Source organism: Zea mays, chromosome 3 (genome assembly GCF_902167145.1).
Source record: "Zea mays cultivar B73 chromosome 3, Zm-B73-REFERENCE-NAM-5.0, whole genome shotgun sequence".
In the NCBI taxonomy this organism is placed as follows: Eukaryota; Viridiplantae; Streptophyta; class Magnoliopsida; order Poales; family Poaceae; genus Zea; species Zea mays.
The window spans coordinates 32,020,124-32,092,212 of NC_050098.1; the positions used below are offsets into that span (position 1 = coordinate 32,020,124).

Sequence of the window (72,089 nt, forward strand, 5' to 3'; positions counted from 1 at the left end):
AGGGTACTCACTGTCTTCAAAGCCGGGAGGTTGCTCAACATAGACCTCTTCCTTGATTGGTCCGTTGAGGAAGGCACTTTTCACGTCCATTTGATAGAGCTTAAAGCCATGGTAAGTAGCATAGGCCAATAATATGCGAATTGACTCAAGCCTAGCTACGGGTGCATAGGTTTCACCAAAATCCAAACCTTCGACTTGTGAATACCCTTTGGCCACGAGTCGAGCTTTGTTCCTTGTCACCACACCATGCTCATCTTGCTTGTTGCGGAAGACCCATTTGGTTCCTACAACATTTTGGTTAGGACGTGGAACTAAATGCCAGACCTCATTCCTCGTGAAATTGTTGAGCTCCTCTTGCATCGCCACCACCCAATCCGAATCTTGGAGAGCTTCCTCTACCCTGTGTGGCTCAATAGAGGAAACAAAAGAGTAATGTTCACAAAAATGAGCAACCCGAGATCGAGTAGTTACCCCCTTATGAATGTCGCCGAGGATGGTGTCGACGGGGTGATCTCGTTGGATTGCTTGGTGGACTCTTGGGTGTGGCGGTTTTGGTTCTTCCTCATCCTCCTTTTCTTGATCATTTGTATCTCCCCCTTGATCATTGCTATCATCTTGAGGTGGCTCGTCTTCTTGATTTTGCTCTTCATCATTTTGAGCCTCATCCTCATTTTGAGTTGGTGGAGATGCTTGCATGGAGGAGGATGGTTGATCTTGTGTACTTGGAGGCTCTTCGGATTCCTTAGGACACACATCCCCGATGGACATGTTCCTTAGCGCGATGCATGGAGCCTGTTCTTCACCTATCTCATCAAGATCAACTTGCTCTACTTGAGAGCCGTTAGTTTCATCAAACACAACGTCACAAGAGACTTCAACTAGTCCAGTGGACTTGTTAAAGACCCTATATGCCCTTGTGTTTGAGTCATAACCAAGTAAAAAGCCTTCTACAGTTTTAGGAGCAAATTTAGATTTTCTACCTCTTTTAATAAGAATGAAGCATTTGCTACCAAAAACTCTAAAATATGAAATGTTGGGCTTTTTACCGGTTAGGAGTTCATATGATGTCTTCTTGAGGATTCGGTGAAGATATAACCGGTTGATGGCGTAGCAGGCGGTGTTGACCGCTTCGGCCCAAAACCGGTCCGGTGTCTTGTACTCATCAAGCATGGTTCTTGCCATGTCCAATAGAGTTCGATTCTTCCTCTCCACTACACCATTTTGTTGTGGCGTGTAGGGAGAGGAGAACTCATGCTTGATGCCCTCCTCCTCAAGGAAGCCTTCAATTTGAGAGTTCTTGAACTCCGTCCCGTTGTCGCTTCTTATTTTCTTGATCCTTAAGCCGAACTCATTTTGAGCTCGTCTCAAGAATCCCTTTAAGGTCTCTTGGGTTTGAGATTTTTCCTGTAAAAAGAATACCCAAGTGAAGCGAGAATAATCATCCACAATAACAAGACAATACTTACTCCCGCCGATGCTTATGTAAGCAATCGGGCCGAATAGATCCATGTGGAGTAGCTCAAGCGGCCTGTCGGTCGTCATGATGTTCTTGTGTGGGTGATGGACTCCAACTTGCTTCCCTGCCTGGCATGCGCTACAAATCCTGTCTTTCTCAAAATGAACATTTGTTAATCCTAAAATGTGCTCTCCCTTTAGAAGCTTATGAAGATTCTTCATCCCAACATGGGCTAGTCGACGATGCCAGAGCCAACCCATGTTAGTCTTAGCAATTAAGCAAGTGTCGAGTTCAGCTCTATCAAAATCTACCAAGTATAGCTGACTCTCTAACACTCCCTTAAATGCTATTGAATCATTACTTCTTCTAAAAACAGTGACACCAACATCAGTGAATAGACAGTTGTAGCCCATTTGACATAATTGAGAAACGGAAAGCAAGTTGTAATCTAAGGAATCTACAAGAAAAACATTGGAAATGGAATGGTCAGGAGATATAGCAATTTTACCAAGACCTTTGACCAAACCTTGATTTCCATCCCCGAATGTGATAGCTCGTTGGGGATCTTGGTTTTTCTCATATGAGGAGAACATCCTTTTCTCCCCTGTCATGTGGTTTGTGCACCCGCTATCGAGTATCCAACTTGAGCCCCCGGATGCATAAACCTACAAAACAATTTTAGTTCTTGACTTTAGGTACCCAAACGGTTTTGGGTCCTTTGGCATTAGAAACAAGAACTTTGGGTACCCAAACACAAGTCTTGGAGCCCTTGTGTTTGCCCCCAACAAATTTGGCAACTACCTTGCCGGATTTGCTAGTAAGCACATAAGATGCATCAAAAGTTTTAAATGAAATGGCATGATCATTTGATGCATTAGGAATTTTCTTCTTAGGCAACTTAGCATGGGTTGGTTGCCTAGAACTAGATGTCTCACCCTTATACATAAAAGCATGATTAGGGCCAGAGTGAGACTTCCTAGAATGAATCTTCCTAATTTTGCTCTCAGGATAGCCGGCAGGGTATAAAATGTAACCCTCGTTATCCTGAGGCATGGGAGCTTTGCCCTTAACAAAGTTAGACAAGTTCTTAGGAGGGGCATTAAGTTTGACATTGTCTCCCCTTTGGAAGCCAATGCCATCCTTGATGCCAGGGTGTCTCCCATTATAAAGCATGCTACGAGCAAATTTAAATTTCTCATTTTCTAAGTTGTGCTCGGCAATTTTAGCATCTAGTTTAGCTATATGATCATTTTGTTGCTTAATTAAAATCATGTGATCATGAATAGCATCAATATCAACATTTCTACATCTAGTACAAATAGATACATGCTCAACAATAGATGTAGAGGGTTTGCAAGATTTTAATTCTACAACCTTAGCATGCAGCATATCATTTTTAGTTCTAAGGTCAGAAATTGTAACATTGCAAACATCTAGTTCTTTAGCCTTAGTAATCAACTTTTCATTTTCTACTCTAAGGCTAGCAAGAGAAATGTTCAATTCTTCAATCCTAGCAAACAAATCATCATTATTATCTCTAGGAGTGGAAATTGAAACATCACAAACATGAGAATCAACCTTAGCACTTAAAATAGCATTTTCATTCCTAAGGTTGTCAATTATTTCACGGCAAGTGCTTAGCTCACTAGATAATTTTTCACATTTTTCTACTTCTAGAGCATAAGCCTTTTTAACCTTAACATGTTTTTTGTTTTCTTTAATTAGACAATCCTCTTGGGAATCCAAAAGGTCGTCCTTTTCATGAATAGCACTAACCAATTCATTCAATTTTTCCTTTTGAGCTATGTTAAGGTTGGCAAAAAGGGAACGCAAATTATCTTCCTCATCACTAGCATTGTCATCACTAGAGGATTCATATTTAGTGGAGGATTTAGATTTAACCTTCTTTTTGCCGTCCTTTGCCATGAGGCACTTGTGGCCGACGTTGGGGAAGAGGAGTCCCTTGGTGACGGCGATGTTGGCGGCGTCCTCGTCGTCGGAGGAGTCGCTTGAGCTCTCGTCGGAGTCCCACTCGCGACAAACATGGGCATCGCCGCCCTTCTTCTTGTAATACCTCTTCTTTTCCTTTCGTCTCCCCTTCTTGTCGTCACCTCGGTCACTGTCACTAGATATAGGACATTTAGCAATAAAATGACCGGGCTTACCACACTTGTAGCAAACTTTCTTGGAGCGGGACTTGTAGTCTTTCCCCCTCCTTTGTTTGAGGATTTGGCGGAAGCTCTTGATGACGAGCGCCATTTCCTCATTGTCGAGCTTGGAGGCGTCGATTGGTTGTCGACTTGGTGTAGCCTCCTCCTTCTTCTCCTCCGTTGCCTTGAATGCAACGGGTTGAGCTTCGGATGTGTCGCCAAGCTCGTTGATTTTCCTCGAGCCTTCTATCATGCACTCAAAACTTACAAAATGCCCGATGACTTCCTCGGGGGTCATTTTAGTATATCTAGGATTGCCACGAATCAATTGAACTTGAGTGGGATTAAGAAAAATAAGAGATCTTAAAATAACATTTACCACTTCGTGGTCGTCCCACTTCTTGCTCCCGAGGTTGCGCACTTGATTTACCAAAGTCTTGAGCCGGTTGTACATGTGTTGTGGCTCCTCCCCTTTGTGAAGCCGGAACCGACCGAGCTCCCCCTCGATTGTTTCCCGCTTGGTGATCTTGGTGAGCTCATCTCCCTCGTGCGCAGTTTTGAGCACATCCCAAATCTCCTTTGCATTTTTCAACCCTTGCACTTTGTTGTATTCTTCCTTGCTTAGAGAGGCAAGGAGTATGGTTGTGGCTTGAGAGTTGAAGTGCTCGATTTGGGCCACCTCATCCTCATCATAGTTTTCATCCCCTACGGATGGTACCTGCGCACCAAACTCAACAACATCCCATATGCTTTTGTGGAGCGAGATTAGATGAAATCGCATTAAATCGCTCCACCTAGCGTAATCTTCACCATCAAAAGTTGGTGGTTTGCCTAATGGGACGGAAAGTAAAGGTGTATGTTTGGAAATGCGAGGGTAGCGTAGGGGGATCTTACTATACTTCTTGCGCTCTTGGCGCTTAGAAGTGACAGAGGGCGCATCGGAGTCGGAGGTCGATGTTGATGAAGTGTCGGTCTCGTAGTAGACCACCTTCCTCATCCTCTTGTGCTTGTCGCCTTTCCGATGCGGCTTGTGGGAAGAAGATTTTTCCTTCTTCTCTTTGTGATGAGAAGAAGATTTCTTCTCCTTCCCTTTGTTGGAGGAGCTCTTCTTCTTCTCCCTCCTTTTGGTGCGGGACTCTTCCGATGAAGTGCTCCCGTGGCTTGTAGTGGGCTTTTCGCCGGTCTCCATCTCCTTCTTGGCGTGATCTCCCGACATCACTTCGAGCGGTTAGGCTCTAATGAAGCACCGGGCTTTGATACCAATTGATAGTCGCCTAGAGGGGGGGGTGAATAGGGCGAAACTGAATTTTACAAATATAAACACAACTACAAGCCGGGTTAGCGTTAGAAATATAAATGAGTCCGAGAGAGAGGGCGCAAAACAAATCCCAAGCGAATAAGCAAGAGAGACACGGAGATTTGTTTTACCGAGGTTCGGTTCTTGCAAACCTACTCCCCGTTGAGGAGGCCACAAAGGCCGGGTCTCTTTCAACCCTTCCCTCTCTCAAATGGTCCCTCGGACCGAGTGAGCTTCTCTTCTCTAATCAAAGCCGGGAACAAAACTTCCCCGCAAGGGCCACCACACAATTGGTGCCTCTTGCCTTGATTACAATGGAGTTATAGTCTTAAGAACAAGTGAGAAAGAAAAGAAGCAATCCAAGCGCAAGAGCTCAAATGAACACGGCAAATCACTCTCTCTAGTCACTAGGGTTTTGTGTGGAAGAGGATTTGATCTCTTTGAATGTGTCTAGAATTGAATGCCTAGAGCTCTTGTAGTAGTTGAGAAGTGGAAAACTTGGATGCAATGAATGGTGGGGTGGTTGGGGTATTTATAGCCCCAACCACCAAACTTGACCGTTGGCTGGAGGCGTCTGCTCGATGGCGCACCGGACAGTCCGGTGCACACCGGACAGTCCGGTGCCCCTGCCACGTCATCACTGCCGTTGGATTCTGACCGTTGGAGCTTCTGACTTGTGGGCCCTCCTGGGTGTCCGGTGCACACCGGACATGTACTGTTTGATGTCCGGTGCACCGGCATGGGCGTGCCTGACGTCTGCGCGCGCTGCGCGCGCAATAAATGCACCGCAGGGAGCCGTTGGCGCCGCAGGGAGACGTTGCTCCGCTGGCACACCGGACAGTCCGGTGCACACCGGACAGTCCGGTGAATTTTAGCGGAGCGGCTGCCGCGCGAACCCGAGGCTGGCGAGTTCCTGAGGCCGACTTCCCTTGGCGCACCGGACACTGTCCGGTGTACACCGGACAGTCCGGTGAATTATAGCCGAGTCGCCTTGGAATTTCCCGAAGGTGGCGAGTTGGAGTCTGAGTCCCCTGGTGCACCGGACAGGTACTGTTCACTGTCCGGTGGCACACCGGACAGTCCGGTGCGCCAGACCAGGGGTGCCTTCGGTTGCCCCTTTGCTCCTTTGTTGAATCCAAAACTTGGTCTTTTTATTGGCTAAGTGTGAACCTTTTACACCTGTATATACTATACACTTGGGCAAACAAGTTAGTCCAAAGATTTGTGTTGGGCAATTCAACCACCAAAATTATATAGGAACTAGGTGTAAGCCTAATTCCCTTTCATTTGGCAACCATTTAATAACTCCCTAAACAAAAATGTTGACTGCATTATATAGTTTTTGTGACTTATTTTTTATTTGGATACATACAAAACAAAATTAGAACCTATATTTAGAGAACTATTGGAGAACTCACATTTTTTTACTTCAAAAGTCATTTAGCAACTTATTAAATTTATGATTTAGAGAGCTAAAATTTACATAACTATTGGAGTTGCTCTAAGTAAATTTAACAAGTCTATTTAGAGAACCATTGGAGAAATATTTTTTTGTTCACTTTTTAAATTTAAGATTTAGAGAGTTGTTTAGAGAACTATTGAAGTTGCTCTAAGGGAACGTTTGCAAGCAAAGTATTTTTAGAGTTTTGGGGTAAAACCATAGCATTGAAGAATATTATAATATTGTTTACCAAAAGTTGTTTGGATGCATTGTAAAAAGCTATGTTTTGAATACCATGGTTTTTATAGATACTATAATAATTTTGTAGTATTTAAAACTCCACTCAAATCCAAAAAAATTTGTCTATAACTAGCATTGCACATGTATACTAAATACCAATGCGTTGATATACTTTGTTTCCAAACATATATAACTAAGAGTGATGTAAAAGATACTATAGTTATGTCATGAAATTTTAAAACCATAGTATTCCAAAGGTACGGTTTTGAAATCACTTTGCTTTCAAACACGCCCTAAGTGAGAAACCACAATTTCAATTTATTGTCGTATTTCGTGAGGTGGCTCGGACGGCTCCAAACCCTAGTTGATGTCTCCCCTTCCTCCTCCCCTTGTCGCCACCAGAGTACCTATCGGAAAGTCTCGAGCAACTTGCAAGGATGGTGGTGACAGGGTCCTCGAACGACCAACAAGACCTTTTATGAAACAAAGACTATATGAAGCTTCATCAAGACAGGTCACATCCTCATAAAGTCAAGCAAGGCTATTAGATAGTCTTCGCCAAAAGTGAAGCCTCGTAATCACCGAAGAGGATTCAAAAGCTGATAGAGATTATAATTGACCAAATTATTGCCCAAGCAAATAATTGAAACCTTACAGTTTATAGGCAGTTAGAACTGTACACCTACAAATACAATTACTAAAATGGGAACCTCTATAATTTTTACACCTACATTTAGTAAAACTGGGACATCTATAAATATCCTTATCATGTACTCTTCACTTTACACCTACATTTGCTAAAACGGGAACCTCTATAAATATCACATTTTATGGATATAAAAATATTAGGTTGGTTAGTTCTTCAAGGCCTACCATGTGATATAAAAATCCCAATTCTTACTGATATAAAAATATTAGGTTGGTAATGTCGTATGCAAAAACGCGTCACGCCCCACCTATCAAGCCCTTTATTATTAGGCATGTCTTGCTCTTGTCCGCAACCTCTCCACCTACAGCAGAACAACAATGACAATTATAAATGTTACCATTTAAAAAACAACCAGTCGAATAAGCCCATTATTTTTTCTTTTCCTATTTTGAAATGATGTTACTTTGATCATATACGCTTAAGGGCCGTTTGTTTCCCTTCATTTTGAGGAATTGAAATTTATTAACTAATGTAATAAGCTATTTTTTAGAATGTGACATTCCACAACTTTTCAAAGGGTATATATAAGACTATCTCAAATTCATGGGGGCGAGAGATGAAAATTAATTTTATAAATTTACATATTACTTTTCTAATGTATATTTTATATCAAACTCTTCTACTTGTTTCTCTATAACATATATGTAGTGTATAACTATTTATCTCATATGATTTAGGATAACATACAAATACATTACATAAATAAATATATTAACTCAATTATTTTTGTCTAAATTATAATTATTAAAATAGAATTCAATTCTAACGAAACAAACGAGTCCTAACTGAATTTTTTCGCTGATTTGATATTTTGATCCGATCTGATTCCCTATCTGCCTGTCTACAGAGGGCAATCTTTACTCGCAGGTACGTATAGTCAGATACCATAGGTTCCGTATCGGATGAGTATCAGCTTGTTCGCTGCGGCTTGCTGCGGCTGCAATCCGGCTGCGGCTGCGGCTTCTACAGTATTTTTCTCTCTATGGATTGCAGCTGCAGCAGTCCAAACAGCTGCAACAGTGTCGGCTTGTAGCCAGCCGAACACGCCCTATGAATACCACATAAAAACTCACTCGTAGAGATACGAGGGTTTGATACCCACAAAATTACAAATAGAACGTAGAATTCAAATTTTATCCGCAGATTTGTGAGTATACATATTTTGACAGTATATATAAATATATACTATCTATATCCTCATCTAATACCTTCTTTCTCTGTTCCAGATTATACGTCGCTGTGACTTTTTTTATATCCATTTTACTATACATCTACATACAATGTATATTAATACATAGCGAATACTATGTAAAAAAAAAAGAGTTAAAAACAAATTATAATTTGAAAACAAGAAGAGTAATTTGGAGCATACGCAGAACGTGTCCTAAAGATGGTATATTTAGGGATGGTTGAATAAAGAAATTGTGTAAGCTATTAACTGGTTACATTAGGGCATGTACAGTGGGTGTTTTAAGTTGTGTCTTACAGTGTGTCTAGGGGGGTGAATGTAAAAAAACTCAAGACACGTATCTTGACGAAGACACAGTGTCTTAGCTCTATGTTCAAGACAGGAGACTAGCTGATTGGTCACTTTAATTTATTGAATGCTCTGATTGGTACAATGAATATCGTAAGACACATGTTTTAGACATTACCACTGTATTATGTTGTGTTTTAGTTGTATCTTGTACTTGGAGTACCGTGCAGCAGTATCTGGGTTGTACATGCCCTTAGTTTTTACATTGTTTTGTGTTATTTGCCTTAGCATTAATGGTAGTTGTGTTGTTGACCCATATGATAACATGGCGAGTCGTCCGTGGTGGATTTACTATCTTGAGAGCTGGTTTAGTGACAAAGTAATTGAAGAGGATCGAGAGAAATAAAAAATTTTAAAATTTAATTTTGAATAGCAAGAGATTTTTCTCTCTCTTCAATTCTCTCGTTATGAGTAGTTTAAAAACTTAAATCCTCTCTAGAATTGATTAGATTAAGAGAAAATTTAATTCATTTTCTCTCAAATCTCTAAAGTTAAGGAGATGGATGGTTACTTTATAATTGTTGTCGTTTTAAACTTATCTAGTTGCTTGGAGAGGTCGAGCTATTTTTAGAATCAGCCTGGTCCAGTGATGTCTCATGTCTACGTTATTTCCGACGTTTCGTAACTTATTTTATTTTTAATAAAAGACTATATAACTCACTGGAGATCATTTACGTAACCACAGGATGCCGCGGCGCGTGGAGCACGAGGATTGGATTCGATGCGGCCGGCCGGCGAGGGAGGAGTGTGACGTGGCAACGACGACGGACGAGGCCGGTCGGACGGGCGCTTCCGTGTCCCGCGTCGCTACTCGCGAGGACGTATATGTAGTGCCTTGTGTTCGATCAGCGACGTGCATGTAGTGACTTGTGGTCGAGTTTTCTGGATTCATGGTACGCTCAACATTGGGCTACAAAAATACTATCCCGATAGTAGTATTTACAAATATAGCATTATAGCAGTTACATGTTTGGACTTTTGTTATCATGGTCCAGTTTAACTATTCAACCCTCCGCCGCCATCAAGCGATAAGCTCCCTAAGCTAACACTCCCCACTTAGCTAAGAATGTAAACCCCATTTCAATAGACAATAGGAGTCAACAAATCTTAAATTTAATTGAATTCATAGAGCATATTATCTATATCTATATCTATAATTAAGTTTATTGTAATTTATAATGTATCTAATGGTACATAATAAACATTATAAATATCAATATCTTTTTTACATATATATTTAATCAAAACTAAAACTATGCGATTCCGCCGATAGCGAGACTTATTTTTTTTAATAGAGGGCTAGTTAGATGTGCGGATGTTGCTATATTTTTTTTATTTTGGTTAGGTAGTTGTGATTTGTGAATATTAGGTTTAGAGTCAATAAGTATTGTTGAAATCTCTATTTATGTATTTGTTTTATTTTTATATAGCAAAGTAGTATGTGTTACGCTCACGGAAAATTAATAGGCAAAGGAAGAAAAAATTATCCCGCGCTCACTCATCGTCCACGAACCGGAATTCTCGAGTCTACCATGGTCGGCAGTGACCGCCAAGAGACGTTTGCCTCTCATTGCACCGACCACTTCGGATGCGACACCACGCTATGACCCACATATCAACCTTCATTATTCACCTCCCTTTCTTTTATTTTGCAAGCACGTTCCAATGAGCAGAGGAGATACGTGGGCTCCACCCTTTTCGCTGATTTGTTCCGATCTGTTTCCCTGTCTGTGCACAGCAAACCCCCACCACACACGCGCGCGCACACGATGAATAGGGGTGGAAACAGATCAAATACGCACGGAAACAAATTCGAATGTCACAGTTTACCATATTTTAGTTCAAATTCAGATACGAATTCGGATATATTCAGATACGAATACAAAACGGATATATATATATATATATATATATATGGATTTTAATTTAAGTACAAGTTTATAGATAGTCAAAACAAACTTAAATTAAAATAGATTTCTCGTGATCCTCCATATCCAAGTCAACAAAACTATATAAATAATTTTTTTAAACTATCGAATCATGTAACAAAAGGTAAACAACAACACGTGATATTTAATAAGTGACATTTGTTCAAATACAAGTAAACTAAAATTATATAAAATAATAAATGTACCAAGAAAAACAAATTTTCCGTTCTAAAATGAATGAATGTCCTATATAAATGTGTGTACCAAAACTTAAATGAAAACATGAAGAAATTTATCTATATATTTGTTGGGGGTCTGCTTCGTCGCCGAAAGTCCCATAAGAAGAAACACCTTCAGAAGATTGACACAAAGCCGAAGCTACCAATCAGAAAGCTTCGTAGCGTACTTCTAGATGCACCGACTTAAAAATGAAATGACCAATCGGCCCATGATAACTTGTATTATGATTGTAATCATTTGTAAAGGGCATGAATGTAATTTCTCACAGGCTGCGTCCTATGCCTATAAATAGTGAACAGTACCCCTGTACTGTTCACGCTATCTGGTATTCGCTCGAACGTCACGTTTGGATTTTTCGCCTTCTGTCAAGCCGAAGGTACAAATGTAATTAAATATTATTTTTACCTATTCGAGATTATATAATGAAGGCATGTGAATTATGTTATATGGTTATTCGTGTTATCTTTCATGTTTCATATGCTCTACCTTTCATTAATATATATCGTGATGATGAAGGTACGTCCTTCATGACCTTCGTCCGAAGATCGTTATATCCTAAGAGAAATAATGCTTTGAAGGACGAAGGACATTAACATTTAATATTCTGTGTTGCCTTGTTCTTAACTCATAGCATTTGAGAACAAGTCCCCAACATTGGCGCCCACCTCCGGTGAACTCACTTCCACTGTTGAGCTGATGACTTTGTTCAACAATCAAGCTGAAGTTGCTTCGGCTATGAAGCTGGTGCTCCCGATAACAGGCGGTTCATGCTCAGAACCGGCCAACAAGAAGCAGAAGAAGGAGGCTCAGAGAAGGGTACAACATGTTGGGGTGCAGAGACCCTTCATCAAGTCAAAATGGTCTCACATCCCAATCACCTTCTCCCAGGAGGACCTTCAGCTCAAGGATTACCCTCATAATAATGCTATGGTCATATCTTGTGTCATCAAGGGATTTCTGGTCCACAATGTTCTGGTTGATATAGGCAGTGCAGCGGATATCATATTTGCTAAGGCCTTCAGACAGATGCAAGAGCCAGAAGACAAGATTTATGATGCTACACACCCTCTTTGTGGCTTCGGAGGAAGGCAAATTGCAGCACTCGGCAAAATCACGATGTCAGTGACCTTCGGCTTCGTCCACAACACAAGGATTGAATATGTTGTGTTTGACATCGTTGATATGGAATATCCCTACAATGCAATCATTGGTCGTGGGACATTCAATGCTTTCGAAGCAATACTTCATCCAGCATATCTATGCATGAAGATACCTTCGGAACAAGGGCCCATTGCTGTTCATGGGAGTCAGGAAGCTGCTAGAAAAGCCGAAGGAAACTGGACAGACTCAAAAGCAATCCACAATATAGATGGAGCCGAAGCTTGTGAACATTACAAGTACAGAAGAGAGAAGGCTGCTTCGGCTGATCAGCCAAAACCTATGCTACTATGTGAAGATATAGCAGAGCAGAAGGTACTGCTGGGATCTCAGCTATCTGAAGAGCAGGAGAAAACTTTGATAAGGTTTTTATTGAACAACAAAGATGTTTTTGCTTGGTCGACCAATGATCTCTGTGGTGTCAACAGAGACGTCATTGAACATTCACTCAATGTCGACCCATCCTTTAGGCCAAGAAAGCAAAGGCTTCAGAAAATGTCTGATGATAAAGCCGAAGGTGCTCGGAATGAAGTAAAAAGACTTCTCAGTGCTGGTGTTATCAAAGAGGTAAAATATCCAGAGTGGCTAGCCAACACTGTTATGGTGAAGAAGGCCAATGGCAAATGGAGAATGTGTATTGATTTCACGGATCTTAACAAGGCGTGTCCGAAGGACGAATTTCCATTACCAAGGATAGACTCTCTTGTAGATGCAGCAGCTTCTTCAGAACTTATGAGTCTGCTGGATTGCTACTCAGAATATCATCAAATATGGATGAAGAAGGAGGATGAGCCAAAGACTAGATTCATAACTCCCAGTGGCACCTATTGTTATCTTCGGATGCCTAAGGGGCTCAAGAATACTGAAGGAAGCTTTAGCAGAATGACAACCAAGGTCATTCATTATCAGATAGGCAGAAATGTGCTAACTTACATTGATGATATCATAGTAAAAAGCACGAAGCAAGAAAATCATATCACTGATCTGCAAGAAACATTCGCTAATTTCAGGCAAGCTGGCCTAAAATTAAATCCTGAAAAATGTGTCTTTGGAGTTAAGAAGGGTAAGTTCCTTGGTTGTCTAGTTTCAACGAAGGGGATTGAAGCTAACCCAAGCAAGATCGAAGCTATCCTTCGAATGGAGCCGCCAAACACAAAGAAGGGGGCCCAATGGTTGGCACGAAGACTGGCTTCATTGAATAGATTTATATCTAGATCAGCAGAAAGAAACTTCCCATTCTTTGAAATACTAAAGTCAGCCGAAGTTTTTCAATGGGGCCCAGCTCAACAGAAAGCCTTTGAAGAGCTGAAGCAATATCTGATTGATCTAACAACATTAACTCCACCTGCGCCAGGGGCTCCATTACTATTGTATGTGGCAGCTTCGCATTCTGCAGTAAGTGTGGCGCTTGTACAGGAGAATCTTGAAGGACAAATTAAAAAGCAAGCCCCAGTATACTTTGTCTCCGAAGTTCTAAGTTTATCAAAGAAAAACTATACAAAATTGGAGAAGGTGTTGTATGCTGTCTTAATGGCCTCCAGAAAGCTTCGGTATTATTTTCAAGCATACCACATAATTGTTCCTTCATCACAGCCTCTGAAGGATATTATGAGGAACAGAGAAGCTACAGGAAGAATTGGAATGTGGGCTGCGGAGCTTAATGAATTCAGTATTGACTACGTGCATAGATCCTCAATTCAATCCCAGGCGTTAGCAGACTTCATCGCTGACTGGACGCCAGGGGCTCAGGAAGAAGAAGCAAATAAAGATGCCGAAGCTTGGACAGTGTTCTGCGACGGTTCCTGGGGAACCTTCGGTGCAGGTGCGGCTGCTGTCCTAGTTGCACCTTCCAAAGTCAGAAGATGCTATGCGGCAAGGCTTGACTTTAGTTGTACAAATAATATTGCTGAATACGAAGCTCTACTTTTGGGGCTTCGAAAGTTAAAGGCAATGGGAATAAGAAGGGCAGTACTTAAAACAGACTCTCAAGTTATTTCTGGTCATATTGACAAGAGTTGCAAGGCAAGAGATCCGAAGCTTGAGAAATATCTGGACACAGTTCGAAGGCTTGAAGCTTCTTTCGAAGGATTTTCTGTTAATAATATTTCAAGAGGGGAAAATGAGCATGCTGATCTGCTAGCCAAGTCAGCGGCACAGGGGCTTCCTCTACCTTCGGAAGTATTTTTGAGACAATTAGAGCACCTTCGGTTGAACTCCTCGAAAGAGCAGTACTTACAATATCCCCTGTCCATAGTGAAGATTGGAGGACTGAGATTATATCTTTCCTCCAAGGTAATTGTCTTTCAGATGACAAAGCTTATAATAAGAGAACGGAGGCAAGAACAAGACCATATGTCATAATAGAAGGAGAATTGTACAAACATGGAGTTTGCTCTCCACTTCTCAAGTGTTTATCCAGAACCGAAGGTATAGAGCTGATGAAGGAAATACATGCGGGTTTATGTGGATCTCACATTGGGTCTAGACCTTTGCTGGGGAAGGTCTTTAGACAAGGATTTTATTGGCCGAAGGCAGCTTTGGATGCAACAGACCTGGTTCAAAAGTGCGAAAATTGTCAAAAATATGCAAGAGACCAGAAACAACCTTCATCGTTAACCCAATTAATACAGCCAACCTGGACATTGCAAAGATGGGGCTTGGATTTGTTAGGTCCACTTCCACCGGCACAAGGCAATTTGAAATATGTTGTAGTGGCTGTAGAATATTTTTCCAAGTGGATTGAAGCGAAGCCTTTGGCCACAATAACTTCGGTCACAGTCCAGAAATTCTTCTAGCAAAACATTGTTTGTCGCTTCGGCGTACCGAAGGCTATAACTGTGGACAACAGAACACAGTTTGATGCCGAAGCTTTCAAGGAATTCTGTGATCAAATCAGAATGAAGATTCATTTTTCCTCAGTTAGACATCTAGAGTCAAATGGACTTGTTGAAAGAGCAAATGGTATTATAATGACAGGAATAATGAAGTTAATCTTTAATCAGCCCAGAGAAAAATGGCCAGAAGAGTTGATTAAAGTGGTGTGGAGCCACAATACAACCGTATCAAGATCAACAGATTTTACGACATTCAAGTTATTATTTGGTGACGAAGCTATAACCCCAGAAGAAGCTAAAACGGGGTCAATAAGAACAATAGCTTCGGCAGAAGACGAAGCTAATTATCACGTGGCAAAAGACACTATAGAAGGGATCAGACTTCAGGCTGTGGAAAATATCAATAAATATCAAGCCGAAACAATAAAATGGCACAACAGAAAAGTCCGACTGAAAAATATCAAGCCAGGGCATTTGGTGCTTCGGAGAGTGGCTAATCCGGACATAGTGGGCAAACTACAGCTGAAGTGGGAAGGACCTTTTCTGGTGGTATCTTCGTCAAGGCCCGGTTCTTACAGATTAAAGGATATGGATGGCAATGACATTCTCAGATCTTGGAATGCAGATGAGCTTCAATGGTATTATGTATAAATTGATGTAATCTTTTTAATTTTTCTATGGCACCCTTTTCCTTTCCAAAGGGAGAGAAAGGTTTTTAATGGGCCATAGTTTGTAATTTTTCCTTTCTTATTCAGCTCTACAAGAGCAAAATCCCCCGAAATATGTAAATGTAAAATTTGAGCATGCACCATCGAGTGCAGGGAAAAGGAAAAAATAGGAAGAAGCTCGAAAGTCATCCCTAAGGGGATGCAGAGCACGACGAAGCTACAAAAAGTCATTCCTAAGGGAGCGCAGCGTAAGTTTTCTGCTCAAAAGTCGTTTCTAAGGGAATGCAGAGCCAAATACCGCCGAAATATAAGGCGAAGAGCGAAAAGTCAACGCGAATACCGCCGAAATAGAAGGCAAAGAAGTTCAAAAGACGTTCCTAAGGGGATGCAGAACTTACACCGAAAAATAAGCGGTGCAGCCGAAAAATAAACGGCAAAGAGACTTCAGTCATTCCTAAGGGAATGAAGGTTATGGATGAAGCTTCGTATGTGTGTGTTTGGGCATTCATTGGCACGATACATTACATCATACATTGCATTCATAAACATTCATTCAGACATACATAGGATCATCATCATCATATCATACAGACATAAACAGTTGCTTCGGCTATAAGAATACAGCTTCGGAAGCAGATTTATGCTTCGTTGTGTATGAAAAGAAGGGAAGGTGTTTTTCGCCTTCGGATCAAAAACTACGAGTTTTGTCCACATCAAAGCAGTTCATACATTGACAGAAATGTAAAAATATATTGCAAGGTATGGACAAATTTACAGAATAGTATCTGATTTACAAATTACAATATTCTTTACAAAGGATAATACAAGAGTTTTTCTAGAGGTTTTTTTCACAGCTAGGTTTTCGGCTTTATCATCGTCTACTAAGCTTCGGTAGCTGTAGCGCTCTCGACAGCTGGTGTCTCTGATGGTGAGGCCGGCGGTGGTGTTTCTTCAATAGCTTCAGTCACAGTAATAATCCTCCATTTTTTCGGCCCAGCAGACTTCTTCGCTGCCGAGGGCTCCTTCTTCTTCTGTAAAAGCTTCGTCAGATGTGGCCCTAGTGGACTTAGCTTGATAGGCAAGGATTTAGTCATTACCTTTATGATTTCTTCCACGTCGGCAGCAGAAGATGTTGAAGGAACTTCTTCTTCTAAATCAGCTTTCGGCTTCGGAACTGGAGCCTTTCTTTTCTTCGGCACAGCCACCTTCGGCTCAGGACTGGATTTTTTCTTTTTTGCCAAATTTTCATCTTCTTTTATCATCCTGGCAGCTTGTCTTTGTATAATACTGACAACCCTTTTCCGTTTCGGCCCTTCGGCACCTTTGTCTAACCTTTCGTAGTCTGGATATTCAAATTTCAAAGCATCCATTACTCGGTTTAACCTTCGTTTCGGCCGGGTGCCGAAGGCTGCTGTCATCAGTTGATCTTCTTTTTTTCGTGTAATTGCCCAAGATTTCATTACACATAACCTCAATTGTATCCAACCATTCTTGGCAGGGTTCTTTGAAGTGTTTCTTGAACTTAAAAGATAGGGCAGCCGAACGAGTTCATTCTTCTTCTTCTCTCCTTTAAGCTTCGGCATACCCCAATCCCTTAACGTTGGGAATACCTTGTTGGCTAAGTATTCCTGAACTAAATCCCTAGTACCAATATGTTCAGACACAACTCTAAATTTGCCCACAGCATCTGGGCATGATGCCCCCGGCGTCATGTTGCACTGAGGCCTAGTCAACCCGAAGGTTAGCTCCAGCGGGCTCTGAACTAGCTTTTCCTCTTTCTCATCAATCTTAACATAAAACCATTCAGTTTTCCAAACGGTTGGCCACTTGGTGCGGTAGCCGACCACCGGTGTCTTCATGTCTTTGCGGTAAGCAAAGTTATAGCAGCCGAAGTTCTTGTGCAGTCCATCTTCTCTAGCCTTCGTCTGATAGTGAAGTTCGTGTACCCGGCAGAAGGCTTCGGCAAGCGGCTCCACCCCTTGGCTTCGGAGAGCCCAGATAAATACGCTGAGTCTAACGATAGTGTTAGGAGTCAACTGATGAAGATAAATTTCAAAATTTTCCAAAACATCTGCAATCATTCCGTGCAGAGGAAACCTCAACCATGCTTTGAAGAAGTTCTTAAAAACTACCACTTCATCATTTTCTGGTTTCGGGATGGTCTCTTCCCCGCCAAAGCGAATCAACTTCTTCTCGGCTTCCCCGAAGTATCCTAGCTTCGTCATCATGAGCATATCAGCTTCGGACACAGTCGACTTCCTAAAATCCAAATGGCTGGGCTTGGATGGCATAGCGGTGTTATAATCAATCTCTTCTTCACCAGTATCGCCCTCTTCAATATCTGCCTGCTCGGCTTCAGTAGTAGGTGCACCTTCATCATAAGCGCCTTTCGTCACAACCAGTTCCGACCGCCTCATAACTTTAGAGATTGGGGCAGTCTCAGTAGCTTCGGTCTCCTCTCTGTCACGGGTTATCCTAGCTGTCGAGCGCAACCTGGCCATTTGATGCTGAATTTCTTGTGTTTTGGCGAAGTTGAATACTTTTTGTCTTTGCCGAAGCTCCCTTTTGTGACGAAGCTAAAACAAAATGATGCTTCGATTGAGAGTACGGTGAATAAGCTTCGGCTGTGGTCAAATTTTTCGGTAGCACAACAGTGCAATAGCAGTAAATGTTGTGGTAACTTCACACCTACCCGTCTGTTTATATAGTGCTGCAGGTGGGAAGGTGAATCGTCAAGCCGCGCGCACCCGCTGAACAGTCACTCGCACCCACTGAGCGGTGGACCATAGTGCCCAAGAAGGTGAATCACCAGATCGCGCGTACACGTTGTATGGTGGGACCACCTTTCACTCGGAATATTTAAATCGTTTCTCGACAACGAGCTCAGGGAAGGTGTTTTTCGGACATTTGGCATTTCGAAGCCTTAGAGAATTTTTCATGGGTCGAGCTCGTTACGAAAAACAATCTATCACCGTGAAGCGGCTACTGTTGGGGGTCTGCTTCGTCGCCGAAGGTCCCATAAGAAGAAACACCTTCCAATCAGAAAGCCTCGTAGCGTACTTCTAAATGCACCGACTTAAAGATGAAATGACCAATCGGCCCATGATAACTTGTATTATGATTGTAATCATTTGTAAAGGGCATGAATGTAATTTCTCACAGGCTGCGTCCTGTGCCTATAAATAGATGAACAGTACCCCTGTACTGTTCACGCTATCTGGTATTCGCTCGAACGTCACGTTTGGATTTTTTGCCTTCTGTCAAGCCGAAGGTACAAATGTAATTAAATATTATCTTTACCTATTCGAGATTATATAATGAAGGCATGTGAATTATGTTATATGATTATCCGTGTTATCTTTCATGTTTCATATGCTCTACCATTCATTAATATATATCGTGATGATGAAGGTACGTCCTTCATGACCTTCGTCCGAAGATCGTTATATCCTAAGGTAAATAATGCTTCGAAGGATGAAGGACATTAACATTTAATATTCTGTGTTGCCTTGTTCTTAACTCATAGCATTTGAGAACAAGTCCCCAACAATATTGTAAAGTGGAGATTATAGTTGAATGTTTATGGAACTTCGTTGAGATGTGTTCACTATATAGATAAAGTGGAGAGTTATAATTGAATGTTTATGAAACCTATTGAATTTTATCATTGAAAATTGCTAGAAATATAAGGTTGATATATTTATTTATTTATCATATAAATATTTTTTTAATATTTTAAATGATATATATCATTTTTCTAGCATATTGTTAAACTTAAAAATCATTTGTAATTAGTAATTAGTGATAAAATTAAGTTTTAAATGGTTTCATGGAACATATTTTTTTCACGGATACGGATAGTATCAGATGTTTCATAGAATACGAATATGGAATCATATAGAGAAAAGTACTATAAATCGAATTTAGATACATCCATTTGACATCCATATTGGAATCGAATACGGATACGAATATCCATATTAGAAGTTTTAGCGAATACAAATACGGATAATTCGTATTTCCAGCCCTAACCACGGATTACAAAACCGTTTTAGCCGGGAAAATCGGTACCCACCTGTAACGGTTTACCACCGGTAAACCGGTGAAAACTGGTAAAAACCGACCGGTTTGCACAATTCAAATCAATTTGAATTTGTATCGGTTTACCGGCAAAAAACCGCATTAAACTGCCGGTTTTTTCGCGAAACCAACTGGTTTTCGCAGTTTTTTACAAAAAAAGGAAAATTTTGACAGGATTTATTTGTAATGTGCTCAATTCACATTGCACAGTAAATATTAATTGATCGACACGACATATGTTCACCAAAATAACATACAACATACATATGCAACCACAAACTCTAGTTCTCATGAAACAAACAACCAGCGGTGTCGGCGTTTCGAGACAGGGGGGTCCCTAAGCCGACGAGTGAGTGTGCTGCGTGCCCCAGCCCAGATGGGTCGAGCGCGTGGGCGAGCGCGGAGGGGGGAGAGGCGAGGCGGCCGGAGCCGAGCGTGAGAGAGGTGGAAGTCCCGCGGCCTTCGTGTTCGTCCCGCGCCCAGGTCGGGTGCGCTTGCAGTAGGGGGGTTACAAGCATCCACGCGGGTGAGGGAAGCGAGCGGCCCCAAGAGAGCGCCTGTCCCGTCCTCGGTCCCGCGCGGCCAACCTCCTCTGAGAAGGCCCTGGTCCTTCCTTTTATAGTCGTAAGGAGAGGATCCAGGTGTACAATGGGGATGTAGCAGAGTGCTACGTGTCTAGCGGAGGGAGAGCTAGCGCCCTAGGTACATGCCAATGTGGCAGCCGAAGAGATCTGGGCACCCTGCTGGCGTGATGTCGTGGCTATCGGAGGTGCGGCGGAGCCTGATGGAGGGACAGTTGTTGGAGCGGTCGAGTCCCTGCTGACGTTGTCCTGCTGCCGTAAGAGAGCTGGGGGCCGCCGTCGTCATAGAGCTCGTGGAGCGCCATCATTGCCCCTCTGGCGGAGCTGGCCGGACGAGACGCCGGTCTTGTTCTCCGTGACCCGAGTCGATTCGGGGTAGGGTGATGATGACGTCTCCTGTTGACGTGGCGGTCTGTGCTCTAGGCAGGGCGACGTGGGGTTTCCTCCGAAGCCGAGGTTGAGTCTTGCCTTCAGTTGCCGTGGCCGAGCCCGAGCCAAGGGGTCGGGCGAGGTGGAGGTCGTTCGGCCGAGGCCAGGGCGGAGTCCGAGCCCTGGGGTCGGGCGGAGCGGAGTTCGTCGTCTTCCGGGTCTTAGCCCGAGTCCGAGCCCTGGGGTCGGGCGGAGCGGAGTTCGCCGTCTTCCGGGTCTTAGCCCGAGTCCGAGCCCTGGGGTCGGGCGGAGCGGAGTTCGCCGTCTTCCGGGTCTTAGCCCGAGTCCGAGCCCTGGGGTCGGGCGGAGCGGAGTTCGCCGTCTTCCGGGTCTTAGCCCGAGTCCGAGCCCTGGGGTCGGGCGGAGCGGAGTTCGCCGTCTTCCGGGTCTTAGCCCGAGTCCGAGCCCTGGGGTCGGGCGGAGCGGAGTTCGCCGTCTTCCGGGTCTTAGCCCGAGTCCGAGCCCTGGGGTCGGGTGGAGAGGAGTTCGTCGTGGCGCCCTTGGCAAGGCCTGATTGCCTGTCAGACTCACTCTGTCGAGTGGCACTGCAGTCGGAGTGGCGCAGGCGGCGCTGTCCTTCTGTCAGACTGGCTAGTGGGGCGGTGGAGTGACGGCGGTCACCTCGGCTCTGCCGGGGGCGCGTGTCAGGATAGAGGTGTCAGGCCACCTTTGCGTTAAATGCCCCTGCAGTTTGGTCAGTCTGTGTGGTGATTTAGTCAAGGTTGCTTCTGAGCGAAGCCAAGACCTTGGGCAAGCCGGTGACGTGTCCGCCATAAAAAGGGGGCCTCGGGCGAGACGGAAGTCTCTCGAGGTCGGCTGCCTTCGGCCGAGGCTAGGCTCGGGTGAAGCGTGATCGAGTCACTCGTGTGGACTGATCCCTGACTTAATCGTGCCCATCAGGCCTTTGCAGCTTTATGCTGATGGGGGTTACCAGCTGAGAATTAGGCGTCTTGAGGGTACCCCTAATTATGGTCCCCGACAGTAGCCCCCGAGCCTCGAAGGGAGTGTTAGCACTCGCTTGGAGGCTTTTGTCGCACTTTTTTGCAAGGGGACCAGCCTTTCTCGGTTGCATTTCGTTCCAGTGGGTGCGCGCGAGCGCACCCGCCGGGTGTAGCCCCCGAGGCCTCGGAGGAGTGGTTACACTCCTTCGAGGTCTTAATGCTTCGCTTTACGCTTCGGCTGGTCTGGTCGTTCCCTCATGCGAACTGGCCGTAGCCCGGGTGCACGGTCGGGGCCCAAGCTCTCGGGCTGGTATGTTGACGCTGTCAACGATTTGGCCGGAGCCGGTTTTTGCGAGAGCAGCCCCCGAGCCTCTGCACAGGGCGAGAGGACGATCAGGGACAGACTCGGCTTTTTTACATACGCCCCTACGTCGCCTTTCCGCAAGGAGGAGGGGGGGAGCGCGCCATGTTACCCTCGATGGGCACCGAACATGGTGTCTCCGGTGAGCTGCAAGCGGGTAATCCGAGTGGACGTCCGTGCCCCGTTCGTTGGGGGTCGGCTAGGGGCCCAGAGGCACGCCCAAAAGTACCTGCGGGTGATTTGCCGGACCCGGTCCCCTGGCGACGGGGTCCGAGGGCTCGATGCCTCCCTCCGATGGGATTCCGTTACAAGATCGTTCCCGCTGGTCTCGGAAATGTCCTAGGGTACCTCGGGAGCGCAGCCCGAGCCTTGGTTATGTATCGAACGTACCCCTGGTCATCCCTCGCTCGGTGTCTGAGGCGACTGTGAACCCTTCGGGGGCCAGCCTTCGAACCCCTGATCAGTAATGGGCGCGGAGCCCGAGTAGCCTGAGGCGGCCATGGAGCCCTTCAGGGGGCTGGCCTTCGAACCCCTGACCAGTAGTGGGTGTCGGGCCCACGCGATCTGAGGCGGCTGTTGAACCCTTGGGGGGCCAGCCTTCGAACCCCTGATCAGTAACGGGGGGCTTGGAGCCCGGTTCCTTCGCGGAGAAGGATCCCTTTCGGGGTATCCTCCTTCCCCGGTCCCTGTTGCAAGAGATAGAGAAAGAGGAAAACGGAAAAGGATACGAAATCGGACGACGTGGCGTACCTTTTCTGAAGCGGTTATTACGGCGAAGGTGAAGCGTCGCGCGCTCCTCCTACCAGAGGCGCCGTGTGTCCCGCCGCGGAGTTAATGCGACGGGGCGAGTGGTTGGCGGGGCGGCCGTTGCGCGCGGGTGATCCGTTCGAGGAACGGGTCACGGGTGCATCGTCTCCACGCCGTGAGAGGAGGCTCTCTTGCTGTCTCAGGATGGGACGTGAGCCTGGCTGACGACGTGACCGCTGCGCCCGCCCGCCTGCCACCGCCATTACTGCCGGCCCACTTTCGGTCGCTTTGACCGACGCGCCAGTCTGGCGCTGTTGGGTCGCCTCGAGTCGTGGCATAGGCTTCGCAACCGAAGAGGCGCGATGGTGGCGCAAGTGGCGGTGCGGTTGCTTGCATGCAGCAACTGGCGTGCCGGTTGCTCGACACGTGGGCCTGGGTTCCAAGCTGGCGTGTCAGAAGTTGGAGAAGCGCGTCCATCTGGCGCGGTTGCATGCCGCCTGCATGGCTGCCCGCCCCTTCTGCCCGTTGGTCTGGGCGAAAATGGGGGGTCGCATGTAACCGCTGGACGGTCGTACGCACCATGCGCGGCGGTTTGGCTTCTTCTGCCCTGAGCCGGCTTGCATGACATGCGGGACCCAGCCCCCGAGTCGCAGGGGAGGGCCTTGGAGCGTGTTGGAGAAGACTCGGCCCGCGGCGCCTGGGGGCGCACGTAGGGGGAGTTGCCTTTAAAAGGAGGGAGGCTCCTTTCGTAAGGCAACCATGTCTTCTTCCTCCCTTAAGCGCCGGGTCTTCCCGTCTTCCAAGCCCCCGGATGGGGGATATCCGCCGCCTTTCCGCCTCCTCGTTGGAGGAACGCAACTCCATGGGAGTTGGTACCTCTCAGCCATCGTTCGGCTTCAAGGATTTTCATCAGCCGGCCCGGCCGTACCCCCATGCCGACGATCACCCAGGATGGTGACCGCCGGTTTCTAGGTGGGGAAGAGCAAGCCAGGCTGCGATCTTGGTCCCACCCTCAGCTTCAAGGATGTTCATCATCCCCGCTGGGGCGGGAGCCATGCTGAGCCGGCGCTCTACCTTCCGCGCGGGTCCGCGGGTCGCCCCTTCCCACGGCGTTTGGGGGTGGAGGCGCTCGCTGGCCCTGCGGACGGCGCGGACTTCGATAACGAGGGGCTGAACGACGGCGGGCGTCGTCACCTCCAGCGTGTCGGAGTCGTCGGCCGGGCTTCCGGCGGCCCCTCCTGCCGGAGGGTGGCTGCCGCATCGTGTGCATAGGAGGACCACCCAGGATTCCGCGCGCCGTTAGGGCGGCGTTCGTGTTCTGGGGTGGTCCTGCTTTTGCACTGGGACGGCGCCCTTGCACAGTGGCCGGCGCCCCCACTCGTCCGGGAGGATTTGAGTGGGGATCTGCCGGGGGGCTGGCGTCCCCTGCCATCGGCGCCGGTGCGGAGGCGGCTCGAGAAGTCCTCGTCACCGACGGGATCACTGCCACCGCCCGTGCCCCGGGCCACCGCGCCGGCGTGCTTGTCCTCGCCCCTCGAGCGTCGGCGGGGGCGGGGACAAGATCGCAGCAGCGCCGACCCACTGTTGCCGTAGTCAGGACGGGCGGCGGCGAGCCGGCCATCGGTCTTCTGTGGCTCCGCAGGCCTTCCCCATGGAGTGGGGTCGTTCGTACCTGCGGAGGGGGGAACCGGAGTTCCGTTGGTAGTGGCATCTCGTATGCCAGTGTGTTCGTTCATTGTGGCTGTCGAGGCCTGAACGTGTATGTAATTTCGGCACGGAGCCGTGTTTTTTCCTCATTTCCGAGCACTAAGTCTCGCCTGTTTGATTATTTGAACCGCTTTACCAAGCATGAGTTGCCCCTGTGTCAAGGTGACGGGTGAGGTATCCGTATCCCGGAGGCGTAGGAATCCCTCGGCCCGTTTGGCCTTGTTATGTGAGGCTCCTCTAGCTTAGTTGAAGAGACCCCTCGGCCGCCCTTTGGTGGATCGAGGCCGGGGGTAGCGATATCAGTATGAACAGAGGCGGAGTTGACTCGAGAATGGGAACCTGGTTGGCCGGAGCCTAGCCGTGTTGCCCGTCAGCGGAGCCGACGCCCAAGTCGGTCAGTCGAGGCCTCGGATCGGGCTAGCGCCCTTGGAAGCCGGTTGCCCGAGGCCTCAGGGGTAACCGGTTGAGCCGCCTGCTCGGGCCGGATTCCTGGAGGAGCCCCTGGACCTCGGCGCCGCCCGAGGCTGGGTCGGGCTTTGCTGAAGACGTCGTCGATGCCGAGGGTGCTATGGCTCCCTTCGGCGTGAAGACCCGAGCCTGCAGGATCAGATCATCTTGTAGCGTGCGCTTTCTGCGGCCGCCGAGGCCAGAAGAACACGCCCTCGCCCCGCTTGCGAAGCTGCGTCTTTTTTCCTCCTGTTTCGAGCATCTGGACTTCGTCGGTAACAGGGATGTTTGTGTGAGCGAGAGTTGCTTTTCGCGGAAGGGACGAGTGAGGTATCCGTATCCCAGAGGCGTGGGAATCCCTCGGCTCGGTCGGCCTTGCTGCTTACGCGTACTTTCACCCGTCCATGAGGCCCTGTCCCCGACTTAGTCGAGAAAGCTTGAAGGACTGCTTCGGCAGGAGAGCTTCCGAACGTGATGACTCGTTTGGTCCACGGAGTCGCTTTATCCGAGCGCAAGTTACTTATCGCAGAAGGGGACGAGTGAGGTATCCGTATCCCGGAGGCGTAGGAGTCCCTCGGCTCGGTCAGCCTTGGCTGCTTACGTGTACCTCGTCGTTTCCAGGATCCGCTTTCCGAAGTAGTCAAGAAGCACGAAAGAAATCCTGCTAAAAAGAGATCCTTTTTCGAGGAAAAATTCGACGCAGAGGGGGTCTCCCCCCTTTTAGCCCCCGAGGGAGGGTCGGGCTTTGCCGAGGCTAGGCCGACCCTTCCTTGACGACTAAACTTTGCGTAGGTGCGAGGTATATGAACAACTTGGAAACATCTTAAGGGTAGAAGCGACGTAGCTGTTTGATGTTCCAAGCGTTGCCGTAGATCTCGCCTTGATTGTTGGCCAGCTTGTATGTTCCGGGCTTCAGAACTTTGGCGACGACGAATGGCCCTTCCCAGGGGGGCGTGAGCTTGTGCCTCCCTCGGGCATCTTGTCGCAGCCGAAGCACCAGGTCGCCCACCTGGAGTTCTCGGGACCGGACCCCTCGGGCGTGGTAGCGTCGCAGGGACTGTTGGTACCGCGCCGAGTGTAGTAAGGCCCTGTCCCGAGCTTCCTCCAGCTGGTCCAGCGATTCCTCTCGGCTAGCTTGGTTGCTTTGTTCGGTGTAGGCCCTCGCCCTCGGGGAGCCGTATTCCAGGTCAGTGGGCAAGACAGCTTCAGCCCCGTAGACCAGGAAAAACGGCGTGAAGCCCGTGGCACGACTCGGCGTCGTCCTTAGGCTCCAGACCACCGAGGGGAGTTCCTTCATCCATCGCCTGCCGAACTTGTTGAGGTCGTTATAGATCCGAGGCTTGAGCCCTTGTAGAATCATGCCGTTGGCACGCTCTACCTGCCCATTCGACATGGGATGAGCCACGGCGGCCTAGTCCACCCGGATATGGTGATCTTCGCAAAAATCCAAGAATTTTTTGCCGGTGAACTGGGTGCCATTGTCGGTGATGATAGAGTTTGGGACCCCGAAGCGATGGATGATGTTGGTGAAGAATGCCACCGCCTGCTCGGACCTGATGCTGTTCAGAGGTCGGACCTCGATCCACTTGGAGAATTTGTCGATGGCGACCAGCAGGTGCGTGTAGCCCCCGGGCGCCTTCTGCAAGGGGCCGACGAGGTCCAGACCCCATACAGCGAAGGGCCAGGTGATGGGTATTGTCTGCAGAGCCTGAGCGGGCAGGTGTGTCCGCTTCGCATAGAATTGGCACCCTTCGCAGGTGCGGACAATTCTAGTGGCGTCAGCCACCGCCGTTGGCCAGTAGAAGCCTTGCCGGAAAGCATTTCCAACAAGGGCTCGGGGTGCTGCGTGGTGGCCGCAAGCCCCCGAGTGTACTTCTTGCAGCAGTTCCCGACCTTCGGCGATGGAGATGCATCGCTGGAGGATGCCCGAGGGGCTGCGATGGTAGAGCTCCTCTTTGTCGCCCAGCAAGACGAATGACTTGGCGCGTCGCGCTACCCGCCGAGCCTCGACTTGGTCGAGGGGTAGCTCTCCTCGACGGAGATATTGCAGGTACGGGGCCTGCCAATCTTGGTCTGGCGTGGCCCCGCTCTGCTCTTCCTCGATGTTCAATGCCCCGCCCTTGGGGGCCGAGGGTACCTCGGGCTGAGCCGAGGGTACCTCGGGCCGAGCCGAGGTTACCTCGGGCTGAGCCGAGGGTACCTCGGGCTCGGGCGCGTCGTCGAGCTTGACGGAGGGTTGATGCAGGTCCCGGGAGAAGACGTCCGGGGGGACTGTCGTTCGCCCCGAGGCTATCTTTGCCAGCTCGTCTGCGGTTTCGTTGTAGCGCCGAGCGATGTGGTTGAGCTCGAGCCCGAAGAACTTGTCTTCCAGGCGCCGAACCTCGTCGCAGTAGGCCTCCATCTTCGGGTCGCGGCTGTGGGAGTTCTTCATGACTTGGTCGATGACGAGCTGCGAATCACCGCGGGCGCCGAGGCGTCTGACCCCTAGCTCGATGGTGATCTGCAATCCGTTGACCAGAGCTTCGTACTCGGCCACATTGTTGGACGCCAGGAAGTGGAGGCGCAGCACGTAGCGCAAGTGCTTTCCGAGGGGCGAGATGAAGAGCAGGCCCGCACCGGCCCCCGTCTTCATCAGCGACCCGTCGAAAAACGTGGTCCAGAGCTCCGGTTGGATCGGAGTCGTTGGTAGTTGTGTATCGACCCATTCGGCCATGAAATCCGCCAACACTTGGGACTTGATGGCCTTCCGAGGGGCGAACGAGATCGTTTCGCCCATGATCTCCACCGCCCACTTTGCGATTCTGCCCGAGGCCTCTCGGCACCGGATGATCTCCCCCAGGGGGAAGGATGACACCACAGTCACCGGATGGGACTCGAAGTAGTGTCGTAGCTTCCGCCTTGTCAGGATCACAGCGTACAGCAGCTTTTGAACTTGTGGGTAGCGGATCTTGGTCTCGGACAGCACTTCGCTGATGAAGTAGACCGGTCTCTGAACGGGCAATGTATGCCCTTCCTCCTGCCTCTCGACCACAATCGCGGCGCTAACCACCTGAGTGGTCGCGGCAACGTAGACCAAGAGGACTTCTCCGTCCGCCGGCGGCACCAAGACCGGCGCCTTTGTAAGGAGTGCCTTCAGGTTGTCGAGGGCTTCCTCGGCCTCAGGGGTCCAAGCGAAACATTCGGCCTTCCTTAAGAGGCGGTACAGAGGCAGACCTCTTTCGCCGAGGCGTGAGATGAAGCGGCTCAGGGCCGCGAGGCATCCCATGACCCTCTGTACCCCTTTTAAGTCCTTGATGGGTCCCATGCTGGTGATGGCCGCGATCTTCTCCGGGTTGGCCTCGATGCCTCGCTCGGAGACGATGAAACCTAGGAGCATGCCTCGGGGCACCCCAAAGACACACTTCTCAGGATTAAGCTTGACTCCCTTCGCCTTGAGACACCGGAATGTCACTTCAAGGTCGGAGAGGAGGTCGGAAGCCTTCCGAGTCTTGACGACGATGTCATCGACGTAGGCCTCGACCGTGCGACCGATGTGTTCGCCGAACACATGGTTCATGCACCGCTGGTACGTCGCACCTGCATTCCTCAAGCCGAACGGCATGGTGACATAGCAGTACATGCCGAACGGCGTGATGAAAGAAGTCGCGAGCTGGTCGGACTCTTTCATTCGGATCTGGTGATACCCTGAGTAGGCATCGAGGAAGGACAGGGTTTCGCACCCAGCAGTGGAATCCACGATTTGGTCGATGCGAGGCAGAGGGTAGGGAACCTTCGGACATGCTTTGTTGAGACCAGTGTAGTCTACACACATCCGCCATTTCCCCCCTTTCTTCCTCACAAGCATAGGGTTGGCAAGCCATTCGGGATGGAATACCTCTTTGATGAACCCTGCCGCCATTAGCTTGTGGATCTCTTCGCCAATCGCTCTGCGCTTCTCCTCGTCGAATCGGCGCAGAGGCTGTCTGACGGGTCGGGCTCCGACCCGAATATCCAGCGAGTGCTCGGCGACATCCCTCGGTATGCCGGGCATGTCCGAGGGACTCCACGCAAAGACGTCGGCGTTCGCGCGGAGAAAGTCGACGAGCACTGCTTCCTATTTGGGGTCGAGCCCGGAGCCGATCCGGATCTGCTTGGTGGTGTCGCCACTGGGGTCGAGGGGGACGGCCTTGACCGTCTCCGCTGGCTCGAAGTTGCCGGCATGGCGCTTCACGTCTGGGACCTCCTTGGAGAGGTTCTCCAGGTCGGCGATGAGGGCCTCGGACTCGGCGAGGGCCTCGGCGTACTCCACGCACTCCACGTCGCATTCGAACGCGTGTTTGTACGTGGGGCCGACAGTGATGACCCCGTTGGGGCCCGGCATCTTGAGCTTCAGGTAGGTGTAGTTGGGGACGGCCATGAACTTCGTGTAGCATGGCCTCCCTAGCACGGCGTGGTAGGTTCCTCGGAACCCGACCACTTCGAACGTCAGGGTCTCCCTTCGGAAGTTGGAGGGTGTCCCGAAGCAGACTGGGAGGTCGAGTCGCCCGAGGGGCTGGACGCGCTTCCCAGGGATGATCCCGTGGAAGGGCGCAGCGCCTGCTCGGACGGAGGACGGATCGACGCGCAGGAGCTTGAGGGTCTCGGCGTAGATGATGTTGAGGCAGCTGCCCCCGTCCATCAGGACCTTGGTGAGCCTGACATCGCCGACAACGGGGTCGACGACAAGTGGGTATTTCCCCGGGCTTGGCACATGGTCGGGGTGGTCGGCCCGGTCGAAAGTGATGGGCTTGTCGGACCAGTCTAGGTAGACTGGCGCCGCCACCTTCACCGAGCAGACCTCCCGGCGCTCTTGCTTGCGGTGCCGAGCCGAGGTACTCGCCGCATGCCCTCCATAGATCATGTAGCAGTCGCGGACCTCGGGGAACCCCCCTGCCGGGTGATCTTCGTTCTTGTCGTCGTCGTGGGCCCTGCCACCCTCGGCGGGTGGCCCGGCCCTGTGGAAATGACGCCGAAGCATAACGCACTCCTCGAGGGTGTGCTTGACGGGCCCCTGATGGTAGGGGCACGGCTCCTTGAGCATCTTGTCGAAGAGGTTTGCACCTCCGGGGGGCTTCCGAGGGTTCTTATACTCGGCGGCGGCGACAAGGTCCGCGTCGGCGGCGTCGCGTTTCGATTGCGACTTCTTCTTGCCTTTCTTCTTGGCGCCGCGCGGAGCAGACGCCTCGGGGGCTTCTTCCGATGGGCGGCCCTGGGGCTGCTTGTCCTTTCAGAAGATAGCCTCGACTGCCTCCTGGCCAGAGGCGAATTTGGTGGCGATGTCCATCAGCTCGCTCGCCCTGGTGGGGGTTTTGCGACCCAGCTTGCTCACCAGGTCGCGGCAAGTGGTGCCGGCGAGGAACGCGCCGATGACATCCGAGTCGGTGATGTTGGGCAGCTCGGTGCGCTGCTTCGAGAATCGCCGGATGTAGTCCCGGAGCGACTCCCCCGGCTGTTGCCGGCAGCTTCGAAGGTCCCAGGAATTCCCGGGGCGCACGTATGTGCCCTGGAAATTGCCAGCGAAGGCTTGGACCAAGTCGTCCCAGTTGGAAATCTGCCCCGGAGGCAGGTGCTCCAACCAGGCACGACCAGTGTCGGAGAGGAACAGGGGGAGGTTGCGGATGATGAGGTTGTCGTCGTCCGTTCCACCCAGTTGGCAGGCAAGGCGGTAGTCCGCGAGCCACAGCTCCGGTCTCGTTTCCCCCGAGTACTTTACGATAGTAGTCGGGGGTCGGAACCGGGTCGGGAATGGCACCCGTCGGATGGCCCGACTGAAAGCCTGCGGACCGGGTGGTTCGGGCGAAGGACTCCGATCCTCCCCGCTGTCGTAACGTCCCCCACGCCTGGGGTGATAGCCTCGGCGCACCTTTTCGTCGGGGTGAGCCCGACGGTCGCGTCGATGGTGCTCGTTGCCGAGGTGGCCCGGGGCCGCAGGCGCGGTGTTGCGCGTGCGCCCGGTGTAGACCGAGGCTTCCCGCATGAATCGGGAAGTCGCGGCATGAGGTTCCGAGGGATATCCTTGCCTTCGGGGTGCAGTGCTCTCGGCCCGCCGGGCCGCGGCGCCTTCCAGGAGATTCTTGAGTTCTCCCTGGATCCGCCGACCCTCGGTGGTTGACGGCTCCGGCATCGCGCGGATGAGCATTGCTGCGGTTGCCAGGTTCTGACCGACCCCGCTGGATGCGGGCGGCGGCCTGATCCTGACGTCGTTGGCGACGCGGTGCTGGAGACCTTGGGGCAGATGACGTATTTCCCCGGCCAGGGGTTGGCCCACCCATGCCTGTCCGACGTCCCGACGGATCGGCTCAAGCGCTCCTGTTCCCTCGTTGAGCCTAGCCTGTGCCTCGCGGACTTGCTCGAGTTGTGGGTCGTAACCCCCCGCCGGAGCGGGGACCACAGCTAGCTCCCGTGGGATGTCAGCGCGAGGCACCGGCCTAGGGAGATCACCATCCTCCGGCATACCAAGATGGTTGCCTTCGGTGGGATCCCCCAGCTCGATGTGGAAACATTCGCGGCTCGGGCCGCAGCTCTCGTCGCCAAGGCTGCGGCTTCCATCGGAACAGTCGGACAGACAGTAGTCACACGCGGTCATAAAGTCCCGCACGGCACTGGGGTTGCCAAGTCCGGAGAAATCCCAACCGATGCTGGGGTCGTCATCTTCCCCGGACCCAGAGGGCCCGTAGGTCGAGACGTCCGTCATTCGGTCCCAAGGCGACCGCATACAGAACCTCAGTGGGGTTGCACTCGCCTCAATGAGAGCGCCCGCCAAATCGAGGTCGTTTGGCGGGTGGAGGCCGAGTCGAAATGACGCAAGATGGGAGTTAGTCGTTACCTTTTGGTCGACGAGGAGCGACGTAGTCACATCGGGGACTGGTTGCGCCGTCATCTCTGGTTCGAGGGCGACGTCCTGCAGGCTTCCCGCGAGCGCGCCGGCGTCGTCTTCTTGCTCAGGGTCAGCGTGCCGCGGGGGGACGGCGCTCGCCTCCGTCTCGAACACGAGGTCGACGTCCGGCGTGCCTTCCGTCGGGGCGTCGGGGGCGTCGATTCGCTCGACGGCTGACGAAGCGCGGCCTCCCGTCTGGCCTTGACGGCTCCGCCTTCCCCTCCGTTGGCGGGGGAGAGAACGGAGCGAGCCCGAAAATAGCTCTTCCACCACGCGGGGAAGACGTCGTCGATTCCGCCGCCGGCGGGCGGGTTGTCGGCCGCCATTGTCGTGGTCGCACGGCGGTGGAAGAAGTATCATGTCGTAGCTGCCGTCGAAAGACATGAACTCGAGAGCCCCGAAACGAAGCACCGTCCCGGGCCGGAGAGGTTGCTGGAGACTGCCCATCTAGAGCTTGACGGGGAGCTATTCGTCAGCACGCAGCAGGCCCCTACCTGGCGCGCCAACTGTCGGCGTTTCGAGACAGGGGGGTCCCTAAGCCGACGAGTGAGTGTGCTGCGTGCCCCAGCCCAGATGGGTCGAGCGCGTGGGCGAGCGCGGAGGGGGGAGAGGCGAGGCGGCCGGAGCCGAGCGTGAGAGAGGTGGAAGTCCCGCGGCCTTCGTGTTCGTCCCGCGCCCAGGTCGGGTGCGCTTGCAGTAGGGGGGTTACAAGCGTCCACGCGGGTGAGGGAAGCGAGCGGCCCCAAGAGAGCGCCTGTCCCGTCCTCGGTCCCGCGCGGCCAACCTCCTCTGAGAAGGCCCTGGTCCTTCCTTTTATAGTCGTAAGGAGAGGATCCAGGTGTACAATGGGGATGTAGCAGAGTGCTACGTGTCTAGCGGAGGGAGAGCTAGCGCCCTAGGTACATGCCAATGTGGCAGCCGAAGAGATCTGGGCACCCTGCTGGCGTGATGTCGTGGCTATCGGAGGTGCGGCGGAGCCTGATGGAGGGACAGCTGTTGGAGCGGTCGAGTCCCTGCTGACGTTGTCCTGCTGCCGTAAGAGAGCTGGGGGCCGCCGTCGTCATAGAGCTCGTGGAGCGCCATCATTGCCCCTCTGGCGGAGCTGGCCGGACGAGACGCCGGTCTTGTTCTCCGTGACCCGAGTCGATTCGGGGTAGGGTGATGATGACGTCTCCTGTTGACGTGGCGGTCTGTGCTCTAGGCAGGGCGACGTGGGGTTTCCTCCGAAGCCGAGGTTGAGTCTTGCCTTCAGTTGCCGTGGCCGAGCCCGAGCCAAGGGGTCGGGCGAGGCGGAGGTCGTTCGGCCGAGGCCAGGGCGGAGCGGAGTTTGTCGTCTTCCGGGTCTTAGCCCGAGTCCGAGCCCTGGGGTCGGGCGGAGCGGAGTTCGCCGTCTTCCGGGTCTTAGCCCGAGTCCGAGCCCTGGGGTCGGGCGGAGCGGAGTTCGCCGTCTTCCGGGTCTTAGCCCGAGTCCGAGCCCTGGGGTCGGGCGGAGCGGAGTTCGCCGTCTTCCGGGTCTTAGCCCGAGTCCGAGCCCTGGGGTCGGGCGGAGCGGAGTTCGCCGTCTTCCGGGTCTTAGCCCGAGTCCGAGCCCTGGGGTCGGGCGGAGCGGAGTTCGCCGTCTTCCGGGTCTTAGCCCGAGTCCGAGCCCTGGGGTCGGGTGGAGCGGAGTTCGTCGTGGCACCCTTGGCAAGGCCTGATTGCCTGTCAGACTCACTCTGTCGAGTGGCACTGCAGTCGGAGTGGCGCAGGCGGCGCTGTCCTTCTGTCAGACTGGCCAGTGGGGCGGTGGAGTGACGGCGGTCACCTCGGCTCTGCCGGGGGCGCGTGTCAGGATAGAGGTGTCAGGCCACCTTTGCGTTAAATGCCCCTGCAGTTTGGTCAGTCTGTGTGGTGATTTAGTCAAGGTTGCTTCTGAGCGAAGCCAAGACCTTGGGCAAGCCGGTGACGTGTCCGCCATAAAAAGGGGGCCTCGGGCGAGACGGAAGTCTCTCGAGGTCGGCTGCCTTCGGCCGAGGCTAGGCTCGGGTGAAGCGTGATCGAGTCACTCGTGTGGACTGATCCCTGACTTAATCGTGCCCATCAGGCCTTTGCAGCTTTATGCTGATGGGGGTTACCAGCTGAGAATTAGGCGTCTTGAGGGTACCCCTAATTATGGTCCCCGACAAGCGGACTTCACAATAATCAAATACAAGTTCTTTTACAGCTCTCCAACGAGGCAACGACACATAGGTCGACTTATTTCACAATACTCACATGTTCAGCTCGAGCCATAGTGATAATACTCAGGGGGAGAATTTTCACAAACTTGAAAATGTTTTTTTTTAAATCATATTCTTATACCATTTGCTATTTGCAAAAACAAGCAAATATGGTCCAAAATGTTAAACTAGAAGAAAGCAACCATGTATGACTAGAAATACTTTCAATTGTTTCATTCAAAGTAACTTATGCACATCTGTCAAATGGCAAAATAGTTACTGTTGGTCACTGGTTCTCAAATGCTATGAATTAAGAACAAGGCAACACAAATGCTAATGGTTAAAGACCTTCGTCCTTCGAAGCATTATTTCCCTTAGGATATAATGATCTTCAGACGAAGGTCATGAAGGACATACCTTCATCATTTCAATACGTAGGAGTATAAACATGGACGTATGAAACATAGAAAGCATAAACAATAATATTGAATCATTAATGAACTCATATTGTCATTCTGTAATCATGAACAAACATTAATGATATTAAATAACATTTGTACCTTCGGCTTGATAGAAGGCAAAAAGTCCGAGAATGACGTGCAAGTGATTACAAGTCAACCTGAACAGTACGGGGGTACTGTTCACCTATTTATAGGCACGGGACGCAGCCCAGACAAAATTACATTTGTGTCCTTGATAACCATGACACAAATTATCAGGGACTAAGCGGTCTTTTCCTCTTTAAGTCGGTGCTGCCCTTCGTCTCAAGCGTGTCATTATGCCGAAGCTCCCTCGATTGCAGCTTCAGCATATACCTTCATGTTGTGCCTGCTTGCATATCGTCTTGCCGAATGTGTTTTTGCTTAGAGGACCTTTGGCGAAGAAGAAGGCTCCCAACAGTACCCCCTTCGTGGTGCTAGATCGTTTTTCGTAACGAGCTCGATCCACGAAAAAACCCGAAGGCTTCGGAATGCCGAAGGTCCGAAAAACACCTTCCCTAAGCTTGTTGCCGAGAAACGATTATAATATTCCAAGCGTCGAGTGGTCCACCATTCAGCGAGTGCAGGCGATCTGGCGGTTCACCTTCCCACCTGTAGCACTATATAAACAGACGAGTTGGTGAAGAGTTACCACATCATTCATTGCCATTGCACAGTTGTGCTGTTAAAAAATTTAACCATAGCTGAAGCTTTCTGCACCACGCTTTCAAGCGAAAACTTCATCATTTAAGGTTAACTTCGTCAAACGGGTTAGCTTCGTCAGAAAAAATTCATCAAAAATGGCTAGAGTGCGATCAACTGCAAGGGTGTCTCGTGAGGGGAAAGAAATCGAGGCCACTGAAACAACACCAATTTCAGAAGTAATGGAACGATCTGGTCTAGTTGTGACAAAGGGAGTTGTTGACAAAGGTGCTCCTGATGCCGAAGCTGAGCAAACTGTTGTTGAAGAAGAAAATGTTGATGAGAGCGAAGAAGATTATAGTATTTTGATCCCAACAAAGCCTAGTCACCTAGATTTTAAAAAATCTACTGTATGTGAAGACGACATGCCTATGATGATGAAGCTGGGCTATTTTGGAGAAGCTGAAAACAAACTTGTTCGATTTGCCAGAGAAGAAACTACCCCAGAGCCAAAGAAGGATGCCGTTGTGGTTTTCAAGAGCTTCTTCAGAGTAGGACTGCGATTTCCTCTGAACGAGATGATAGGGGAAGTCCTAAAGAACTTCGAAATATATCTTCATCAACTGACCCCTAACGCTATTGTTAGGCTCAACATTTTTATCTGGGCCCTTCGAAGCCAAGGGATGAGCCCAGATGCTGAAGCTTTCTGCCGAGTGCACGAGGCGCATTATCAGACGAAGGCCAGAGCAGATGGCCTTCACGAAAATTTTGGATGTTACAATTTTGCATATCGAAAAGATACGAAGGCACCAGTCCTCAGCTACCGCACAAAGTGGCCAACCGGCTGGAAAAATGAATGGTTTTATAGGAAGGCTGATGAGAAAAAGAGGGAGAAGCTGGTGACCATGGTCATGAGTCCGCTGTCTTTGAACTTCGGAATGACCAGGCCCCTATGCAATATGCAACTGGGGTCACCATGTCAATTGGCCGAAGTAGAGTTCAGAGTGGTGGCTGAGCAAATCAGTACCAGGGACCTGGTGCAGGAATATCTGGCCAACCGGACGTATCCAACGTCAAGTGGCTGGGTAATGCCGAAGATGAAAGAAACGAAGAAGAAGCATGAACTTGTTCGACTAGCTTATCATTTCAAGTTTAAAAACAATTCAAGAAGCCTTGCAAGGAATGGCTGGACATGATTGAAACCATATGCAACGAAATACTTGGGAATTATACCAAGAAAGAAGATCAATTGATGACAGCAGCCTTCGGCACCCGACCAAAATGAAGGTTAAACCGGGTGATGGATGCCCTAAAATTTGAATACTCTGATTATGAGAAACTTAACAAAGGTGCCGAAGGGGTAAAAAGGAAAAGAATCGTCAGCATTCTGAACAGACAAGCTGCCAGAATGGTGAAGGAGGATGAGAAGGTTTCAAAGAAGAGAAAATCCACTCCTGAGCCGAAGGTGGCAGCTTCAAAGAAGAGAAGGGCTGAAACTCCAGAGCCAAAGATAACTGAGGCAACAGAGGAGACTCCTTCGACGCCTCCGGCTGCCGAAGTAGCAGAAATTTTAAAGGTAATGACTGAATCTTTACCTATCAAGCTGCTAAGTTCTCTAGGGCCATAACTGACGAAACTTTTACAGAAGAAGGATGAGCCTTCGGCTACAAAGAAGAAGGCTGACGGTTAGAAAAAACAAAGAATCGTTACTGTCATGCAAGCCATTGAACGGACGCCACCGTTGGCCTCGTCATCCAAAATAGCACCTATCTCAAGTGCCGAGGCTACTGCCAAAGCTGATACCTCTGTCGAAGCTGCAGCTGCCGCCGAAGCTGTCAATCTTGAAAGTACTCTGTCAGGGATTGATAAACTTCTTTTAGATATGGCTGCAGAAGAGACAACTGCAGCTGTAGAGAAGGTCATGGCCGCAGTGCCTGACAAAGGGAAAAAGATTGCTGATGTTACTACAGAAGAAAAGGACTTTGACCTTCGTAACCTGGTGGGTCAAGAATTGTCTGAGGCTGAGAAGAAGGAGCTACAAGAATATGGTATATACTGTGGCTACCAGCCAGGAGCTATGCTCTTTGGTGGAATTGATGAAGGGGCCTTAGGATGTATTCGAGACCGCGCCGGGGCAAAGATAATCGGCACTCTATCGAAGAGTGTCGGTTTCCCGAAGCTTGAAGCTGATATCAGCAGCTACCGGCGACAACATATCGTCGGCAGTCTGTTTTACTCCAATTTCAAGGTAAAATTCTATTGTCTGGAGTTCTGTTATCTTTGTGATAAACTAAAAAAATTTCTGACATCGTCTTACTTACACAGAGCATGCTGTTGAGTAAAGCGTTAAGGATGCAACAAGACCTCGAGGACAAGAAAAATGAAACCATAACCGAGTGCTTGGAAAAAAATTTAAAGATTACAAAGCTTCTCTTGAGAAGAAAGACTTCCTGCTTCAGGCAACGGAGGGTTCCCTCGTGGAGCTTCAAACTGAAAATGCCAGATTAAACGAGGAGCTTCTCCAGGCTCAAGTAACTTTAAAGAAAAATTCAGAATGCTTCGAGCAAGAGAAGCAAGAACTGCAAGCAAAATGCAAAGCCGAAGCTGATAATAATATGAAGCTACAAGAGTCTTTGAAAGAGCTTCGGAATAAGTGTCTGGAACTCGGTAGCCGTTGCGTGCAATGGTTGAAAAAGGTCTTTAGCTCGGTTGGGGCCAGCTCCGAAGATATTACCCCTTCGGTTGAAGACATACCAAACACCTTCGAACATATTGAAAATGAAGTTGATGCTCTTGATGAAGTGATAGTCGGGCACAGTGACTTCTGTGCCTTGCTAGCTTCTCGTGGCACAGCTGCAGCATTTTTGAAGGCTGGTTGCACGCACGCAAAGACGGTAAATAGACCAACCTTCAGTTTATCTCTAACAGATTTGGTTGATATCCCCAGTGAAGCTTGGAGCATCGGAAACAGATTCATAACTCAAATTTGGGCTAAGGGTGGGCGAGAGTTGGCTAGTGATGAAGCCCGAAACTTGCTTAAACCGGTATGTAACTTATACCTATTGCTTGCCTTATCTCTTGTAATTACTTTTTACCTTATACCGTTTGTCTGCAAGATGGTGGTGCCGAAGATTGATAATCCGAAGCACGTTCCGAAAGCTGCTGAAGCTTCTCTTTAGGCCTGCCTGTATAGAGCTTAGGAACATTTGTATTATCTTTGTAAAAAACTGTAATCGAGGATTAAACAATACTGTGTATATCTATCCATACCTTGTAATATATTTTTACCTTTTCATCCATGTACAAATTGCTTTGCTATGGATGAAACTTGTATCTTTTGAGCCGAAGGCAAAAACACCTTCCCTTCTTTTCGTACACAACGAAGCATGCCATTGCATAACATGTATACGTTTGAAACGAAGCTTCTTTGTGTTCATCAAAGCACTGTCGTCGAAGATGGAGCATTTCTGTTCGTGCTTCATGTTGTGATGATGATGATCCTACGAATGTCTAAATGAATGTCTGTATGAATGCAATGAATGATGTAATGTAATGTGCAAATGAATGTCCCAAACACACACAAAGCCACACCCAGACTCTGCATCCCCTTAGGAACGACTTTGGAGTCTTAAAGCTTTGCATCCCCTTAGGAACAACTTTGGAGCTTCTTCACCTTATATTTTGGTGGCATTTAAGCTCTGCATCCCCTTAGGAACGACTTTGGAGCTTCTTCACTTTCTATTTCGGTGGCATTTAAGCTCTGCATCCCCTTAGGAACGACTTTGGAGATTCTTCACCTTATATTTCGGTGGTATTTGGCTCTGTATTCCCTTAGGAATGACTTCTGAGCTTCGGAACTTACGCTGCGCTCCCTTAGGAACGACTTTTTGCAGCTTCGAAACTTACGCTGCGCTCCCTTAGGAATGACTTTTTGTAGCTTGAAACTTACGCTATGCTCCCTTAGGAACGACTTTTTGCAGCTTCGTCATGCTCTGCATCCCCTTAGGGACGTCTTTTGAGCTTCTTCCTGTTTCTTTTTGCACTCGATGGTGTAGGCTCTGATTTTACATATTACATCTTTGGGGGATTTTGGCCCTTGTATTGCGTAGGGCTAAATAAGAATGAAAATTACAAGCTATGGCCCCATTAAAAACCTTTCTTCCCTCCTGAAAGGAAAAGAGTGCCATAGAAAAAATGAAAAAAGATTACATCGAATTACACATAGTATCGTCGAAGCTCATCTGCATTACAAGATCTAGGTATGTCATTGCCGTCCATATCCTTCAATCTGTAAGAATCAGGTCTTGACGAAGATACTACCAGAAAAGGACTTTCCCACTTTAGTTGTAACTTGCCCACTGTATCTGGGTTAGGTACTCTCCGAAGCACCAAATGTCCTGGCTTGATGTTTTTCAATCGAACTTTCCTATCACGCCATCTTATTGTTTCGGCCTGATACTTATTGATGTGTTCTATAGCCTGAAGTCTGGTCTCTTCTATAGTGCCTTTTGTTGTTTGATAATCAGCTTCGTCCTCCGCCGAAGCTGTTGTTCTTATTGATACTATCTTTGCTTCTTCTGGTGTTATATTGCTTCGTCACCGAACAAGAGCTTGAAAGGTGTAAAACCTATTGACCTTGACACAGTTGTGTTGTGGCTCCACACCACTTTAATCAACTCATCTGGCCACTTTCCTCTGGGCTGGTTGAAGATTAACTTCATTATTCCTGTCATTATAATCCCATTTGCTCTTTCTACTAACCCATTTGATTATGGATGCCTTACTGATGCAAAATGAATTTTTGTACCAATTCGGTTACAGAAATCTTTGAATGTTTCGACATCAAATTGTGTTCCATTGTCCACAGTTACTGCCTTCGGCACACCGAAGCGACAAACAATGTTTTGCCAAAAGAATTTCTGTACTGTGGCCGAAGTTATTGTGGCTAAGGGTTTTGCTTCGATCCACTTAGAGAAATATTCCGCTGCTACAACGACATATTTCAAATTTCCTTGTGCAGGTGGAAGTGGACCTAACAAATCTAGACCCCACCTTTGCAGTGGCCAAGTTGGCTGTATTAACTGGGTTAAAGACGAAGGTTGTTTCTGGTCTTTTGCACATCTTTGGAAATTTTCACACTTTTGAACCAGATCTGCTGCATCCGAAGCTACCTTCAGCCAATAAAATTCTTGTCTGAAAACCTTCCCCAGCAAAGGCCTAGATCCAATATGAGATCCACATAAACCTGCATGTATTTCCTTCATCAGCTCTTGACCTTCTGTTCTCAATAAACACTTGAGTAGTGGAGAGCAGACTCCATGTTTATATAACTCCCCTTCTATTATCACATATGGTCTTGTTCTTGCTTCCATTCTTTTATTATAAACTTCATCATTCGAAAGACAGTTTCCTTGGAGGAAAGATATAATCTCAGTCCTCCAATCTTCACTATGCACAGGTGATATTACAAGCACTGCTCTCTCCATAAGTTCGACTGAAGGTACTTTTATTATCTCAAAGAACACTTCCAAAGGCAAAGGGAGCCCATGTGCCGCTGATTTAGCTAGCAAATCTGCATGCTCGTTTTCCCCCCTTGGAATACTTTTTACAGAAAATCATTCGAAGGAAGCCTCCAATCTTCGAACTGCATTTAAATATTTTTCAAGCTTCGGATCCCTTGCCTTACTGCTTTTGTCTACATGGCCAGAAATAACTTGAGAATCAGTTTTAAGGATTGCCCTTCTTATTCCCTTTGCCTTTAGCTTCCGAAGCCCTAACAAAAGAGCTTCGTATTCAGCAATATTATTTGTACAGCTAAAGTCCAGCTTTACTGCATAGCATGTCCTGACTTTAGAAGGCACTACTAGAACAGCAGCCGCTCCTGCGCCGAAGGTTCCCTAAGAACCGTCACAGAATACCGTCTAGGCTTCGGCATCCTTTGTTACTTCTTCTCCCTGAGCCCCTGGCGTCCAATCAGCAATAAAATCTGCTAACGCCTGAGACTGAATTGAGGATATATGTACATAATCAATAGTGAATTCATTGAGTTCCGCGGCCCATTTTCCGATTCTTCCTGTAGCTTCTCTATTTCTCATTATGTCCTTCAGAGGTTGTGATGAAGGGACTATTATATGATATGCTTGAAAGTAATGCCGAAGCTTTCTGGAGGCCATTAACACAGCATACAACACCTTCTCCAATTTTGTGTAATTTTTCTTTGATAAACTGAGTACTTCGGAGACGAAGTATATTGATGCTTGTCTTTTTACTTGGCCATCTTGCTTCTCTTGTACAAGTTCCGCACTGACTGTAGAATGGGAGGTAGCCACATATAGGAGTAACGGAATTCCTGATGAAGGTGGAGTTAGAGTTGTCAAGTCTATCAAGTATTGCTTTAACTCTTCGAAAGCCTTCTAGCCGGACCCCATTGAAAAACTTCGGCTGACTTCAGTATTTCAAAGAATGGCAGATTCCTCTCTGCTGATCTTGATATAAATCTATTCAGCGACGCCAGCCTTCCTGCCAATCGTTGAGCCCCCTTCTTTGAATTTGGCGTCTCCATCCGATGGATAGCTTCAATCTTACTTGGGTTAGCTTTGATTCCCTTTGTTGTACCATATAGCCAAGAAACGTGCCCTTCTTTACTCCAAAAACACACTTTTCTGGATTTAACTTGAGACTAGCTTGCCTGAAATTGGCAAGCGTCTCTTGCAAATCGGAAATATGATTTTCTTGTTTCATGCTCTTTACTATGATGTCATCAACAAAAGTTAGCACATTCCTGCCTATTTGAGAGTGAAGAACCTTGGCTGTCATTATGCTGAAGCTTCCTCCAGCATTCTTGAGCCCCTCGGGCATCTGAAGGTAACAATAAGTTCCACTTGGAGTTATGAAGCTTGTCTTTGGCACATCTTCTTTCTTCATCCAAATTTGGTGATAGCCCGAGTAGCAGTCCAATAGGCTCATGAGTTCCGAAAAAGCTGCTGCATCTACAAGGGAGTCTATTCTTGGTAAAGGGAACTCGTCCTTCGGACATGCCTTGTTGAGATATGTGAAATCAATACACATTCTCCATTTCCCATTAGCCTTATTCACCATAACAGTGTTGGCTAGCCACTTTGGATATGTTACTTCTCTGATAACACCAGCACTGAGAAATCTCTTTACTTCATTCCGAGCACCTTCGGCTTTATCCTCAGAAATTTTCCGGAGTCTTTGTTTTCTTGGCATGAAAGATGGATCCACATTGAGTGAATGCTCAATGACATCTCTATTAACACCACAGAGATTGCAAGCTGTCCAAGCGAAGACATCTTTGTTGTTAACAAAAATCTTAGCAGGGTCTTTTCTTGTTCATCACATAATTGAGATCCCAGCAACACCTTTTGGTCTGCTATATCTTCACACAGGAGCATAGGCTTCGGTTGATCTGCCGAAGCAGCCTTCTCTCTTTTGTGTTTATATTGTTGACAAGCTTCGGCTCCATCTATATTATGTATTGCCTTTGAATCTGTCCAACTCCCTTCAACCCTTCTGGCAGCTTCTTGATTCCCATGGACAACAATGGGCCCTTGTTCCAAAGGTATCTTCATGCATAATCATGTTGGATGAAGTATTGCTTCGAAGGCATTAAGCGTCCCTCGACCAATGATTGTGTTGTATGGGTACTCCATATCAACAATGTCAAAGACAACTTGCTCAGTTCTTGTGTTGTGAATGTAACCGAAGGTAACTTACATCGTTATTTTGACAAGTGCCACAATCTGTCTTCCTCCAAAGCCACAAAGAGGGTGTGTTGCATCATGAATCTTGTCTTCTGGTTCTTGCATCTGCCTGAAAGCCTTTGCAAATATGATGTCTGCTGCACTGCCTGTGTCAACCAGAACATTGTGGACCAGAAATCCCTTGATGAAACAAGATATAACCATGGCATCATTGTGAGGATAGTCTTTAAGCTGAAGATCCTCCTGGGAGAAGGTAATTGGGATGTGAGACCACTTGGATCTGATGAAGTGTCCTTGCACCCCAACATGCTGCACTCTTCTTTGTGCTTCCTTCTTCTGCTTCATGTTAGCTAGCTCTGAGCTTGATCCGCCTATGATTGGGAGCACCAGCTTCATGACCGAAGGTGCTATAGCTTGGTCCTTGTACGAAACCATTGTCACAACAGTGGAAGTGAGCTCACCGACGGTGGGCGCCAATGTTGGTCAATTATTCTCAAATGCTATGAATTAAGAACAAGGCAACACAAATGTTAATGGTTAAAGACCATCGTCCTTCGAAGCATTATTTCCCTTAGGATATAATGATCTTTAGACGAAGGTCATGAAGGACATGCCTTCATCATTTCAATACGTAGGAGTATAAACATGGACGTATGAAACATAGAAAGCATAAACAATTATATTGAATCTTTAATGAACTCATATTGTCATTCTATAATCATGAACAAACATTAATGATATTAAATTACATTTGTACCTTCAGCTTGATAGAAGGCAAAAAGTCCGAGAATGATGTGCAAGTGATTACAAGTCAACCTAAACAGTACGTGGGTACTGTTCACCTATTTATAGGCACGGGACGCAGCCCAGACAAAATTACATTTCTGTCCTTGATAACCATGACACAAATTATCAAGGACTAAGCGGTCTTTTCCTCTTTAAGTCGATGCTGCCCTTCATCTCAAGCGTGTCATTATGCCGAAGCTCCCTCGATTGCAGCTTCGGCATATACCTTCATGTTGTGCCTGCTTGCATATCGTCTTGTCGAAGGTGTTTTTGATTAGAGGACCTTCGGTGGAGAAGAAGGCCCCCAACAGTTACATTTCTACACTTTATATATTTTTTGGTTTGTGTTGGCATCAATCACCAAAAAGGGGGAGATTGAAAGGGAAATGGTCTCAACGTTTCCTATAATCGGTTTTGGTGTTTGACGTCCATCACAAACCATATGGACTAACTAGTTTGTCTAGTTGCTATTTTTCTCAGGTGCATAAAGTACAACATAAACATACAAAGAAAAAGGCTTAAGCGAATTCTACAAAGTTTGGAGCATACAAGTATTGGTGTAGCCAGTGGCGCACCAGACACCGAACACTGTCCGGTGCCCCAGGCTGCAGCCCTCGCGAACTGGCCGCTCTCGGGTTTTCTCAGAAGCTCATCCGCTATAATTCACCGGATTGTCTGGCGAGCCAACTGAGCAACGGTCAACTTCGCCAGCGGTCAACTGCAGTACAGTCTGACCGTTAGAAGTCAGAGCCAGTCTGCAAAGTCAGAATACACCGGACTGTCTGATGCCGCAAGCGGACAAAGGACTTCAACGGTCAACAGCTCTAAACCCCAACGGTCGGCTGATGTGACACACACCGAATAGTGAACAGTGTAGTGTCTGGTGCACCACCGGACTATCCGGTGTGCCCAAGAGGGAGATAGTTACCGGTGAAAAGCTCGAAGCCTCGGGAAAGAGGAACGATGAACGGACTCCATCAAAGGAGGCCGACGACAAGCATAAGGAGCACAAGGAGGAATCCATTGGCTCCATCAAGTCACATAGGAAGGGTGACAAGAAGAAGAAGAAAATGAAGAAGGTGGTCTACTACGAGACCGACTCTTCATCCCCTTCCACATCCGACGCCGAGTCTACATCTTCGAAGCGCCAAGAGCATAAGAAGTATAGTAAGATGCCTCTTCGCTATACTCAAATTCCTAAATGCGCTCCTCTACTTTCCGTACCCCTAGGAAAACCACCGTATTTTGATGGTGAAGATTATTGTATGTGGAGTGATAAAATGAGGCACCATCTAACCTCACTCCACAAAAGTATATGGGATATTGTTGAGTTTGGAGCGCAGGCACCACAGGTGCGCGACGAGGACTACGACTTTGATGAGGCCGCCCAAATAAGGCATTTTAATTCCTAAGCAACCTCTATACTCCTTGCTTCCTTGTGTCGATAGGAGTACAACAAGGTGCAAGGGTTGAAAAATGCCAAAGAAATTTGGGACTTCCTCAAGACGACGCATGAAGGGGATGAGGTGACCAAGATCACCAAGCGCGTAACGATCGAGTGAGAGCTCGCTCGATTCGTCCTTAACAAAGGAGAAGAGCCACAAGCAATGTACAATCGACTCAAAACTATGGTCAACCAAGTCCGCAACCTCGAGAGCACCATGTGGGATGACCATGAAATGGTCAAGGTTATTCTAAGATCTCTTGTTTTCCGTAATCCCACTCAAGTTCAATTAATTCATGAAGATCCTAGATATAAATAGATGTCTCCCGAGGAGGTCATTGGTAAGTTTGTGAGCTTTGAACTTATGATCAAAGACTCCAAACATGTTGTCAACTTGGAGCAAGGCGCCACCTCTACACCCGAGGTGCAACCCGTTGCATTCATAGCAATGAAGGAAAAGAAGGAAGAGTCTACACTAAGTAGACTCCCAATCGAAGCCTCCAAGCTCGACAACGAGGAGATGGCTCTTATCATCAAGAGCTTTTGACAAATCCTCAAGCAAAGGAAGGTAAAGGACTACAAACCCCATTCCAAAAGGGTGTGCTACATGTGTGGTAAGTCCGGTCACTTTATTGCTAAATTTCCATATACAAGTGATAGTGACAAAGATGACGACAAGAAAGGGAAGAAGAAGATGGAGAAGAAAAGATACTACAACAAGAAGAAGGGTGGTGAGGCGCACATGGGGCAGGAATGAATGGTTTTATGTGAAAGCTGATGAGAAGAGAAGGGAGAAGCTTATGACTATGGTGGTGAGTCCCCTGAGATTGAGCTTCAGCATGACAAGACCATTATGCAACATGCAACTCGGCTCCCCCTGCCAGTTAGCCGAAGTAGAGTTCAGAGTTGTGGCTGAACATATTAGTACTCGAGACCTGGTTCAAGAATACCTAGTGTATAAAACTTTCCTGACATCGAGTGGATGGGTAATGCCGAAGAAGAAAGATGAAGGAAATAAATTTGAATTTGGACGACTTCCATACCGCTTTAAATTTCAGAAAAACTTTAGCAAACCCTATGCCGAATGGTTGGAGGTCATCGAAACAATGTGTAACGAAATCCTCAGAAATTATACTAAAAAAGAGGACCAGCTAATGACCGCTGCCTTTGACACACGAGAGAAACGAAGGCTGAATCGAGTGATGGATGCCCTTGGCTTCAAGTATCCTGACTATGAAAGACTTGACGAAGAAGCGGGGGGAATAAAAAAGAAAAGGGTTGTGTGTATCTTGAAAAGGCAAGCACAAAGATTTGTCGAGAAGGACAAGAAGAAAAGGTTAACAAAGAATCCGAAGCTGACACCAGAACATTCAGCGTCAAAGAAAAGGAATGTTATATTATCTAGACGTGGAGAAGAAGAGAGACATTCTCTACCAAAGCATTTAGCAGAGACCCCTTCGGCAACTTCTATTGGCGTGACAGAAATTTTAGAGGTAATGACTGAACTCTTGCCTTTCATGATGCTAAGTCCTCTAGGATCAGTGCTAACAAGCTTATTACAACCATAGAAAAAAAATGTTAAGGGAACTACCAAAGAAAAGGTAGACATGGAACCTTTGGCACCCGGTGGAAGGTACACACAGAAGAAACGTCAGATGATGAATGTGATGAGAGCTGTTCTTGATACCCCGCCTCCGGCGATTCAAAAGAAAGTTGTACCCGTTGTGGCCAAAGAAGGGCCTCAACAAGCTAAAAACAGTGGTGGTTCCCTTGGGACAAACTTATAAAAAATCGATAGACTTATTGCTAATGTTGCACCTGAGAAACATACCGAGGGGATAATTGCTGCTGAGACTTCAGCGTCAAAGGGAAAAAGAACTGAAGAAGCCTCTTCGGAAGACAAAAGCTTCGATCTACGGCACCTGGGAGGCCAACAGCTTTCTGAAGAGGATATATCTAAATTGAAGGAATTTGCTATGTCTGGCGGCTACCAGCCTGGATTTGTTCTCTTCGGTGGCGTGGATGGAGAGATTTTAGGATGTATTCGTGATCGTGCGCGGGCGAAAATTATGAGCATGCTGTCGAAGAGTATCGGATTTTCGAAGCTATAAAAAGACATCAGCGGTTATAGGAGACAACATATCACATGCAGTTTATTCTACTCAAATTTTAAGGTATGATTTTTCTAACGTTTTTCCTTCGTTGAGTTAGTTTTATCATTTCATTAATGAAGGTCTAACTCGACTTTGTCTTTTGACACAGAGTTTACAGCTGAGCAAGGCTCTGAAAATGCAGCAAGATGATGAAGACAGGAAAAACGAGTTTGTTACCGGTGGCTTGGAGAAGAGGATTGAAGAACTTGAAAATTCGTTGATGGAAAAAGACGCCTTGCTCAACTCAATCGAGGGCTCAATTGCCAAAGTTTGGTTTCAGAATGAGAAATTGAGTAAAGAGTTGAAGGAAGCAAAGATACTTTTGGAAGAAAACTCAAGTCGATTCAGCCGTGAGTCTGAAGCTTTAAACGTGACAATCAAGGCTGAAGCTGAGAAGAATCTTAAGTTAAGCGGAACACTTAAAGCTCTTCGGGATATATGCTTCGGCTTTGCAACACAATGTACTGCTCGATTAAAAAGTATCTTCAATTCTGTCGGAACTATGTCTTAAGAAGCCAACCTTTCTACCAAAGATATCCCAGGAGCACTCGGTTGGATTGAGAAGGAAATTGATGACCTTGACGAAGTCATAGTTGGTCATGGTGATTTTTGCGCGTTAGTGGCTGCCCGTGGGACAACTGTTGCTTTCGCTAAGGCTAGATGTAATCATCTTAAAGTTGTTAATAAACCAACCTTCAGCCTTTCGCCATCAGACTTGGTTAATATCCTACCCAAAGCCAGAAGTGTGGGTAACATATTTATTACCCAGATCTGGACTAAGGGTGGCCGAGAGATTGCTGGAGACGAAGCACAAGCTTTGATTAACAAGGTATGAAGATTTTCTTACTTTCATGTTTTTTTCAATTTTTTTCTCATTATGTTTCTCAATACATTTGTCTTGTTGTTTTTAGGGCGATGTTGATGAAGACCGATAACCAAAGCTTACTCGGAAACTCTGAAGAATACTTTGGAAACTATTCCTTCTTCTGTTAGTGACTAAAAGATGCTCTTAAAGCTCTTTGTAAAACCATATTATTTGGCAAAAAATTGTCGAAGAATGTAAAAACCTTTGTAAATATTTGTGGATACATTGTAATATTACTTTGCCTCTCTTTCATTGTTGCTTGCTTTGTTGTGGATGAAACCAATGCTCCCAGTTTTTTGACCCGAAGACGAAAAACACCTTCCCTTCTTTTCATTCACATCGAAACACCTTCGGGCCAGAGTAAAAAAACGCCCTTTCGTTCATAACGAAGCATTTTCGCGCCGAAGGCAAAAACCTTCCCTTCTTTTCCATTAGTGTCTTATGTAATATGCCATGATGCGATGAAGCTACAAATGTCTAATGTATGTGAATGCAAAATATGATGTGGTGAAATGTGCAAGTGTATGCCAAAGATAAAAAACCCCACAAAAATACACACACAGACTCTGCATCCCCTTAGGAATGACTTTGGAGTCTTTTCACCTCTTACTTAGGTGGTATTTTAGCTCTGCATCCCCTTATGAACGACTTTGGAGCTAAGCTCTGCATCCCCTTAGAAACGACTTTGGAGCTTCTTCACATTTGACTTAGGTGGCATTTAAGCTCTGCATCCCTGTAGGAACGACTTTGGAGCTACTTCACCTTTTACTTAGGTAGTATTTTAGCTATCCCCGTAGGAACGACTTTGGAGCTACTTCACATTTTACTTAGGTGGTATTTTAGCTCTGCATCCCTGTAGGAACGACTTTTGAGCTTTTTCATATTTTTATACTCGATGGTGTAATCCAGATGTTTACATTTTACATATGTGAGAACTTGCCCTTGTATTGGATAGGGCTACAAAAGGAAGATGAAAATTACAACCTATGGCCCCATTAAAAACCTTTCTCCCCTCTTGAAAGGAAAATGGTGCCATAGGAGAAAGAAAGAAAATTAGATGGTTGTTACACGTAGTATCTCCGAAGCTCATCTGCGTTCTAGGATCTTGGAATGTCATTTCCGTCGATGTCTCTTAACCTGTACGATCCAGGTCTTGACGAAGATACTACCAAGAAGGGGCCCTCCCACTTGAGTTGTAGCTTCCCTACTGTTTCTGGGTTGGCTATTCTTCGAAGCACCAAATGTCCTGGCTTAATATTCTTTAGTCTCACTTTCCTGTCTCGCCACTTTACTGTTTCAACTTGGTATTTATTGATATGATCTATTGCTTGAAGTCTGACCCATTCTATGGTGTCTTTTGATACTTTGCAAGTGTCTTCGTCCTCTGCCAAAGCTAGAGTCCTTACTGATCCTGTTTTTGTTTCTTCTGGTGTTATTGCTTCATCTCCGAACAAAAGCTTAAATGGAGTGAACCCAGTTGACCTCGAGACAACAGTGTTATGATTCCACACTACTTTCACAAATTCATCTAGCCACTTTCCCTTTGTAAGTTAAAGATTGATTTCATTATTCTTGTGATAATGATTATGTTGGCCCGTTCTACCAAACCATTAGATTCTGGATGTCTCACTGATGCAAAGTGTATCTTTGTTCTGATCTGATCGCAAAAAGTTTTAAATGTTTCGAAATCGAATTGTGCTCCATTGTCGACTGTGATAGCCTTCGGCACACCGAAACAACAAATGATGTTCTACCAGAAAACTTTTGAACTGTGGCCGAAGTTATTGTAGCCAGTGGTTTAGCTTCGATCTATTTTGAAAAATATTCCACTGCTACCACAACATATCTCAAATTCCCTTGGGCTGGTGGAAGTGGGCCCAATAAGTCTAGGCCCCACCTTTGCAGTGGCCAAGTGGGTTGAATCAGTTATGTTAAAGATAAAGGTTGTTTCTGATCTCTAGCGCACTTCTGGCAATTTTCACATTTTTGTACCAGATCTGTTGCGTCCGAAGCTGCCTTCGGCTAATAGAATCCTTGTCTAAAAGCTTTTCCATGGAGTGGCCTGGATCCAATGTGGACTCCGCATATTCCTGAATGTATTTCCTTCATTAGATCTTGACCTTCGGCTCTGGATAGGCATTTTAGTAATGGGGAATAAACTCCTTGTTTGAACAATTCCCCTTCTATAATCACATATGGCCTTGTCCTGGCATGCATCTTTTTATGTAAACTTCGTCACTGCCCTGGAGGAAAGATACAATTTTTGTTCTCCAATCCTCACTATGCATAGGTGAAATTGTGAGCCCCGCTCTTTCCATGAGCTCGACTGAAGGTGCTTTGAGAGTTTCAAAGAATACTTCTGAGGGAAGCGGGAGCCCTTATGCCACTGATTTAGCTAGTAAATTTGTCTGTTCATTGCCTCCGCTTGGGATGTTTTTCACTGAAAATCCTTCAAAGAAGGCCTCCATCCTTCGGACTGTGTCAAGATATTTTTCAAGCTTCGGGTCTCTTGCCTTGCCACTTTTGTCAACCTGGCCTGTGATGACTTGAGAATCAGATTTAAGGACTGCCCTTCTTATCCCCATGGCCCTAAGCTTTCGAAGCCCCAAAAGGATGGCTTCATATTCTGCAATGTTGTTTGTGCAATTGAACTCCAATCTGGCTACATAGCAGGTTTGATTTTTTATGGTGAAATTAGAATAGTGGCTGCACCTGCGCCGGAAGTTTCCCATGATCCATCATAGAATACTGTCCAAGCTTCGGTATCTATTAGGTGCACTTCTTCATGAGCCCTAGGTGTCCAATCGACAATGAAGTCTACTAGTGCCTAAGATTGAATCGAAGACCTATGAACAAAGTCAATGGTGAACTCGTTCAACTCTGCAGCCCACTTGCTAACCCTTCCCGTAGCTTCTCTATTTCTTATGATATCCTTTAGAGGTTGAGACGAAGGTACTATGATGTGGTAGGACTGGAAATAGTGTCGAAGCTTCCTGGAGGCCATCAGTACAGCATAAAGTACCTTCTCCAACTCTATGTAATTTCTTTTCGATATACTTAGTACTTCGGAGATGAAGTAGATTGGGACTTGTTTCTTTGTTTGTTCATCTTGCTTTTCTTGCACCAGCGTTGCACTAACTGTCGCATGGGAAGCTACTACATACAATAGCAATAGGACTCCTGATGATGGTGGAGTCAAAGTTGTCATATGTATAAGATATTGTTTCAAATCTTCAAAGGCCTTTTGCTAAGTTGGCCCCCATTGAAAGACTTTGGTCGACTTCAATAATTCGAAGAATGGCAGATTCCTTTCTGCTGATCTTGAAATGAACCTATTCAATGATGCTAGCATGCCTGTTAATTTCTGAGTACCTTTTCTTGACCTTGGTGGTTCCATCCGAAGTATAGCTTCTATTTTGTTTGGGTTAGCTTCAACCCCCTTTGTTGATACTAGACATCCAAGGAATTTTCCTTTCTTTACCCTGAAGACACATTTTTCTAGGTTTAACTTGAGGCCAGCCTTTCTGAAATTTGTAAATGTTTCTTGCAAATCAGCAATGTGATTTTTTGCTTTGTACTTTTGACTATAATATCATCAACATATGTCAAAACATTCCTGCCAATTTGAGTGCAGAGAACTTTGGAAGTCATCCTACTGAAGCTTCCTCCAGCATTCTTGAGCCCCTCAGGCATCCGAAGATAGCAATAAATTCCACTAGGGGTTACGAATCTTGTTTTGGGCTCATCTTCTTTCTTCATCCAGATCTGATGATAGCCTGAGTAACAGTCCAGCAGGCTCATGAGCTCCAAAGTGGTTGTCGCATCTATGAGGGAGTCTATTCTTGGCAAGGGAAATTCATCCTTCGGACACGCCTTGTTGAGATCTGTGAAATCAATGCACATTCTCCACTTTCCATTGGCCTTCTTCACCATCAAAGTGTTGGCTAGACATTCTGGGTATGTCACCTCCCTGATCACTCCGACACTAAGGAGTCTTTTAACTTCGTTTCTTGCACCTTCGATTTTATCATCTGTTATCTTCCGAAACTTCTGCTTCCTTGGTCTGACAGTTGGGTCTACATTGAGAGAGTGCTCGATAACATCTCTGCTGACACCACAAAGATCATTGGCTGACCAAGAAAAACATCCTTGTTATTGAACAAGAATTTTAACAAAGTCTTTTCTTGTTCCTCAGATAATTGGAATCCAAACAACACCTTCTGTTCAGCTATGTCTTCGCACAAAAGCATAGACTTTGGTTGATCCGCTGAGGCAGCTTTATCTCTTATGTACTTATGTTGCTGATAAGCTTTGGCTTCATATATATTGTGAATGGCCCTGGAATCCGTCCAATTCCCTTTGGCCCTTCTAGCAGCCTCTTGGCTTCCATGCACAACAATAGGGCCCTGATCTGATGGTATCTTCATACACAATATGTTGGATGAAGTATTGCTTTGAAAGCATTCGATGTCTCTCGTCCAATGATTTCATTGTAAGGATAATCCATGTCTAAAATGTCAAATACAACTTGCTATGTTCTGGTGTTGTGCACATAGCCGAAGGTGATTGACATTGTTATTTTCCAAGTGCCACTATCTGTTTTCCTCCGAAGCCACACAGGGGGTGTGTTGCATCATGTATTTTGTCATCATGCTCTTGCATCTGTCTGAAGGCTTTTACAAAGATAATGTCTGCTGCACTATCCGTGTCTACGAGGACATTGTGAACTAGAACCCTTTGATAACACAAGATATGACCATGACATCATTGTGAGGGTAATCCTTAAGTTGAAGGTCTTCTTGAGAAAATATAATCGGCACATGAGACCATTTGGACTTGATGAAGGGTCCTTGTACTCCAACATGTTGCACTCTTCTCTGTGCTTCCTTCTTTTGCTTCTTATTGGCTGGTTCGGAGCTTGAACCACCTGTGATTGGGAACACTAGCTTCATGGCCGAAGGTGACGTGGCTTGATCACCTTGCAAAGCCATTATCGTGGTCGTGGAAGTGAGTTCACCGGAGGTGGACGCCAATGTTGGGCACTTGTTCTCAATTGCTGTGGATCAAGAACAAGGCAACACATTTGTTATATGTTAAAGACCTTCGTCCTTCGAAGCATTATTCCCTTTCAGGCATAATGAATCTCAGACGAAGGTCATGAAAAGCACATCCTCATTATTCGCAGATATAAAAATATATTCGCAAAATGTAATATCAAGTTACCTATTTATTTCATAATGAATGTATAGGCATTATAAATGATTCATATTACATCGATGCATTTGGCTTAATTGAAGGTAAAGGCGCGAGAGCAATTACAATCCAGCGTGAATAATACGGGAGTACTGTTCATCTATTTATAGGCCCGGGATGCAGCCCAAGTAAAAGTACATTCATGACCTTTTGATTCATACATATTATCCTAATACAAGCAACAGGGACTAATTAGTCTTTTTCTCTTCAACTCAACACCATGCTTGACCTTCATAACCACCTTGAGTCGAAGCTGCCATCCTTCGGCGCTTCACGCATACTTGTAGTAGCTTCAACATTTAGTTCTCATTGCTTATAGGCAATTTCTCCATTCTGAGGACCTTCGACAGAGAAGGAGACCCCCTACAAAAGCCATGAACTGACAATGTATAATAAAAACCTATTGACTTTGGCATAAATATGTATCCAAAATCGCATAAAAATAGGGTTTTCGATCAGCCACCGCTCGCGCCTAGGGAAGTCCGTCGTTGTCGCTCGCGCCTAGGGAAGGCCGGCGTCATAGCAGGAGGTGGGATGCCAGCGTGTGCCACTCCGGAGCGCACACCTCTGAGGAGCCGACGTCGCGCGCGCGCCTCTGGAATTCTCTGTCGCGTGCGCGCCTCCCAAATCCGTCGCCGCCGCGCTCCATCAGGGCCACCGTCGCTACTGTCAAAGCCTACCACGCCTCACGCAACCATCATCGCCATCTGGCCTAGGGTGCACTGTCGTCGCTCGTCCGCTTCGGGAGCGCCGTCGCTCGATCCATGGGGAGCGCGGCCGCCAGTCGCCCCGCCTTGGGGCACTGCTGCCGCTAGCCTCAGGATCACCATCGCTCGCACGCCCGAGGAAACTTTCGCCGCCGCTCGCTCGCCCGAGGAAACTATCGCCCCTGCTAAAACCTAATCTCTGACGGCCTGGGGTTGTTTTTATAGCCGCCCGAACCTAGTGCGGCTGAACCGGATGGCACCATTGAGCCAGGGCTTCCACTAGTTATTGGAAGCTTAGGGCTCCAAATATACAAACTATATATATAGTTAGTGCCAACATCACTTTGAGTTGTTAGACTCTAATGAAGTGTCGGGCTTCGATACCAATTGAAAGTCGCGTAGAGGGGGGGGGGTGAATAGACGAAACCTAAAAATTATAAACTTTGAACATGAACTTCACCTAAGGTTAGTGTTAGAATGAGTATGAATGAAATCAGAGTGCAGAAGATGGTTCTCCTTGCCACGAGTTGCTCAATCAATGTGTGGATTACTTTGGGAGCTAACTCAAAAAGATAAGCAAGATAACTTTAGGGAGAGGGGAGAGGAAGAATCAAATCGCAAAGTGTGGCAGAACCACCCGAATTATTCCAGCTTAAGTGCCTAAGTCACGCCTCAGGGGCCGTAACACACTTAAATCGGAATAACCCGTCAGTCCCTCAGATCTAGTCTGATAGAGCCACTTAACCAGGATCAAATTCCACAATCTCACTCGAAGGTGAGTCACAGAAGAAATACAATAAAACAGGAAACCTCAAATTAAGTACGGAGTTATTACATAAATCGGAGTTTTTGGAGTAGCAAATAAAGTTCACAAATTAAAGTGCAGCGGATAATCGATGTCGTCGGTAACGAGGAAATGGGCAAGGCCTAGCCCACTACTCCTCATGCTCCTCTCCTGCCGGAGCAACATCCCACTCGACCGTCCAACCCGGTGGCAGGGTGGTAGGCCAAGTCACACCATCAACTACATCCTGCATGGTACCTGCAAAAATGGTGCCACAAGCAAGGCTGAGTATACTAATACTCAGCTAGACTTAACCGGTGTGAGGAGTCTACTCCTCTACCTCTAGACTATGCAGCTGTTTGGCTGAGGGGTTTGGTTTGCCAAAAGCACTAGCTGTTTCTAAAATCAATTTTTAGCTTTTCAAATTCTACCATCATTAACTTAGCTAGATTTGCTCCTTCTAAGCATACATGGTAACAATCAATTAGTTCAACCAACAAGTTATCTCATAATCCACATTTCACTTCTTACTCGATGCAGTACAAGGAATCAAGCAGTCTCATTAGCTGCGAGAAGCAGACGATTCGAATCGAGTTTTAACCTTGCAAGGTAAACCTAAACACACGGCATGTCAGGGTACTCCGACCCTACACATGACAACCGTCCCCATCGATTCCCCGTTCGCGTCCAGGCCTCACCGCCTTGGCATACAATGCTCCACTGACCCCGGCTGCCGCCGTGCAGTGACCGCACTTGTACCCACCATAGCTAGCATGGGAGACCCTGTCTCAGGTCGCATGAGGGATAAAGTCCGCGCCCGGCTTCACTCAGGTACTAGGTTTACCGGTTACCATTTTTCCCGGCATGTGCTTAGTACGTTCAAAAGCTTGACTCAGGTATCCACACATTAATCCTTAATTCATTTTTCCCGTCTTATGGACAAGGCATCCTCCCTGGATCCAAGTCCATAGACCAATATATATATCCCATTATCAAGATGAATACAATCAATTCCTGACCTCGCGCGAGTGCTAGAAAAATCACTCGACTTCTACCGAGATCCTGATTAGCAAGCAGCTACTCGACCTAGCATACTAGTATTCATCTCAAAAAGGAGTCCTAAGTTCATGCAACTAGAGGTTTCAAGCAACTCCTACACTTAAGTGCACATTACAGTCCTACAAGCATTAAGTGTAGTAAAGTAGCATATAATAACATGGTTATGCATAAAACCGGGGCTTGCCTTCAATTGCTGGGGCTGCGGGGAGATCCTCAATAGCAGCCTCTGAAGCCTGCTCCTGGTCCTCTTCTTGGACAGGTCCTTGCTCGGGGATGAGCACGTACTCTCCGTCGGCAAGATTACAATCTAATGAATGCAATGCGTAAGATATATGCATGATATGATATGTGCTTTAGAATTTACAACTTTTAAAGGTGTATGGTCTTTTTGAATTTAATCAGGTTAACCTTACTTATGTAAAACCTTTTAGTGGTATACTTGGTAATTTGGGTTAGTTTTAGTGGGATGAGGTTTATTCCTTCTTCTCTTTTCTTTTATTCTCTTTAATGTTTTGGAGTAGGTTTGAACTACAAGTTGCTTTTATAAAATTCCAAAAATTCTGCAAAAATTACAGTGGCTTGTTACTGGTGTATGATTCTCTGTCTCAAAATTTGGGGTTCAGAAAGTAAATGGTTTTCTCTGGACAAAATTACCAAATCTTAGGGCAGAAGGGGTACTTTGAACTACAACTATTTTTTTAACAGTGGGTAATTCTTTAAAACTTATTTTTGCTGGCTTTTAGGTGTCATAACATGACTTGATACAAATTTCTAGTCATTAATACTTTTTAATTCTTTTCCTATGGTTTTCTTAAGGTTTCTAGCCAAAGGGGTGCTTTCTACTACCACTATGCTTGAAAAACATCAAACAACAGAGTTCTTATTTTTCTTAGCTAGTATTTTGTGCAAGAGCAATCATTCTGGAGTTTGGTTTCTTTTTGCTTAAGGGAAGGGGTGGTATGCATTATTTGAGCTAAATGGCCTTTCTCACAAATTACTAGCAAAAGGTATGGGTTCACTTCTTTTTCATGGGTTTGCATTTTTCTCTGGTGGTTTATCTCATCATGGACTTAGCTAATTTTTGGTTGCCCATTATCTCATAAAAAGGGGTTGCTTATGATTTATTGGAAAAATGCCTTATTATCATTCTGTATTTATTTTCCCTACTTAAAAAGTTAGGCTGGGGTGTTTTGTATTTTTGTAGTGGGGCTCTGGTGGTTATAAGTTCACTGGATTTTTGTTAACCACTTTGGTTATAGTTTTGCAACTCTAATAATTGATTTTCAGTCCACATAAGGCTAAACAAATCATTTTAATTTAAAACTGGTCCAAATTAATGGTCTCTGTATTTTTCCTAGGTTCTCTGTTGCATAAGTAAACTAGGAAAAATATTACTAATCACTGTTCAACATTTTCTAATGCTTTTCTGATTTTCTCTAAGTTTTGGACAAAATGGCTTTAAATGAATAACTACATCATAATCTCTAATGCTGAGGCTCCTACTATTTTTAAACAATGTCTAATTAGGGTATAAGCATCTACAAATTTTCTTAAGCTCAGTACAGAAGAAAAACTAATTTTCCTTAATTAAACAAGGTTTAGGGGGTTTCTGTTTTTAATTTTAAACTCTAAAATTTAGAACAGAAAGCATATGGTTCACTTTTTTTAAATGATAGATCATAATATTCCAGAGCTAGCAAAATTGGTTTGACAGCTTTTCATTAAGATTTCATCAAGTTATGAATTTTCTAAGTTCTCTGGTTATTTTAAAAGAATAACAGAATCGATTAAATGGAAAACCACTTTGCACTGGGGTCCCTGGCGGTTTTCCTAAGTTTTCCTCGCGAATCAGTCCTTAGGTTACTATTCACATGGGTCGCTGACATTACAGAAAACCCCTTGGGTTCTACAAAACCTAACCCGAGGTCCTTCTTCTACCTCAAACAGTAGCCGCGGCGAAGAAAAGGGCGGAGGGGCTTACCGGCGGCGAGACTGTTCCGGTGAAGTGGTCGAGGACGAAGGGGAGGTCGCGGGGATCACAACGGTGTGCGGAACGTCGACGGAGATGGCCGGAGTTGGTCGGTCCACGCGCGCAGGCGGGGATGCTCGTCGGCGGCGAGGAGACCGGCCTGGTCACGGCGAGGTAGTTCAATTGAATAGGTCAGAGAGGTCCACGGGATGCCAGAGAAGACATGAGCGAAAGGAATTGGGCGGAGACTCACTGGATAGCTCGGTCCACGCGCGGCGGCGGAAGACCGAAGTCCGGTGAGGTCGATCTCGGGCCTCCGGTGAAGTCCGGTCGGGTCCGAGGGCTTGGCGAGCTTCACGGGCTACTGGCGGAGCTAGCCGAAGCACAGGCTGGGCTGGAGGGCGGCTGGAGTGGGCTGGCCACGGCGACCGTAGCTCTGGCGGCAATGGCGGGCGGAAATACGCTCGCCGGAGCTAAGGAACGGTGGCTGGCCGGTGAGGGTGAGTGCGAGGCGAAGAGAGGTGCGCCCGGGGAGGCTTTATAGGCGCGGGCGGGCACGGCCGAGGGCGTGGGCGCGCGGCGGACTTGACCGGACGCCGGGGTGAGCGCGCGCGCGGGTTGGGCGAGCTCTGGCGTGCCGACCAGGGTCGAACACGTGTGCCCGTGCGTTCTGCCCAAGCTCTGGCGCGTGTGGTCGCTCATCCGAGCCTGCTCTCGCCTTGGTCAGTGCACGAAACCTCTTCTCCTCCCTACAAGCTACCATTCTTGTGTGGAGGTCATAGGATTTTGCCTACTGGTTGCAGAGATATGGAGCCAGGAAATCTGGTCTGTCTCCCTGCCTAAACCCGAGGCAAATCCCAAGTTTTGTCGTGTCTAGGGCTCGCGTCCCAATGCCATCTTCTGGCACACGACAGAGGGGTTAGTTAGACACAAATTTGTCAATGGGGCCATCAGGATTCGAGTTAGGGATCAAGGTGAACATCCCTGATCTTTGGCTCAAGGTCTGAATTTCAGAATTCTGAAATTCAGAATTCCCAATGAGTCCCAACAAAAGAAGTTTGATTTGGGGGTTTTCTTGAATTATTTTGGCTAAGCTTTCTCAATCTTTCTTGTTGCTTATTAAATATACTTTAACTTATATAATTGGCTCAACTCAAAATTTTAAACTTTTCATTCCCTTTTGCTTATTCTTTTTGAATTTTGCTCATGGGGTTCACTTAGAGTTCTTAATTAGGGTTGCACATTCTTATCTTTTCAAAGACTCAATTGTTTTGATCATGACACTTTTAAGTATATACTTGGTGAATTCTTTATTACTTAAGTTAATTTGATGCTCATGCTTACTTTGATTTACATGAAATAATGGTTCTTGGTTGGGCTTTTACAAGAGAAACCCTAGGTGACACTGGGGTGTCACAGCCTTCCCCCCTTAAAGGAATCTCGTCCCGAGATTCGGGCCAGAGTCCTTCCGAGGTGAAGCGAAGGGTGAGACTGATAGGAAAAAGGGTGATGATTGTTATTATTAGGATAAACTGCTCTTCGAATGTCATTCTCTTTGCAACTTCAGAAGGAAGTCCTTTTAAGTTTTACTTTATAGTCACTTCATTCTGAATTAAGATCATATTTTTAGAAATTAGATTCGAAAGGCAGGAGGAGGGGTTGGGGGTGATTACATACCAGCTTCCTTAGGTAGGCAATCGGGGAAGTTGGATCTTAAGAATTCCTCGGTTTCCCAAGTAGCTTCCTCCTCTGAGTGATTACTCCACTGGACCTTGAACATCTTGATCGATTTAGCCCGAGTTGATCTTTCCTTGCAATCCAGAATCTTGGAGGGGTACTCTTGGTACGAGAGATCTGGCTCTATCTCCAATTCTGGCTCTGCTAGAATCTCAGTCGGCAATCGAACACACTTCTTTAGCTGAGATACATGGAATACGCTGTGAATGGCAGACATCTTTGAAGGTAACTTCAGCTTGTATGCCACGGGTCCACATGCTTCAATGATCTCATAAGGTCCAATGTAACGAGGGGCTAACTTGCCTTTGATTCCAAACCTCTGCACTCCCTTGGTGGGTGATACCTTGAGGTATACAAAACTTCCCACCTCGAACTGGAGAGGTTTCCTTCTTCTGTCATGATAGCTCTTCTGCCTGGCCTGAGCAGCTTCTAGATTCTTCCTGATCAGCTTGACCTTCCTTTCGGCTTCAGTCACCAAATCCGGTCCAAAAACTTCTCTTTCACCAGGCTGAGACCAATTGAGTGGTGTCCTGCACCTTCTCCCATAGAGAGCTTCAAAAGGTGCCATCTTTAGGCTGGATTGATAACTATTGTTATAAGCAAACTCTGCCAAGGAGAGGTGCTTATCCCAGTTCTTGCCACAATCGATCGCACAAGCTCTCAGCATATCTTCCAGAATCTGGTTTACTCTTTCCGTCTGACCATCAGTCTGTGGGTGGTAAGCTGAACTCCTGATTAGCTTGGTTCCCAAAGACTCTTGCAATTGTTCCCAAAATCTAGCAACAAATTGGGCTCCTCGGTCAGAAACAATGGTCCGAGGTAATCCATGCAAACACACGATCCGGTCGATATACAATTCTGCATACTTCCGAGCCTTGTCAGTGGTGTGCACAGGAAGAAAATGTGCCACTTTCGTCAATCGGTCCACAATAACCCAAATTGAATCATGATGACGAGAGGTGTTGGGCAGACCCACAATGAAATCCATGCTGATATCGTCCCACTTCCACGAAGGTACGGACAGTGGTCGCAAAGCTCCAGCGGACTTCAAGTGGCTTGCCTTAACCCTCTTACAGGTGTCACACTCTGATACATACTGGGCTATCTCCCTCTTCATTCTGGTCCACCAGTATAAAAGCTTCAAATCATGGTACATCTTGGTGCTTCCCGGATGCATAGAGAATTTGGAGAGATGAGCCTCATCCAAAATTTTCTTCTTGAGATCCCGGTCCTTAGGAATTACCAATCTGCTTTTGAACCATAACACACCCTTCTCATCCTGGCGGAAACAATTATACTTCTCAACCTTCTGATGGAGATTCTTCTTGATAATCTGCACTCCCTTGTCACTGAGCTGGGCCATGATGATCTGGTCTTGCAAAGCTGGCTCAACAGAAATGTGAGACAAAGAACCAGAAGGAATCACTTCAATTTGCATCTTGCTCAACTCATCACACAAGGTGTTAACACGAGAATCCATCAGAATACAGTTGCATTGCAACTTCCGACTCAAGGCATCAGCTACCACATTAGCTTTCCCTGGGTGATAATGTACCTCCAGGTCATAATCCTTGATCAGCTCTAGCCATCTTCTCTGCCTCATGTTGAGATCAACCTGAGTAAAAATGTACTTAAGGCTCTTATGATCAGTGAAGATGTTGCAGTGGGTTCCCATTAGATAGTGCCTCCACATCTTCAATGCATGAACCACTGCTGCTAACTCAAGGTCATGAGTGGGATAATTTTGCTCATGAGGCCTGAGTGCTCTTGAGGCATAAGCAATGACTCGGTTGTCTTGCATCAAGACACAACCTAGCCCGGTGCCAGAGGCATCGCAATATACATCAAAAGGCTTGCTGCTGTCGGGTTGTGCCAATACTGGTGCTGTGGTCAGATGTTGCCTTAACGCATGGAAGGCATCTTCGCACTTCTGACTCCACACAAACTTGACCTCTTTCTTCAGCAACTCAGTAATAGGCTTCGCAATTCGAGAGAAGTCCGGAATAAATCTTCGGTAATAACCGGCCAATCCCAGAAAACTCCGAATCTGGCGAACAGTCGTTGGTGGCTTCCAATTCATCACCTCTTGCACTTTATCAGGATCAACAGCTATTCCATCCTGAGAGATAGTGTGACCCAAGAATTTGATCTCCTTTAGCCAAAAATCACACTTGGATAGCTTGGCATAAAGGTGGTGCTCTCGCAGACGTTGAAGCACTACATGCAAATGCCCGACATGTTCTTCTTCGTTCTTTGAGTACACCAGAATATCATCGATGAAAACCACCACGAACTTATCCAATTCCGGCATGAAAACAGAATTCATTAGATACATGAAGTATGCTGGTGCATTTGTCAGCCCGAATGACATCACCAAGAATTCATATAGCCCATATCTGGTTGAGAATGCCGTCTTCGGAATATCACTTGCTCGTATTTTGATCTGATGGTAGCCAGAGCGAAGGTCTATCTTGGAAAACACCTTGGCTCCGACCAATTGGTCAAAGAGAACATCAATACGAGGCAAAGGATACTTGTTCTTGATAGTTACCGCATTAAGAGGGCGGTAATCTATACACAGCCTCAAGCTTTCATCCTTCTTCTTCACAAATAGTGCTGGACATCCCCAAGGCGAAGTGCTTGGGCGAATAAATCCCTTGTCCAGCAACTCTTGCAACTGCTTCTTCAACTCTGCCAACTCAGCGGGTGGCATTCGGTAGGGCCTCTTGGAAATTGGGGCCGTTCCTGGTTGCAACTCGATGGCGAATTCAATATCCCGGTCCGGTGGCATTCCTGGCAATTCATCAGGAAAGACATCTGCATACTCACAGACCACTGGGATCTTCTTTAGGGGTAACTCCGTCATAGAGAAAGCACATGACTGAGAAGAACCCTGACTAGGCAGAATCAAAGTGAAATTCCCGCAGAAAGGAGAATTAACTTCCACGGTACGACTGGCTACATCAAGCACAACTTGGTGCAAGGTCATCCGATTTGCTCCTAGAATAATGTCCACATTTTCCAATCCCAATACAAGAAGAGTGGTTTTGATAATGTGGCTTCCCAGTTGAATAGGCACACTTTGGTTTAATTGATTAGTTGCAATTTTACCCCCAGGTGTGACTATCATGAATGACCCTTTTGAGTGAGAGAATGGCAGTTTGCAATTAGCACTGAACTTTTGGCTAATGAAACTATGAGATGCACCGGAATCAAACAGAATTAAAGCAGGTTGATTATAAACTGAAAAGGTACCGGTCATGATAGGAGCTCCTTCTGGCACTTCCTCTAGAGCAGTGAAGTTGAGCTTCCCTTGCCTGACTTGCACCTTCTGCTTTCTTCCCTTGTCTTGATTTGGTGCTGGCATCTGCCTCTGCTGGTTCCTGGGACAATTCTTGGCATAGTGGCCCACATTGCCACAAGTGAAACACTTGTTCCCATTGCCCTGGCGGAACTGCTGCTGCTGCTGCTGAGGCTGATTGTTCCTTGGGGCGGGAGCTGGATAGCGGTTGGGTGTCGGCTGCTGCTGCTGAGGTGGCCTGATCACCCATCTGCCTGCCTGCTGCTGAAAACCCCTGCTCTGATTGTGAGAAACAATCCGGAACCTCTGAGCCTGAGCGGATGGTGCTGCCATTGGTGCCTTCCTCTTCTTCTCTGCCCGGTGAGCAACAATGCAATCCTCCTGGGAGATGGCCATGTTGACCAACTCATTGAAGCTATCGGCCCGGACAGTGTTGAGTCGTTCCCGCAGCTTGGTATTGAGACCTCTGCGGAAGCGATCCCTCTTCTTTTCATCAGAATCAGCATGATACCCTGCATACTGGCATAAGTCGTTGAAGGCTTGCGCATACTGCAGTACCGTGCGGGTTCCTTGATTGAGGGCCAAGAATTCATTCAACTTCCGATCAAGAATGCCAGCTGGAATGTGGTGTCCTCTGAAGACAGTCTTGAATTCCTCCCAAGATACTTCATGATCAGCGGGGAGCATAGCACGGAAGTGGTCCCACCAAGTCCGAGCAGGGCCGCGAAGCTGCTGTGCGGCGAAGCGAGCCTTGGCCTCATCAGGGCAGTCTCCCGTGAGGAGGGGAAACTTGGACTCGACGACGCGAAGCCACACGTCGGCGTCCAACGGATCCTCTGCCTTGGTGAACAAGGGCGGTTGCGTGCTCAGAAACTCCTGGTAAGTTGCCATAGCCGGAGGTCGCTGATGCTGGCCTCCACCATGATGCTGTTGGTGGGGCTGGCGCTGCAAGAGCTATCGCAGAATCTCATTCTGCTGGGCCATCAGCTCCTGCACTGCGGGAGCTGGAGGAGGTGGCGGGGGAGCTTGCTCATTCTGCCCGCGACGCTGCCTCGCTGCCATCTGAAAACAGAGATTGTCGCCAATGTTATCCCAACTCACACTTCCGAACGACAAGATATCATCTCATATGGAAGAAAAGGCCATAATCATAATATTAGGTTCGAAAGTGAAGATAGCATGGTGACAAGGATCCCACAGATATCAAAAGTTTACAGGGTTACATTAATCAGGGGAAAGTACCCATAAGCCTAGTCCAAAATGTGATACTACTAAGCTCGCATAGGTTTCTATCCGCCTAAAAATGTCAAAGCGACTGCTTAACCCTGAGCGGTGGAAGCGACACTGGATACGGGTGAAGGAGGTATCGCGGAGGTAGTCTCATTAGCACCAGGGGCTGGTCCTAGCTCCTCGGGAGCCTCTTCTCCCTCGCTTCCTGCTTCATTGGCCTCCATCTCCAGGTGGTGCATGTCCAAGTGGTCATTGGCTTCCTCGAGTTCCCTCTGCACGTCGTGGAGCTGGTTCTCCAAGACATCAATAGTGTTATCTCGGATCTCCACTTGCTGCTCCAGGGTGGTAATACGCTGGCTCAGCCTTTCCACCTGCAGATCCTTCTCCACCAACTCTGTGGATAGGTCGACCACAAAATCTTCCCGACTGTCGAGAGTGAGCTTGGCAGCCTGAGCGGTGTTAGCAAGAAGTGTCATAGCATCGCTCTGAAGGGCCTGAAGGCGGTACAGCGCACTCATGCACTGAACAGTGACCCTCCCAACCAAGTCAGGATACATTGCCCACACATCCTTCACATGGCTCACGCGGTTACACCACATGGGATCATCCTTCTTCTCAGCAGGGAAGAGTCCCAAGGGGTGCATCACCATCTCCAGGGGATGGTAGCCACAGAAAGTCGTCAGAGTCTTCATGGCTGCTGCCTCAACGGTGTCGTCCGTCCTGAGTCCAATCGTCTCAGAGTCAAGAGAACGCCAACCCGGCTGAAGGGGATGAGCCTCCAAAGTTAGCCAGACCCGACAACGAGGTACCCGATGCTCCTCATACAACTGCACCGTGTACAAAGGGGGCGTAGGGTAACCGGCGGAGTTAAGCACTTCCCACAAGATGGAAGGAAAGCCATCGCGAGAAAGGAAGTCAGAACTGAAACGAGAGTCTCCTCCACTGGCGGGGGTGGGTGAATTCATCTGCGGAAGGGAATCAAGATAAAGATTATGGTGGAAGGAAAAAGAAAAAGAGAGCCCGGATGATTTTAAAGAAAAGGGGTTAGCTCAAATTTTAATTCCTCTTTGTGTTTTATAATGCATGCATGCGGAAAGAAACGTTGCCTCTCAAAAGAAAATAGGGTGCCTTTTTAGGGCATCCTTAAAATATAAGTACTGGCCCACGGGGCCTAATTAATTAGCCACCTATTTCTCCCTCTATGCCTAAGGCCTTTCGTCCTAGGTCTAGCGGTCTAGTCCTGACGATCCGTAACAGTTTCTAAGCAAGTTTTAGGTTTTAAAAATTGGTATTCGTGGTTTATTGTCCTTCTCTGTGGTGGAACTTGCTCCGATACCAGCTGTGGCAGAACCACCCGAATTATTCCAGCTTAAGTGCCTAAGTCACGCCTCAGGGGCCGTAACACACTTAAATCGGAATAACCCGTCAGTCCCTCAGATCTAGTCTGATAGAGCCACTTAACCAGGATCAAATTCCACAATCTCACTCGAAGGTGAGTCACAGAAGAAATACAATAAAATAGGAAACCTCAAATTAAGTACGGAGTTATTACATAAATCGGAGTTTTTGGAGTAGCAAATAAAGTTCACAAATTAAAGTGCAGCGGATAATCGATGTCGTCGGTAACGAGGAAATGGGCAAGGCCTAGCCCACTACTCCTCATGCTCCTCTCCTGCCGGAGCAACATCCCACTCGACCGTCCAACCCGGTGGCAGGGTGGTAGGCCAAGTCACACCATCAACTACATCCTGCATGGTACCTGCAAAAATGGTGCCACAAGCAAGGCTGAGTATACTAATACTCAGCTAGACTTAACCGGTGTGAGGAGTCTACTCCTCTACCTCTAGACTATGCAGTTGTTTGGCTGAGGGGTTTGGTTTGCCAAAAGCACTAGCTGTTTCTAAAATCAATTTTTAGCTTTTCAAATTCTACCATCATTAACTTAGCTAGATTTGCTCCTTCTAAGCATACATGGTAACAATCAATTAGTTCAACCAACAAGTTATCTCATAATCCACATTTCACTTCTTACTCGATGCAGTACAAGGAATCAAGCAGTCTCATTAGCTGCGAGAAGCAGACGATTCGAATCGAGTTTTAACCTTGCAAGGTAAACCTAAACACACGGCATGTCAGGGTACTCCGACCCTACACATGACAACCGTCCCCATCGATTCCCCGTTCGCGTCCAGGCCTCACCGCCTTGGCATACAATGCTCCACTGACCCCGGCTGCCGCCGTGCAGTGACCGCACTTGTACCCACCATAGCTAGCATGGGAGACCCTGTCTCAGGTCGCATGAGGGATAAAGTCCGCGCCCGGCTTCACTCAGGTACTAGGTTTACCGGTTACCATTTTTCCCGGCATGTGCTTAGTACGTTCAAAAGCTTGACTCAGGTATCCACACATTAATCCTTAATTCATTTTTCCCGTCTTATGGACAAGGCATCCTCCCTGGATCCAAGTCCATAGACCAATATATATATCCCATTATCAAGATGAATACAATCAATTCCTGACCTCGCGTGAGTGCTAGAAAAATCACTCGACTTCTACCGAGATCCTGATTAGCAAGCAGCTACTCGACCTAGCATACTAGTATTCATCTCAAAAAGGAGTCCTAAGTTCATGCAACTAGAGGTTTCAAGCAACTCCTACACTTAAGTGCACATTACAGTCCTACAAGCATTAAGTGTAGTAAAGTAGCATATAATAACATGGTTATGCATAAAACCGGGGCTTGCCTTCAATTGCTGGGGCTGCGGGGAGATCCTCAATAGCAGCCTCTGAAGCCTGCTCCTGGTCCTCTTCTTGGACAGGTCCTTGCTCGGGGATGAGCACGTACTCTCCGTCGGCAAGATTACAATCTAATGAATGCAATGCGTAAGATATATGCATGATATGATATGTGCTTTAGAATTTACAACTTTTAAAGGTGTATGGTCTTTTTGAATTTAATCAGGTTAACCTTACTTATGTAAAACCTTTTAGTGGTATACTTGGTAATTTGGGTTAGTTTTAGTGGGATGAGGTTTATTCCTTCTTCTCTTTTCTTTTATTCTCTTTAATGTTTTGGAGTAGGTTTGAACTACAAGTTGCTTTTATAAAATTCCAAAAATTCTGCAAAAATTACAGTGGCTTGTTACTGGTGTATGATTCTCTGTCTCAAAATTTGGGGTTCAGAAAGTAAATGGTTTTCTCTGGACAAAATTACCAAATCTTAGGGCAGAAGGGGTACTTTGAACTACAACTATTTTTTTAACAGTGGGTAATTCTTTAAAACTTATTTTGCTGGCTTTTAGGTGTCATAACATGACTTGATACAAATTTCTAGTCATTAATACTTTTTAATTCTTTTCCTATGGTTTTCTTAAGGTTTCTAGCCAAAGGGGTGCTTTCTACTACCACTATGCTTGAAAAACATCAAACAACAGAGTTCTTATTTTTCTTAGCTAGTATTTTGTGCAAGAGCAATCATTCTGGAGTTTGGTTTCTTTTTGCTTAAGGGAAGGGGTGGTATGCATTATTTGAGCTAAATGGCCTTTCTCACAAATTACTAGCAAAAGGTATGGGTTCACTTCTTTTTCATGGGTTTGCATTTTTCTCTGGTGGTTTATCTCATCATGGACTTAGCTAATTTTTGGTTGCCCATTATCTCATAAAAAGGGGTTGCTTATGATTTATTGGAAAAATGCCTTATTATCATTCTGTATTTATTTTCCCTACTTAAAAAGTTAGGCTGGGGTGTTTTGTATTTTTGTAGTGGGGCTCTGGTGGTTATAAGTTCACTGGATTTTTATTAACCACTTTGGTTATAGTTTTGCAACTCTAATAATTGATTTTCAGTCCACATAAGGCTAAACAAATCATTTTAATTTAAAACTGGTCCAAATTAATGGTCTCTGTATTTTTCCTAGGTTCTCTGTTGCATAAGTAAACTAGGAAAAATATTACTAATCACTGTTCAACATTTTCTAATGCTTTTCTGATTTTCTCTAAGTTTTGGACAAAATGACTTTAAATGAATAACTACATCATAATCTCTAATGCTGGGGCTCCTACTATTTTTAAACAATGTCTAATTAGGGTATAAGCATCTACAAATTTTCTTAAGCTCAGTACAGAAGAAAAACTAATTTTCCTTAATTAAACAAGGTTTAGGGGGTTTCTGTTTTTAATTTTAAACTCTAAAATTTAGAACAGAAAGCATATGGTTCACTTTTTTTAAATGATAGATCATAATATTCCAGAGCTAGCAAAATTGGTTTGACAGCTTTTCATTAAGATTTCATCAAGTTATGAATTTTCTAAGTTCTCTGGTTATTTTAAAAGAATAACAGAATCGATTAAATGGAAAACCACTTTGCACTGGGGTCCCTGGCGGTTTTCCTAAGTTTTCCTCGCGAATCAGTCCTTAGGTTACTATTCACATGGGTCGCTGACATTACAGAAAACCCCTCGGGTTCTACAAAACCTAACCCGAGGTCCTTCTTCTACCTCAAACAGTAGCCGCGGCGAAGAAAAGGGCGGAGGGGCTTACCGGCGGCGAGACTGTTCCGGTGAAGTGGTCGAGGACGAAGGGGAGGTCGCGGGGATCACAACGGTGTGCGGAACGTCGACGGAGATGGCCGGAGTTGGTCGGTCCACGCGCGCAGGCGGGGATGCTCGTCGGCGGCGAGGAGACCGGCCTGGTCACGGCGAGGTAGTTCAATTGAATAGGTCAGAGAGGTCCACGGGATGCCAGAGAAGACATGAGCGAAAGGAATTGGGCGGAGACTCACTGGATAGCTCGGTCCACGCGCGGCGGCGGAAGACCGAAGTCCGGTGAGGTCGATCTCGGGCCTCCGGTGAAGTCCGGTCGGGTCCGAGGGCTTGGCGAGCTTCACGGGCTACTGGCGGAGCTAGCCGAAGCACAGGCTGGGCTGGAGGGCGGCTGGAGTGGGCTGGCCACGGCGACCGTAGCTCTGGCGGCAATGGCGGGCGGAAATACGCTCGCCGGAGCTAAGGAACGGTGGCTGGCCGGTGAGGGTGAGTGCGAGGCGAAGAGAGGTGCGCCCGGGGAGGCTTTATAGGCGCGGGCGGGCACGGCCGAGGGCGTGGGCGCGCGGCGGACTTGACCGGACGCCGGGGTGAGCGCGCGCGCGGGTTGGGCGAGCTCTGGCGTGCCGACCAGGGTCGAACACGTGTGCCCGTGCGTTCTGCCCAAGCTCTGGCGCGTGTGGTCGCTCATCCGAGCCTGCTCTCGCCTTGGTCAGTGCACGAAACCTCTTCTCCTCCCTACAAGCTACCATTCTTGTGTGGAGGTCATAGGATTTTGCCTACTGGTTGCAGAGATATGGAGCCAGGAAATCTGGTCTGTCTCCCTGCCTAAACCCGAGGCAAATCCCAAGTTTTGTCGTGTCTAGGGCTCGCGTCCCAATGCCATCTTCTGGCACACGACAGAGGGGTTAGTTAGACACAAATTTGTCAATGGGGCCATCAAGATTCGAGTTAGGGATCAAGGTGAACATCCCTGATCTTTGGCTCAAGGTCTGAATTTCACAATTCTGAAATTCAGAATTCCCAATGAGTCCCAACAAAAGAAGTTTGATTTGGGGGTTTTCTTGAATTATTTTGGCTAAGCTTTCTCAATCTTTCTTGTTGCTTATTAAATATACTTTAACTTATATAATTGGCTCAACTCAAAATTTTAAACTTTTCATTCCCTTTTGCTTATTCTTTTTGAATTTTGCTCATGGGGTTCACTTAGAGTTCTTAATTAGGGTTGCACATTCTTATCTTTTCAAAGACTCAATTGTTTTGATCATGACACTTTTAAGTATATACTTGGTGAATTCTTTATTACTTAAGTTAATTTGATGCTCATGCTTACTTTGATTTACATGAAATAATGGTTCTTGGTTGGGCTTTTACAAGAGAAACCCTAGGTGACACTGGGGTGTCACACAAAGTAATGATCAATGCAAATAAACACTGTGGTTTGTTTCCTGAGGTTCGGTTCCAAAGAACCTACACCTCGTTGAGGAGACCACATAGGTCGGGTCTCTTTCAACCCTTTTCCTCTCTCAAATGGTCACTTAGACTAGTTGAATGATTCTCCTTAATCTCGAGGGTCACTTAGACCTCACAAGGATCACCACACAATTGGATGTCTTTTGCTAGCTTTACAAGTCACTTGAGAGTTTAAAAGGAGATGAAGGAAGCGTGATCAAGAAACCAAACAACAAAGAGTGACAAATGAAACCCGACACCTTTGGTTTTTTTCTGGCTTTCAACGGTGGGCGGTGCGCGCTTGAGGGTCGGACGGTGTTCTCCTCTCCTTCGGACAGTCCGTAGTAGAAGTTTTAAAATTTGCATAGTTTATGTCTGAGATTCACCATCGACAGTTCGCCTGAAGGGACCAGACGGTTCGTGCCTGGGTGATTTCTTCAGAAAGCTCTCTTGTCCGAAATAATCTACATTATTCCGGACAGTCGACTTAGAATTAATATGTTGGACTTATGCCCCTGAGAATTAATCAACTGCGTAAACTAGTTAGTCCATTAGGTTGTGATGGTCATCAATCATCAAAATCAATTTAAAGAAAATGGTAAAGGCCATTTTCCTTTCAGGGACTACAACCAAAAACCCAATAGTGGAAAGAATACAGTGCCAAAATTTCCTTGCAAAGACATAGCTAGAGATGATATGTTGCATTGTTTCCTCTTCTTAGTCACAAATCACATAACACTCCTGGAAATCAAGCCCTCTTCCTCACAGCACTCCGGGAAATCAAGCCCTCTTCTTTTCAACATGTCTACAATCCAACATTTGTTATTAATAGCAAGCCAAACGAATAACTTGTATTTAGGAGCCGCCCAGCTCTTCCAGATCCTCTTTCAAGGCTCAAAAACTACAACACCAATTAAGAAAGCTCTGTAAGCATACTTAGATGTGAACAACCTAGAATTGGTGAAACTCCAAACATGCTTGTCAGCTCTATCTAGTTTTGTGGAAATATTAAGGTTAAAGCCAGCCCAAGGTTTAGAAGACTCCATCGAGGCCGAGCTTTTTGGAACCAAGGTATCACCAAGACTGGGCTTCTGAAAATAGGTATCCCGAACACCGGAATTGGAATTTTAGTATTATAATCCTTTCAACTTCGAAATTTTGCTATCGGGGTGTGATTTAGCCGATCCGCAGTCGCTGTTACGACAGTCCATCTCACTGCTCCAATTCTTAGAACGGATCGGCGCTGGAGCTGGAGCTCGTCTTGTCCGACGGCGCTCCTGGGCGCTCCTCTCCCTGGTCCTCGGCCCTGTCATCGCTGATTGGTTGGAGCTCCCTGGCCCGACGGTCTTCTCTGCCCGAGCTCCCTCCCGGCGGCAAGCCGGTCCCGTTCAATCCCGGCGGAGCTCCCATCCATCTCTTCCTCGCGCCTCGTCAGGTACGTGTTCCCTTATCTTCTTCTTGTCAATAATCTGACTCATGACGTGTTCCCTTATCAGCTCGTCTTGTCATCTTGGAGCAGTGTTTACTCTGTTTCTCTGGTTGTTAGCCACACTTGTCTAACCTGTATATTTGCTGAATGTTGTGCCCAAAGGCACACTACAATAATCCAATAATTGTGCCTCTTTAATTTGTAATATGTGGAGCTCCAAGCTGTTTATTCTGGAACTTTTAGAACTAAAATTGCATGCTAAATCACATGGAAACAGTACCTTAATACCTACATGGCCAATATCTACCTCTATTTTAGCATTGTATGCTTCTTTGTTTTGCATTGAAGTTACTGTCGAGTTACCGCGCGGCCGTGCTGAACTTGAACTATCAGGTTACCTCAGTAGCTTGTTTTCTGAAGTGAGCTGCCAAGTTTTCTGAAGTTAGCTGCCAAGTTTTCTCAAGTTTGTTATATGCTGCATAACAAAGGTTT

At 47.0% G+C, this 72,089-nt stretch overlaps 1 long non-coding RNA gene across 2 annotated transcripts in view; it reads left to right on the top strand.

Annotated features, from left to right (window-relative positions):
- The first annotated feature begins 71,037 nt into the window (after positions 1-71,037).
- The window catches only part of LOC103649918 (uncharacterized), a 1,562-nt gene continuing 510 nt past the window's right edge, over positions 71,038-72,089 (top strand). The window contains exons 1-2 of one of the 2 annotated variants that reach the window (XR_563801.4): positions 71,038-71,269; positions 71,400-71,603. This is a non-coding gene — a long non-coding RNA (uncharacterized lncRNA). Of the gene's footprint in view, positions 71,270-71,326; positions 71,604-72,089 lie in introns of those variants that run through there. The other variant, XR_563800.3, reaches the window with a different exon arrangement.